This window comes from Papaver somniferum, chromosome 10 (assembly GCF_003573695.1).
Source record: "Papaver somniferum cultivar HN1 chromosome 10, ASM357369v1, whole genome shotgun sequence".
Classification (NCBI taxonomy): Eukaryota; Viridiplantae; Streptophyta; class Magnoliopsida; order Ranunculales; family Papaveraceae; genus Papaver; species Papaver somniferum.
Genome location: NC_039367.1, coordinates 31,364,683 through 31,436,771, shown reverse-complemented (window position 1 = coordinate 31,436,771; position 72,089 = coordinate 31,364,683). Strand labels below are relative to the sequence as shown.

Below are 72,089 nucleotides of genomic sequence, written 5' to 3'. Positions count from 1 at the left end.
CTCAAAAAGTATTGGCGCTACATTTGGTTCTTAAACGATCTCAGCGTTGTGCGATTAATTTTGTGCACTTTTTGCTTCTATCTTATAAATCTACACATTTATTATTGATTCTTTGTTGAGTTGAAATAATCTCAATAACTTGATTATAATCTAAATATTATAAATCTACTAATGAAATAAAGGCATACGATGACTTGATGGATCAAAAGAGATAAGAATATACAGTGGAAAAAACACGAGCTCTGAAAATTTAAGGTGTAACAAATTTGGAGGAAGACTGAGGCCAGAACAAATATGGCTTCGAAGAAAACAAAGTGCAATGCAAGCCTATGACTTAAATAAAATTTTTATTTGCGTTGGATTTTTATGAGTTTATAAATGTCCTATTAGTTTTAACGGTTTTGTGCTTATTAAATTTTTAATAATGTAATTTATTTTTAATGAAATTAATTTTAAAACATAGATCCACAAATTCATAGGTGTAAAATAAACCCGTACGTAACACGGGTGATAAACTAGTTCTTTTAAAAACCTAAATCATATAAATTCCCACGTCGCACGGTGATCCTCACCCTCCCCTCTCCAAATTACAGAGAAATTCTCAGTAATTCTATTAAGCTCAACAGTAATCCCACCGGTCAATCCCACTAATGATGTGGCTTCACTATTTTAGTTTTTGGTTGTTCTGACGTGGATTTTTTCTTTTCATTTTCCTCGACACAAAACAAAAAGGCATTCTTCGTTCATCCAGTTTCAATCGAGAAAGCCTGCCATTTTTTCCCCGTTTCTTTTCTCTTGCTTGGTCGTAGTTCGTCCTCATAATCGGGGGAGAAACAGAAACTCTCAGAAGTCGATGCATAACGTGTCATCTCAGTACACTTTCAAATTAAATTAATGAATTTTTAGTCTTTGCGTCAATCTAACGTGTCCACTGTTTAATACAAAAAAATTAGTCCAGTTTATCTGATATTCAACATCACTTATTTATTTTTATTAACTTCTATTTCATTAAGCAGTAATGTTTTCTTATTTGTATCAGCGCCTTGATACTGAACAGGTCAAACGCAGCGTTTCGTGTTATTTGAAATAGCGTTTTGGAACTCTTAAAATTGGATTTGCACTTCCATGATGTATTCCAAGTGCTTGTGTATCATGGAATTCCGAAGATAAAATTCTTCCACTATAAGACTTGCCCTGATAAATCTACACCAAACTCCCCAACAATTTTTCTTCAAGGCTCAACTGCCACTACTACCATTAACGCTCAATTTTTCTCAAACTTCCGTATTAAATCAAGAATAAGCAGTTTTACTTGTGTCACCAAACTTTTGTAGACCATAGATTTACAAACAAGTTAGGAGGACACATCAAAAAAGGAAGTACAACAAAGAATATTTTTGATTTTTGGTCATTTCTAGTGTCTAAACTCTGATGAAGACTTAAAAATCACTTCGCAGCAGCACCACCAACCTAACTTATGAATGCTTTTATATCCTGTTTAAGTAAATTAATACTACTAGTGCGAGTGCGTGTGGTTGCACCGCCGTCACTGTGAATAGTTTCCATTACTCAAAACACACTTTGCCTCTGATCAAAAAAAGAAAAATGACTTCTTCTTTGAGGTGATGAGAGGTGATGAAAAAGATAGCAATAGTGCATACAGTGATCTTACGCAACATGTCATTCATAGTAAATCTAGTAATCTCCACATGGGTTCCCTTTTCCTCTCTAATTAGCTGACGCAACATGCCATTCATAGTAAAACTACACATGGGTTCCCTCCCTCGCTGAAAATACCAGCTGCCTTCCAAACCCTCGAGCATTTTTTCTTCAAGGCTCAACTGCCACCACTACCATTAAGAAGCACAACCAAGAAGCTTCCCTTAGTTCCAATTCAGATCCATTCTTTACATACTGATAAAAAATGTTGTCTTCTCTGTTGTTTTGTAACTTTCACCAGTGAAACTAAACAGCAATGGAGCTCTTTACTGCAGCAGAAAACCTCAAATTCTTGAATGCAATTCAAATCATCAAGGAAGCAGTGAAAATCCCAGCCAAATCATCATCTCCACTCTTTTTGATTAGTACCATAACCCTCATTCTCCCACTTTCATTGATCCGGTCGTTATCTAAGGTTTCATTCACCCAATTTTTTATTACCCTTTACTTTTACTTTGCCGGTGATCCATCTCCTAATTACCCTATCCATCATAAGTTCGTCTACGTCCTTTCCCTTTCCCTTCTCCTCTTGCCTCTTCTCTCTACATCCGCTATTGTCTTGACAGTGGCTTCTATTTATGCATCCAAATCCATCTCCTTTATCTCCATTCTCTTTGCAATTCCTCGCATACGTAAACATCTTATAATCACCTTCTTTTATGCCTTACTTCTCATGATCGTGAACTTCTTGGCCTTTGCGACCTTCACATATGTCTTAGTTTGGTTCAGTATTACTGAAGGAGCTATGTTTTGGCGTTTTATGAACACATTTTATATCATATACTTTCTTGTATCTTTGTGTGTTAGAGCGTTATGGCATTTAGCGAATGCAATATCTGTTGTTGAACCAAATGTTTATGGCTTGGCAGCCATGAAGAAGAGTAAGCAACTATTAGGAGGGAGAACTAAAATTGCGTTGGAACTTGTAAGTTTATACGTGGCGGCTACATGGATTGTAGAAAAGGTGTTTGGGCATGCGATGCAGTTTCCTGTACATTTCATGGTTAAGCTTCTGTTGGGATTGCTGTGTTTGTTCTTGTTGGGGGCGGTTAATCTCACGGGGCTATTAGTTCAGAGTGTCTTCTAATTTGCCTGTAAAAGTCACCACAATGAAATGGTTAATAAGAAGGTTTTTTATGATCATCTTTGTGGGTATGGTTTCGGTGATAATTCTGTAGCATTGAATCCTCCTAGTACTGGCAGTATGGATATGCAGAGCTTGGTCAAAGATCACGACGGAGTAGATTATCAGCCTGTTGCACTGGATGCTACTACTGAGTGCGTCTGACGGTACTATCAAGATGCAGAGAATTCGGGCAAAGATCATGACACAGTAGGAGATCAGAATGTTGAAAATGAAGGACCTTAACCTCTTATCTTAATTAACTTAATGTAATTTCTAATTTCCAAAAATGTATTAGTATCTTGCGGACCTTAGATATCTGCTAATAATGCATATTATTGAAGTTGTCAGTCCCGTTCGATTGATACTAAATTTGAATGCCTTTTACCTTAATCTACTTGCCAAATGTTTATGTTAGATATCTAAGTTCTGTCATTTGCACCATCTCAGCTGGAACCCTTGGGTTCACCCTTAAGCCTGATTTAGAATGAGATCGCAGCAGTTTCTAAGTTAGTAAAATCCTTACGCCACCTGGTTGAATGCTGTCTTTCATACTATTCAAATGTGTTATTTCGTTAAAGGTTGGTTTGTAACCGGCATATCTCATATTGCAGGATTGATGTCTTTCACTTTGAGGATCCATGTCGAGATCTATGCAACATACTGTTTTTTAAAAGCAAAATGACAGATGTAGACAGCAAAATGCTATATGGTCTTTAAATAACGTTTAGGTGAATCAAGTTTGTTTAGTTATGAGGATACAAAATAATTCTTGATATCTTTTCAACCAAAGGAAATTTCATTTGGAGCATTCTCCTTTTCGCGATTTGCTAGGAAATATGGAATGAGAGAGACCAAAGGATGTTCCAAGAAAATGCGAAGGAGATGAATACTCAACAGATTATAAATGAAGTAAAGGCTATACTGGTCTCACCCTTCTCGCACATTGTAAGGCATCAGAATCCCAAGCAAGCTCACCAACTTCTCAGAATCTGGAAAACATACAATTACCAACTTGGGAACTGCCTCATACGCCAAACTTATTAGCTTGGATGCTGCATTTTCAAAGAATCCGGTAAAACTGGGCTAGGACTGATCATACGTAATAGTGCAGGTACATGCGATGGAGTTAGATGCAGAACAAGCAGAGGCATTAACTTTGTACGAGGCTGTGAAGTGGGCTATGGGAAAAGGAATTCGCAATGTACATCTGGTGAGAATATAGTGTCTACAATGGATAAATAATAGCTTCGAATCTTGGCTATGTACATATTATACTCCCAGAGATGCATACAGCTGATTTATTTTATCTGGAAATTTGGAATGATTCTCCGCCGCAATGGTTGAGACTTGAGAGATTGTATCAAATGTGACATTTTGTAATCAAACAGGAGGTGCGTAGCAATGCCCTTTGTCTAGTTTCCATAAACTGGGCTTGGGTTCAATAGAGATGTTCAAAACAAACTAAATCAAATATTTAAGGCCCATTCATTTATCTTTGCCTTTTATTTTGATCTTTATTTTCAGATGGTGGGAAATAGGGGGAAAACAAAACTCAACTGACCTTCAATTGTAGAAAAGAAAATCTGAATAAATTTCTCTAGTTCGCTGAGATCCTGAAGTAATACTGTCTTTTCCTTTCTGCTGTGGAAGAAGAAGAAGCTTTGGATTCTATAAGCTATAGTCTATACCGCTATGGCTAACTCAGATAAATTCCCTTTAAAGTTTCAGATGCTGTGTCAAGTCGAGTGACCCATAAAAAAATGGCCTTTTAAACTTTTTTCATCTATGTGGATAAACAAGGCAGGGCACTGTGTTTCTGGCCAGTTTTGAATTGCTTTATCCTTTTTTATGATGATTCGGTAACTTTCAAGTTGCTTTTCATTGGAAAGACTGCTTACCTACAAGTCTATTGTAGACTATATAGATTTCCAGTTTGTAGCTAGCTACTTGACAATCCCAACAAGTTTGACGCGTGGAAGTTCCTTGGGGTACAAAGTACCTTTTGCTTGTGCTTAATTATAAGCAAATTACTGAGGGTGATGCATGGGAAGAAGTGGACCTCTCTAGCTCAAGTCTCTACGTTGATATATGGTAGTAGTAGTAGGTTAGCTTATTGACAAACCTGCCAAACAAAAGTGAGGACTTGATGTAGCACCTGATAATGCAAGTTTTGAATGACCGATGATAACCCATAGATGTACGTCTTGTACCTTGATACTTTAATGCTTCCTTATTTCTGTTTTTTTCAAAACTAAATGTTCGAAACCGCGTGATCCTGATAGAGTTTCCAATTATTGAAGTCTATTTCGAGAACAGGATTGTACAAAACTTATTAAGCGCATGATCATAAATTTTGCAAGAAAAATCTTGCTTTCTGGAAGTATAATGGAACTTAGTTCAAATCATACTCTATTTGTAACTTCCTTGGCTGTATGAATATAAGTCTCTATCAGATAGTTCGCTTGTCTACTTCGGATATCTAAAGGGCAGACCCTACCGATGATTTGGTTTTTATAGCGACTTATAGAGAAATTTTTACTAATGTCGATTAGACTGTGAGCATGACCATCAGACGGGCTGAAAAATGAATGATTAATAATACCTGAAATGCAATACAACTATACAAGAAACAAAATGGCGATCGTAGACGTCATTGCGAGTGATATCTAAGGTCAATTAGGAACACTTTTTAGTTGCAACTAACATGTCAAAAGATTCATTAGCAGGTGAGCATGCTTAATTAGCTTACTTGCTGGTTGACCTACTTTCTTTAGAAAAATAGAAGCAGTTAAGTGAGTGATGTCTTAAACTCTCCTGCAATCTCTCTGTCTTGATGTCTCACTCTAATTTTATAAATACTGTTTAGAGCTTTCTTATAATCTAAGATTACCTCAACTCTGATCCAAAAAAGAAAAAAATCTAACTGGAAATTGAAATGTTTATCTTAAATAAAATGATTAAAGTAGGTAAGCATGCACAAGCCCGACTTCAAAAAAAGAAGAAGATAAACAACAACAAAATTTCTGTGTATGATTGATTTAGTTATACAGTAGTATTGCATGTGGAGACTTCAATGGTAGTCACCTAATAACAACATGATACTCCTATATGGTTGTGATGCATGAGGAGGTATTCATGAATCATGACAAACAAAATGGGTCACCACTCGCCCCTTTTAAAACTCTACTGAACCACCACATGGTCACCACCACCAATGATCAAATTAGACTACAAGATGCTTTCTTTCCTCCATTTTACTTAGATCCCCATATCATAGTTGCTTTAACAACAACTCTATTGGGTTAAAATTCATAGCCCACCATGCACCTTTTTACCTTTGTTCTTTCACTCTTGAGCTCGTATAATGGGAGCAAAACCTATATCTATATGAACAAAACCTTACTCAAAACAAGCACCATGAGATTTCTTATCTTGTTGATATATATATGTTCTTTGAGATAGTTAGTTATTGACTCAGTTCAACTTATTTTGTATCAAATTGTTGTTGGTGGTGTAGCTGGATGATGCATGATTCAGATTTACAGCACACTCAGTCCACTTACTGACAAATATAAACAAATAGACTTTGTGGGAATGTTTGTCGGTTGGAACCAAATTTATGTAGTCTTACTTACAGATCTTGAGGAGTTCATAAAGGTTCATCACTATATACATACATTTGGATCAACAACTAAATAAAAAAGTGTCAACTAAATAAAAAAGTGTCCCAAATGTGACTTAGCTAGTGTTAAGGGTCACTCATGCGTTTATCAACAAAATCCCCTCCTAGAAACTTAAACACCTTTTGAGGGGTTGGAAATTTGATAAGCAAGAGCTAGTAGTATAGATCTATAGTCATATTCATGTTCACGTTCATGAAAATGATGCTCAATTCGTTATCTTCCTTGTAAATATATATCCCTGATAATGAGATCTAAGTCGGGTCTTAGAAGTACCATCTGGGATTGATCATAGTTTAATTATGGCTTCCATTGTTGTGTAAAACATATAGGGGTTTCTGATAATTGCATGTGCAATCTTGATAACAACATCCGCGCATGACCAGTTTGTTCAAAGGTTGTCCATTTTAAAAGTTGAGCTAATTAACTTTTTCTCTAATCATCTCTCTAGATTCCCTAACTACCGTTGAGATTATTAGCCCCACATTGTTGGGTTATCTAAAATCCTGCGGTTTATAGTTTCTTGGGACGTCTCCACTCATCACCAATTGGTTTTGAGTTGGATGCTCGTATTCGAACAGCTAGTTCGATATGGATTTTGCTGACAGATTGTCACTACACTGATTGAAACAGTGTTTCAGTCTTTCTCATATCAACTTTGTTGGTTGTTTAGGAGTAATTTATTATGAACAACATTGGATTAGACTGCGTACATCTTTAATACGATGTATAATTTTATAACAGTGTTTGCAGTAAACTTTGTACATCATTAATACAACCTTAACCACCATGTGACAATGCCGAATGACTACCTTGAAATAGGAGGAGTCTTGAGTCAATAATGAATGGTTGTTAAGGGAAAGAGAAAAGAGAGGTTGTTCGCATTTATTTCCTCAACGGATATGTGCTCTTTTCAAGTTTTGCTTTCAGATTGTCTTTCAATTTAAAGCGTAACTGAATTATACAGCCAAATATGAAATATCCGGTTCGGAGAAGAAGAAAAAACTAGCAGTAAAATAATTATACAACTTACCATTGTAAAATACGCAACACGCTTGATCAATCTTGTGAAATTGGTTGAGGTTGAGCATTTGTAGGACACTTCATATGCTGTTTTCATTTTAGTTAAATGCTTAAACTGTAAAATTTCGAAGACTGTCAAAAAGTCGGCGAGCATATTAACAGACACGTCCCAAATGTCGAATGACTCGAGCATATTACAGTGCAGGTGCCAACAATCCTGATACGAGGCCAATACCTCTCGCACACTGCCAATGTTGGTTAAAATTCATGCAATGTATCTAAAATTGGTTTCTCAATGATCTCATTCTTTCTTCGCTTTCATACTGCTTTTCTGTAGAATTAAATCTGTTATCGGATCATCTCTGCCAATAGCCACATGGCCCATACCTGTTTGCCATCATCCTCACGTCACGTGCTTATCATTATCTATTCAAAAAAAATTTACAGACTGAGCTGCAAAAACCAGCTCAAAACCCGCCAGACACAAAACCCATCCCCTGCATGTCTCCTGAGGATGCCGGTCCATTGTATCCGACGGTTCTTACATGATTTGGCTTTCTCGGTTTGTTAAGAATGATTGTTATCTATTTTCCCTTCCATCAAGCACCTCACCGCATGTTACTTTCTTGTTCCCGAACACTTTGTTTTTAGACTTACTACGGCCATACATTGTCTTTCTGAACAAGTTGCAGCTAGGGTTGATTCGCCAAGTCAAAGGCGACTTCCAATTAATATTTTGTTTTGAAAAATGGCGCAAACCATGCAAGTGCACGGTCATAAATTGCATATAGCTAGAGGTGTTTGAGTAGTTTTTCTTCCATTTAACTAAGTCGAACCATTAAGAATTAGTTTGGAAATTTTAGAATGATTTCTAGAAGCAAAAGAAAAAAATATCGTAGTTATGAAACGAAAACTTTATTTTTGATTTCTGAAAACTATTTTTATTTTTGGTTATCTAACATGTTAGTAAAAGAAAAATTGTGAACATCAACAAGGTAATAAATAAGCAGAAAGAAACCAAACACACAAAGCACAGAGAGAAATACAGTCCTGTGCCTAACCTTATGTCCTCATAAACTGACCTCATTATCAACAAAGGTATATGTAAACTTAACAACATTGTTAATAGGGATATCAATTTAACAAAATCTATAATAAAGACAAGATATTTTACAATTTTTTGTATGAATTTTGATACCCTGCCTAATAAATTGGGATGACAATGGCGATTATGAAAATGTTTTCAAAAATTGTAATTGTAGATGGTTGTTTCTTTTTTTTTCCTTTTTCATTGTATCCATCAAGTGGACTAGATCTGTATTTTTTCGCTGAAGTAAATCTTTTGTATCTCTTTTTCATTATTTTTTTTTTAATCAATCAATAAACACAAAGACATGCGTGGAGGGCATAATGTAATTTCATTGTTGCTTGAAAATATTTTGGCAATTGGCCGACAGCGCAACAACCAAAAAAAAATGTAGCACAAATATCAACCACGCCTCCTATCCTACCCCACCTCATGCGCTGCATCAATTACGCGCTTCTTCCTAAGTACAAGTTAGACACCCTTTCACAAGACTTACGAAGCAAGACGATGGTTTCAAGTTGTCCATGAGATATGAATGATTATATGTCCAAGTTTGGTCCCATATACGGGTATGCTTATCATTTTGTCCAAGAGTTAGGAAAATCTTCATTTTGTCCCAGAGTTATGTCTATGGCAGGAGAGAGACCTACCGTATTTACTTACTCTCATGAAATATTCCGAGAACCAACGACTCTAACACTAGGGTTAGGAACGGTCAAAGTGGTCATGTTTTGTATCTTGTGTTGGATTTATTTTGAGATCTCTTTCGGTCAACCTATCATTTTTGTATGGCAGTTCTTGGCAGCAGTGTGACCCTAAAGCCGTATTTTGGTCAAAGTCTTTTACTCATTCCTCAAAAATTTAATCTTTGAAGATCGAGGTGTTAGAGTAGTTCATATGGTAATGTTCAAACTCAAAATTTTGTTGAGCCATGTGGATGGTTAAACGGGTTTCTCCACTGTAGTAAAGCATAGCAAAACGAACACATTTGGTTTTCTAGGGCTCCACTAGTATTTCTTTTTAATGTAAAATGTTTTGTAGGATAAAGATGAAAAATAAAATATAATATATAGGTGAGATAAAGTAGGATGAAGTGAGATAAAATAAGATAAAATAAGATTAAAAAATAGTAAAATAATCAGGGATTGTACTTGGCGTCAATCAAATAGTTGCGGGCGTTCATGAGAAAGTCGCGGGCGTTAATGGCATGGCCACGCATTGGTGCTTCCAACGCCGGCGTTTTTGGCAAGAACGCGCGTCCTTCTCTCACGCGCGCTGGTTGTTCGGACTCGATGTACAAACCATCAGACTTGTTGGTTTGAACATCCATTTTTCATGTTTGTTCATTCCATAATGGGAGCAAAATGAACAAATTCCAAGTTTGTTCACTTCATAGAAATTGCCCTTAAGGGTGTCACTGGGCGCTGCCGTTGGTGTGTCTGTGTTGTGTAAAAACAATTTGGACATAGTACAACACGTGGCATGCATAAGTACACCACAATAATCATGCTTAGAGAAAATGGTGGTGATATATGCAAAAACATGATACGAAATTTGATAATTAAGTGGGAAAACAAAATTAAATAATAGTGTACTTGTTATCATATAAAATGAATCATAGTTTTTATATTATCATGCAACAAATGTATTATACGTTGAATTCTAATTGAAGATTACCTAAATCAAATAACCATCCAGTCCTTTAAAGAAAAAAATGAACTATATACAAAGTTGGTTCACAAACAGTTAATGCTTTAAAATGAAAAGATCAAAAGCTAAAAGAACACTGTTTAAGGTGGTTTCCAAACAAAACTCGAATCCCATTTGAAAATCTAAGATCAAAAGAGATTTTCACATTTAACAAATAAATTTTGTAAATATATAAAGAAAAAAAAAACAATATTTCAATTAATTCTCATAACTATAGTTGTTTCCGAAGTAGTTTTGTTGTTGAAAACTCTGTTATTTATCGCATTCCAGATAATCATAAATCGAGGGGTGATTTTCGGGCGGACAAAATTCAGGGGCAAAAAAGTCATTTAGGTTCTTAGTCTGAGTTTCTTGAGCGCAGCTGGAATCCGAGCCTCATGGGCACGACTCAAGCATGATCCGCATGAGCGCGACTCACCCCCTGTTATATAGAGTAAAACTAGAATTCGAGCACAACCATGAAAAACTAGGGCATGGGACCTCGCGAGTCTTACTTGCATGAGCCTCACGACTGATTCTTAGTAATGTCCCCACGAGACTTACTGGACAAGTTAACGTGCTTATCATTCTCGTACAAACACGAGATACTCTCATCAGCAACGAGACCCATCCTTATGAACAAGCCCCATCCTTGGTATGATAAGCATGTTTACGACTAGCATCATGAATACGAGCCATCTAAACTAGCAACAAAATTGTACACAAGATCTTTAGAGCTATGTGTTGATACAAGAAAAATAGTAGCTCTTAACAGATTTGGGGTGTCCCGGAAGAGATGGCTATGCCAAGCAGGAAACATGGGGACTAAGTCCAAATCCAACAAGAAAGTGCCCATCAGAAGGAAGGACAAGGAAGGGATTAGTGAATAAGAAAGAGGTTATATTAAGGAAAGAGTGGCACTAGAAGTAATTAAAGAGGTTTAGGACACATGGCATGATGTCATAAAAGGAAGGGCCTTTTGGAAAGTCTATATAAAGGAGGACAAGGTACAATGGAAAGACAACTCTCTCTCTTACTATTCTTGGTAAAGTGAGGTCACTTGATGTAGTTAGGACGGGTAGAACCCTAAACCAAAATCACCCCACAACATTTGGCGACCACAACCGGAGGCTCGTGCCTAGCTCACCATGACACACTTAGGAGGCGCTAGTTCGAGCGCAAACGAGAACCTACCTAATGTCCCGCCAGTTAACCCAGACGGCGAAAGGGTAGGAATAGTATCAGACCCAATCACACAAGCGAGGAAACCAGATGCCTCGCGTGAGAAAGATAAGTAGCATGAAGTCGAGGACACGCCACCCGTACAGCCTTCTCTAAAAGAGATGCGGAAGGATCTAGAAGACCATGTCCGTAGAGAGCAAGAACTGAGGAAACTATTGAAAACGTCCAGCGCCGAGCAGAACGCAAGAGGATCAACATAGGACATGAGAGAAAAGGAGGAAGAACCCGTAGCTATGACGCAAGAAGAGACGTCCAAGTACTTAGTGATGATCTATAGAGTCGTGAAGCAAGATAACTACGATTTTTTGGCTAGCCCGTACTCCTCCGAAATATCAAACAACTTAATTTTTTGATTTTTTTTTCGTAAACAGTACCCATAATCATAACCTGGAACTAACCAAATTCAAAGCACAATGAAATCTATCATACATATCGACAACTTTTGTTTAGAACACAAATCATTCTAACATCATTAAGGTTACCAAAATCAACCAAAAACATGTTAAAACGAAACTGTCCAGAAAATTCAAAAATATCACCCAAACTAAAACAAACATTCAACAGTGAATTTACGGTGGATTGTCTTAAAATTTTAACTATGGGTTCCTAAACATGTTATCTATCTATATGAATTGGCTGAGCATCAATCGGATACATATAATTACATGGATAAATTTCAGAAACCTAATTATATAAAATTAAAGAAATCAAAATCAAGTATAACAAAAGCGTAAAGAGAAAGGGGATCTAGCATTCTACCTTTTGTTGTTTATAAACTCTTCTTGCTTCTATTTATCCCTTTTCTCTAAGAACTCTAACTCCATCTCCTTCTTCTTCTCATTTCTCTCTAGCTTAAGTTTATGTTTATAACTCCTCTTTTTCTTTATCTCTCTAATTCCTTTTATAAATTATACACACTAATGTAATATTAATATCACTCCCATTTATAAAGATTAATTTAATACTAATATAACTTCTATTAATAAATGTTACTTCATTATTTTTATTTTCCTTAATTGTTTTAATTGTCTCTTCAATTTCTTTTAATAAAAATATTTATTTATTATCAAAATTGTAATTAGGTAACTATTTCCACCCTAACATTTTACTAGGTTGTAAGAGAAGAATTTCTAAATATCTAATTAAATGTTACAACTTAGGCTAAGGTAAAACAATTGACTCAACATCAACCAAAGTAACATGGTAATTATCTAACTCGGGTAAAACCCGACCCAAAACACTAAATAAAAATACCGGGTATTACAACTTCCATAATCGGTTGACTTTGCCATATGTATAATCCGATTGTCAGAATCGGATTTTTATGTGACATGTATAAACCGATTAATATCTTTCATAAGAAATTCTTTTTCATTCATGCATTATCGTATGATGCATTTAGCACATCCATCAAGCCTTTAAACCCCTAGGCGACCGTACTAGACGAGTTATAGTCTTGTGAGGGTTTACATAGAGGTATACCCACAAAACCTAAACAAAAACTTCTAAATCCATCAATATTCGTCCGAGGAATCCGACTACAATACACCCTCCATGAAATCCGTGGCATACTCCGGGATTTTGGATACCATGAAGTGATAGCTTGCACCGAATGCGAATGCTTCCCCCTTTTCCTCCAAGTAGCGTGCTTTCACGACTTAATGCTACAAAACCAAAACAAAAATATACTTTGTTAGTGGTGTTTGTTAGAGCATTGCTCGGTCGAACTCGTATACGTTGCTATCTCAAGCATGTTTTTCAATGTTAGTGAACAAAACTATAAGTCTTGATTTCTAGTCTATTATAGCTAAGTCTCGGACTAGGATATAAAGTGTAGTTGAGCTCAAGGATTTCATGGCGATTCATCATACAAGAAGAATAACTACTCAAGGAACCGGTGGAACTTCTCGACAAAAAGGTATGTGAAGACTTGAACTTATCTGTCACTCAAAATTCTATCTACTATATCTCTTACTTCTTGAGACAAAAAGTCGTATGCTATATATAGACTTAGATTATACACATTTGGTATTTCGATCTGAGTATACTCGCCTATTTATATCTCGAAATCTGTGTTGGTAAGCGTTTCGCTTCGACCATGTTTATTGATAATAAGATTTTTTGGGGTTGTAGTAAAAAGGTTCGAACTCTAAGACTTGTGAAAGTAGATTTTTTTTAGATTTAATAAAAATATACAAATAATATTAACAATCGGTGAGAGTACTGGGACTTAGGATTTAGCCAATCTTCATAACATAAGGTTCACTTATTTATTCTCAACAATTTTAGCTCAAGAAATATAAACATGGACTCTATTTTTACCAAGGTAGATTCTCAAAACATCGATTGTAAATGTTAAGCATGGGACATCAAATCACCTAAGCTAAGCATAACTCATCTAATCAAATGACAATCAATTTAATCAAATCATATTTCAATTAATTTTTAATGCAAAAGTCTTAAAAAGAATTAATAAAATTATCCATGTATGAAGCTCGGCCTCCTCCATCGTCCCAGTGTTGGGTTCTAGCTCCGCATGTTGGAAAACCTCTCAAAATATTTCATTGATGCTCAAAAGTGTTTTACAATGAAGAGAAAGACAAGAAAATGGTATAAAACAGGATTCTGCGACCCACAAAAGGCGTCTAAAAATAACGACAGAGCTGAAGTGTTGTTGTCGTTGTACAACTGCGACCTACACCTACGACCCACGTCTGTGAGTCTTTTTCACTGTTGAAGAACGACTGTCCCTGCAAATATGTTCTTCATGTTCTTGGTGTTCTTCATCAGCAGCAGAAACAGAGTTTCATCAACTCTTGATTTCTGCTTCTCTGGACCTCCTCTCGACCCCAAACTCTCAACACCCCTTCTACTCGACACCAGGAACCTATTTATACACAATAGGTCTAAAAATCTTTGTAATAACTCCAAGAAAATCCGGCAGTGAAGAGAATATTTCCGATATCTTTTTTTTTTATTTCTCTGACTTGTTATGGGACTTATTTCCTGGTTTAACTCTTTCACGCATCATCTCTGAGTTGTGGAAGTTGTTTCCAACCAATAGGGTCGACTCATGCACGTATCTTCCAGCCAAAAATTCCTAGAATAGAATATCTTCCCTGTTTTGAGAATATCTTCCCTGTTTTGCATCCCACGATTATCCAGCACAAATAACTCGATTCGAACACCCATACCATCCCTGTTAGGCTATACAGGTCCAACCTAATGATAACTAGCCCTTGAATCTCCTTATATCACGTCCAAAATTTGCTTCAAAAATTATGCAGGTGAAAAACCATTTTTCCCGCCAAAACTCGATTCAAATGGGGAAGAAAATGGTAGCCCCCTATCCAGAGTAGGGGTGCGAATAACAGCTGCCTTGGGGGTGACCTTGGGTCCCCCTTAATAATTAGGTTACCCCTTATCCAAAAGCAAGAGTTCGAATAACACTTGTCCTCCGGGGTGCCAAAATCAACTTTTCGAGCCGAATTTTCCAAAAATGTTTATTTCCTAAAAATACATAAAAACACAATATTAGTACAAAAATAGAGTTCCAACAATACAGACATTGAGGACAAATTAGACAAAAAAATGTGTCTATCATTTATCTTTACCTAGTGACGAAAGTCATGATATGTTTCAATCACTTTGAAAATTGCTTTGACAAGAAATGGTGTAGCAACTATATAACATTCTCTAAGAATGTTTCAATGATTGGAACGAGAGTTTATATTACATAACCAATGATGGACATAAGTATTTGCATAAGTCCTATCCCTTGAACCAAAGTTTGCGAACATTGTTGATCAAGAAAAACTGGAAGAATGGCTTGTCGCCAAGTCCGCGAACTCAGTCCGTGAACTGCCGACCTTCTCATCCCGAGAAATTCTGCTGGAGTTGACAAACTTGTTGTGTAAGAACCAGTCCGCGAACCGGTCGAAAGTATTTGAGAGATTTTCTGCTGGAGTTTGTAAACTCTGCCTGGTTGCTTAAGTCCGCGAACTTAGTGTGCGAACTTAAGAAGGTTATATATCTGAAGATGATTTCTGAACTTAAACTTATAAACTAAGGAATGCAATTTTCAAACCGTGTCTATAAATTTCATGAACCGATTCGAGTGAATCAAATCATCTTTGCTTCAATTGTGTCTTGTATAGTACATAAGATTTCCTTGCAATTGAAAAGCTCTCTAACTAGTTCATTTGAGTCATTTGAACTAGTTATGGTGAAGAAGAATATGGTTGGTATGAAATGCTCATATGGCTAACGTTTTGGTTAACTATTGTTGAACCAACAAATGTACACGTTTGGGTACAGTTAACAAACCTAGAAGCGTTCATTTCATTTGTGTATAACATGCAAATTTTTCGATCTAACGGTTGAGAAATATTATCTTGAATCTAAATCAGGTTTTCATCTAACGGTGGATATTGTTTGCTTTGTGAACAAGGCAAAACCTTGATTTGAAAGACTATATAAAGAAGACATCTAGTATTGTACAAAACTAATCCCAACACTTCATGTGTGATACTAGTTCGCGTGCTAGAGTCGTTTCTCCTTTAACCTTTAGTTTTCTTCTTCTAAAACCAGGTTAACAACTTAAAGACTTTATTGGGATTGTGAAACCCGACCGATACTACTTTTATCGTAGTTGCGTGATCTGATCTTGCATCTTCTATCGTACGAGTACAATCAGATTGATTGGCTTGAGATTAATATCTCCGATAGGCAAGATATAAAAAGTAGGCACAAACATCTTCGTCTCATTGTTTGTGATTCTACAACATCTTGTTTCGCTACCATACGATTAAGATTGTTGTGAGGTGATTGATTTATCTAGGCTATTCTTCGGGAACATAAGACCGGATTATCAATTGGTTCATGTTCACCTTGATTATTATCAAATGACGGAACAAAAACCTTAGGGTTTTTCTGTGGGAGACAGATTTATCCTTTGATAGACTTGTCTGTGTGAGACATATTTGTTTATTGTCAAAGCCTACTATTTTGGGTCGTAGCAACTCTTAGTTGTGGGTGAGATCATCTAAGGGAATCAAGTGCGCAATATCCTGCTGGGATCAGAGGCGTAGGGGGTACAACTGTACCTTATATCAGTGGGAGACTGATTGGGGTTCAACTACAGTCCAGTCCGAAGTTAGATTGGAGTAGGCTAGTGTACGTAGCGGCTTAATACAGTGTGTGTTCAATCTGGACTAGGTCCCGGGGTTTTTCTGCATTTGCGGTTTCTTCGTTAACAAAATTTCATGTGTCTGTGTTATTCAGTTTCCGCATTATACTGTTTTATCTTTATAATTGAAATAATACATGTTGTGCGTTAGATCATCAATTAGAGTATTCCAACCTTTGGTTGTTGATTGTCATTGATTGATCCTTGGATATTAGTCTTTGGTACCATCTAAGTTATTCCTTGTATTTGATTAGTACTCACAGTTTCTGTTTGAGAAAATCAAATCAAGAGAGAGAGAGATAAACTTGTTGATGTACTTTTAATTGATTGAGTCTTGTTGATTCTCTTAAAAGTATATTCGAGTTTGTCCATACAGATTGCTAAGCGAAATATTGGGTGGTGTTGTTAGACCCCCGCTTTTTCAATTGGTATCAGAGCAGGAAAACACGTTCAAGACCTCAAAAGTCTGTGTTTGTAGTGATCTGACTCTATGGACAAGAGTACTATCTCTGATAAACGCTTTACCAGAAATAAAAGTTTTATTTCGTCTAACTCTACTAAAGAGAAGGGTTCTACAATCTCGAATATAGATGAACCTTCTGTACTGACGAGACAGACTAACACTTACATGTGTACTTCCGATTACCCTTCAAATGTGAGCCTCTCCATTAATGAACGGGATTCGGCTGAAGAGAGTGAATTGATTATAAATCTTGTTAGAATCCAAGCTGATAGATTCAATCGGTTGAAGCACCATATCAATGTTCTACTTGGTGTAATAAGAGATTGCAAATCCAAAGGTAATACTGAAGTCCATTCTTCTTGTACGTCTCTTGAAGCTAGCCTTAGAAGAGATTCCTTGGAAATAGAACATCGCCTGAGTAAGCTCTCTATTCAAGGATGCTCAAAGCAATCTAATATGCCAAGTAGTTCTGACACAACTAAAGATGTTTCATGCTCAGAAGTAAAAACGAAAGTCCCTTATAGTAAAACGGATGTGCCTGAAGTCACCATCACTCAAGGATGTTGCACATCAAGTGGAGGGAAGAAATCTTCTAACGATGATATTAAGACTGTACTATCTAATCATTCTGATGATCAGAAAGTATGTCTTGTATGTGAGACAAAGAGTTCTGTTAAACTAAAGGGAACCTCTAGGTTGAATAAAAACTTCTTGGTTCAACTTCAACACACCTTATACTTAATTCTTAAAGGTGTAACTGACATTCGTATGACTAAACCATTCGGTTTTCGTACCTACCCTGTGTATGTTACCATAAAAGTCAGTTCAATGAGTTCCTCGAACACTCAAGAACAAAACTGACGTCTTAATAAACATCTTCTAAAAGAAGATCGTGTCGTGGTCTCTGGAAACAACGCTGCTCCTGCTGAGAAAGGAAGTCCAGAAGAAAGAAGAAAAATTGATTAAATGAGAGATAATCTGAAAAAGATAATTGAAGGGTAAAAAAAATTTGTCAACAGGTTGTCTTCCTCCTCAAATTAAAAATCTTCTGGTAAGAACTCAAACTATGTCTCATATTTTGATGATAGTAAGTTTTATGATAATTTCTCACATAAAAAGGAGTCCCTCTCTAGATTCAGGAGGAAAAAGAGACTTGACCATAAACACAAATCTCTTGATGATCTTGTGGGTCATACTTAACTAATCACGGGGGTTGAAGAGCTTACTCATAAAAACCTTGTTAAGTAAGATGTGTTAATTTTCAGGTATACTTTTGGCATTTGCATCTATTCAGTTGAACTATGTCCTTATCGTCCATATCTAAGCTTTTTAATTGCAAACTTACTATGCTTAAAGTATTGTTTGTGTCTAAAGTGTCTTCTCATTTCGTTAGGAAGTCGTCTTTTGATTCGATTTTATTTTTGCTACAACTTTGCTAAAAATTGCTTTCCTGAGTTATGTAATTTTTCGAGGCATTTGTTGCAAAAATCCCTGTTGGGATTTATTTTTGGGGTTCAGGTTGTACTCGAACGGATATCCGTGTTCTGAGACGAGTCAACTGTTTAAGAAAACCCTAGAACCCCTTCCCTAAGAGACTCTTAAATATCAACCTATTGAGTTGCAAAAGTCACGTACACATACTCTAGGTTGGTTTCTGGGTTGTCAAGAATGTCTTCTTCATCATCTTGATACAGTGGTTTTGCAAGAGGATTCCTTGATAAAGGTGTTGTTGAGTTCAATAAGAAAAGAACCCTTGTAGATGAAGATCATCCTAATGCTTCATGTTATTTTGCCTATGTTCATGAGGATGCTGAAAAGGATGATATGATTTCTGCTGAAGTTGTTCATGACTTTCTTAAGTACTTTGGGGAAGCAAAACAATAGCTCATTTCTACTCTGAAAAGTGTTAATGCGCTGAAAACTGAGTTGGAAAAGGTTACCCTTGACCTTGGTCTCATAAAATCTCACATCAATGATTTTCATAAAGAGAATCACCTCTCCGATGATGCAATGGATGTTGTCAATCACAAGCTCAAAGACCAGTTGTCTCATGAGGATTCTGAACCGTCCATATGATCTTAGTTCGTATTCTGGAGTCTGTTTTCCTTTAGCTTGTTTTATTTGTTGCCTAATATGTCTTCTTTTTGGTTTAGTTGGAAGAATAACTAGTGCTTGAATAGCAATGATTGTGACTACACATAGCTATTATTTTTCATCTTCTTGTTCTTTTTTAGGTTTATTAGTTTAAATTCTAAAAATATTTGGAGGATGATAAATTGCAGTATTTAATCTTTATGATTTGTTATATTGCAATTTTTTATGGGATATTGGTGTTTACGTCCGTGAACTATGTTGTCCCATATTTTTTCAAAAGTAAATCCGTTCATGATCGGTATTCATGTATTGATTTAAGGATGAATCGACTTCTGACATATACAAAAGTTAAGCCTATATTGTTAATTCTTTGATGGAAGATAGGTTAAAATCTTTTGCGTTCAAGGATTATGTCTATTAAATATCGTTATGCAAATAGTGATGGAAGATAGAATGAATCCTTGTGTATTCCACAATATTGATCTTCACTGATCCATATTTTATGTAATACTGTGAGGATCCGTAATATGTCATATGTTGAGAAAGATACAACCAAGTTGATTAAATTTTGATTAGCTTTGTTGGTTTTTCCGTAAGGTACTTTATGTTGAGCATTCTTGAACTAAATTAATCATCTTGTTTGGTTATTTAGTTAATGCTCCATAAGTCTTTTTATGTCGAGCAAAACAAATGAAAATTAAATTGATTACTTTTGTAATTAGTTTGGTTGTGTATTCCAATTAGATTAATTATGGGTTCTCTTGTAATTAATCTAGTTGAGTATTTTCATACTCTGTAAGATTCCTCTTATGTTGAGTATATGAACTGTAACACCCCGTGTTTTTAGCATGGCGCATGAAAAAGATGCGCCATGACCCGAAATTGAAGCTTCATTAGTGTATCCTTTGCATAGTAAGATGCGTTTGTCTTCCTGTGTTGCATCATTTATGATGCATTAGGCCATTTGGGTCGGTGGCTTTGAGCGTTGCAGCGCAATAATTGCGCACAATCATTGTGCATCAGGACATAGAGGGTTGGCAGAACGAGTAGTGCACAATCATTGTGCATCAGGCTAGAGAGGACTGGCCAAAGGAGTGTTGCACAATCATTGCGATGAATAGTGAAGCAGACATGTCAATATGGTCCCCTTTCCATAATTTTAGAAATGTCAATAAGACATATATAGGGAGGGGTGGTGAGTTGCGAAGTAAAGCAATCATTGCGAGGTAAAGCAATCATTGCGATGAATAGTGAAGCAAGCATGTCAATCTCCTCCTCTTTTATAAGTTGTATAAATGTCAATAAGACATATATAGGGAGGGATGTTGAGTTGAAGATGCATATGCGGACTATGTACCAATTAAGCTTCATAGCTTAGCCGAAAGTGTATAAATGATGCCTAAGGCTCATTTATAGTTTCCTAGATTTGCGAAGAGGTCATTTGATTCTTAGGAATCACTATGCCATGTCACAGACCCGATGATGCATAATCATTGTGCATCATGACGGAACGGCCTATGTGGACTAGGTCATTAACATTTTTTCTAGGCCACGGCCTTGCAAACGAGTTGGTTTGAGTTGATGTCCCTTCGTGGATGAACTACGGTCTGTTCTTGATCCTTTTAGAGTAAGGAAGGGTACGTAGGCATCTGCAATGAGTTGCAGCATTGTCGGTCCAGCACGTTGTCGCTCATATCATCTAATTGCGAGATGATTGCGATAGATTGGCCCCTCATATCATCTAAGCTCGGTATCTCGATACAAGAGATGATTGTGGTCAAGATTGATGAGGCTTAGTTGCATTCCAGCAAGTGGATGCTCATACTTCCTATCAATCTACAAAGAGCAATCTAGAGCCTATCTAGAGGCTAAAAATCCGAGTGTCGAAATTTAGCTCAAGAGGTGTCCATTTCGATTGGAAACAACCCAAAGATGAAGACATGTTGATCTATAGATCCACATGGTCACCAGAATATAGCCAAATTACATCATTGAGGGCCTCAAAATGCCGTTTTTTCCGTTTTAGGAAAGCCTTTGTTTTCTTAATATCCCTTTTGCGGATCAAGGGTGAGTTTGGAACGGTGTGGAAGCTAAGTTAGATGCATCATGCTCCACTAGCATGCCTGTGAGGGAAAATGAACGTGCATTTTCCTCGCTTTGAAGCCCGGACCGTAGCTTCATCACGACGCACCGGGGGAGTTACGGCCTGCGGGGCAACGCGCCAAAGGCGTAATTTTCCGGTCCGTCACATGAACGACTATCCTATTCATTTTCTAATGGTTATGTTAGTCGTATGCTGCATAAGTTCTCCTATGTCGAGCATAATCAATTAAGTTGATCACTTTTGTGTTTAATTTGATTGTGTATTCCGATTAAATTATTCATGGGTTTACTTGTGATTAATTTGATTGATTTTTTGGATATAGAAAATCATTCTCATGGTTTTTGGTGTCCAATCAAAATCCTTCTTTTCTTTTGAAATTAAGGTCGCTCTTGTTGTTCCCTTGGGAATGACATTAAATGGGGGAGAGTTATTTTGAACTTGTGCTTAATGGTCATATCTTGAGGGGTGTGCGGCTATGGAATTTTAAAGGGGTTATCTTGTATCTTTAAACTCCTTGATGATTGCTATTAGCTTCGGCTATATGATTGCATCTAAATTAGATGGTATGTATTTTCTTTTAGTCATGAAATGTCTCTTACGGAAATTTCATTATGATCCCATTCTTGTACCTTTGCCAATTTTATTGACAAAAAGGGGGAGAATTAATATGTAGTTCACACTGCAAATACATATGGTTTTCGGATCATTTTGTAAGGGAGAGAGGTTTCCATGTGAGATGGAGTATTGACTAAGGGGGAGTGATACATATCACCATAGTATTATTGTTGAAGTTGTGACACAATTGGACTTTGACACTGTATAACAATGATCGAGACCGGCGATTTCTCATTGTTATAGCTACAGATCTTCAAATTGGTGATGCTAAACTTACAACCTTTGAGATCATTGGATTACTTGGAAGTGACGAAGATTTCGAGGAATGTTGAAGATTAGACATGTGGAATAAGAGCTATTAAAGTTTCTTTATCTTTTTTTGTATTCCATATGTATTGATAGTTTTGTCACCAAAATTGACAAAGGGGGAGATTGTTAGAGCATTTATCGGTCGAACTCGCATGCGTTGCTATCTCAAGCATGTTTGTCAATGTTAGTGATCAAAACTATAAGTTTTGATTTCTAGTCTACTATAGATAAGTCTCGGACTAGGATAGAAAGTGTAGTTGAGCTCAAGGACTTCATGGCGATACATCATACAAGAAGAATAACTACTCAAGGAACCGGTGGAACTTCTCGACAAAAAGGTATGTGAAGACTTGAACTTATCTGTCACTCAAAAGTCTATCTACTCTATCTCCTACTTCTTGAGACAAAAAGTCGTATGCTATATATAGACTTAGATTATACACATTTGATATTTTGAGCAGAGTATACCTCGCCTATTTATATCTCGAAATATGTGTTGGTAAGCGTTTCGCTTCGACCATGCTTATCTTTACCTAGTGACGAAAGTCATGATATGTTTCAATCACTTTGAAAATTGCTTTGACGAGAAATGGTGTAACAACTATATAACATCCTCTAAGAATGTTTCAATGATTGGAATGAGAGTTTAGATTACATAACCAATGATGGGCATAAGTATTTGCATAAGTCCTATCCCTTGAACCAAAGTTTGCGAACATTGTTGATCAAGAAAAACTGGAAGAATGGCTTGTCGCCAAGTCCGCGAACTCAGTCCGTGAACTGCCGACCTTCTCATCCCGAGAAATTCTGCTAGAGTTGACAAACTTGTTGCATGAGTACCAGTCCGCGAACTGATGGAAAGTCTTTCCCGAGATTTTCTGCTGGAGTTATTAAACTCTGCCTGTTGCTTAAGTCCGCGAACCTAGTGTGCGAACTTAAGAAGGTTATATATCTGAAGATGATTTCTGAACTTAAACTTATAAAGACTAAGGAATGCAATTTTCAAACCGTGTCTATAAAGTTCATGAACCGATTCGAGTGAATCAAATCATCTTTGCTTCAATTGTGTCTTGTATAGTATATAAGATTTCCTTGCAATTGAAAAGCTCTCTAACTAGTTCATTTGAGTCATTTGAACTAGTTATGGTGAAGAAGAATATGGTTGGTATGAAATTCTCATATGGCTAACCTTTTGGTTAATTATTATTGAACCAACAAATGTACACGTTTGGGTACAGTTAACAAACCTAGAAGCGTGCATTTCATTTGTGTATAACATGCAAATTTTTCGATCTAACGGTTGAGAAATATTATCTTGAATCTAAATCAGGTTTTCATCTAACGGTGGATATTGTTTTCTTTGTGACCAAGGCGAAACCTTGATTTCAAAGACTATATAAAGGAGACATCTAGTATTGTGCAAAACTAATCCCCACACTTCACGTGTGATACTAGTTCGCGTGATAGAGTCGTTTATCCTTTAACCTTTAGTTTTCTTCTTCTAAAACCAGGTTAACGACTTAAAAACTTCATTGGGATTGTGAAACCAGACCGATACTACTTTTATCGTAGTTGTGTGATCTGATCTTGCATCTTCTATCGTACAAGTACAATCAGATTGATTGGCTTGAGATTAATATCTCTGATAGGCAAGATATAGAAAGTAGTCACAAATATCTTCGTCTCATTGTTTGTGATTCTGCAACATCTTTTTTCGCTACCATACGATTAAGATTGTTGTGAGGTGATTGATTTATATAGGCTGTTCTTCGGGAACATAAGACCGAATTATCAATTGGTTCATGTTCACCTTGATTATTATCAAAAGACGAAACAAAAACTTTAGGGTTTTTCTGTGGGAGACAGATTGATCCTTTGATAGACTTGTCTGTGTGAGACAGATTTGTTTATTGTCAAAGCCTGTTATTTTGGGCCGTAGAAACTCTTAGTTTTGGATGAGATCAGCTAAGGGAATCAAGTGCGCAGTATCCTGTTGGGATCAGAGGCGTAGGGAGTACAAATATACATTATATCAGTGGGAGACTGATTGGGGTTCAACTACAGTCCAGTCCGAAGTTAGCTTGGAGTAGGCTAGTGTATGTAGCGGCTTAATACAGTGTGTGTTCAATCTGGACTAGGTCCCGGGGTTTTTCTGCATTTGCGCTTTCTTCGTTAACAAAATTTCCTGTGTCTGTGTTATTCAGTTTCCGCATTATATTGTTTTATCTTTATAATTGAAATAATACATGTTGTGCGTTAGATCATCAATTATAGTATTCCAACCTTTGGTTGTTGATCGTCATTAATCGATCCTTGGATATTGGTCTTTGGTACCATCCAAGTTATTCCTTGTATTTGATTAGTACTCATAGTTTCTGTTTGAGGAAATCAAATCAAGAGAGAAAGAGATATAAACTTGTTGATGTACTTTTAATTGATTGAGTCTTGTTGATTCTCTTAAAAGTATATTCGAGTTTGTCCATACAGATTGTTAAGCGAAATATTGGGTGGTGTTGTTAGACCCCCGCTTTTTCAGTGTTTAATAGGAAGATCAAACAACATGGATTACGTAAAATAAATCACAAAAATACTTACAAATTGTTCAATGGAGTAGATAAAGTGGTTAGCGTTCAAGATCCGTTTTTGGATAGCTAGAAAAGAAAGTATCGTATTTTCGATGACTAGGTGCCTATCATGCACTTGTTGAACACTTCTTCCATTAGGATTTCCGAACTCTTTCCTATATTTGTTATGTACCTTTGTCTAAAAGGTTTCGGCATCTACCCTTACGGAGGACTGATGTTTAATTCGAGTCTCGGCATACCATGCTTTGGTGATGGAAAGATCTTCATTTGAATCAAATGATGCCATTTATGATATATGGAGTTATGAAATGAGTAGTTGTGGAGTATATGTAGTGAGAGGGAATAGAATGAGCAATTTTGGGCCAAATGAGGTCAAAGGATGAGGTCTCGATATATAGATAAAGTCCCTAAAGACTTTTTTTTTTTGAAAAAAGTGAAATAATTTGGCATAATCGGTCTTCTCGAAGGTCTGTAAAATCCGATTATGTTTTTATGCCACAAGGAATCGGTCTTTCTTATGACCAACATCAACCGATTAAAGACATGTAAACAATTTGAATTTTCACCGATACTAATCGGTTTATATATATGCGTATGTGACCCGATTGTAACTTGAAAAACATACAGGAAAAATAGCATTTCTAAGGCATGAAGAATCGGATTATACTTAACCCACACATAAACTGATTCCTTTATGGAATACAGATAATCGGTTTATGTTGACATATCGAGTAGCCCGATTGTTGGCATGCCAGGCTAGAATTATTGAGCAACACATAATTATAATTAAAACTTTAAATGCATTAAGTTCAACACCATAATCATCCAAAATACACAACTTAACCATCCCAAAAGAGTGTTAAAAACTTAAAACAACCACAAGTCTCATAAACTTAAAGTTTTAATATCTAAAACTTAAAGAGCAGGAGCACCAGCATCAGCAACACCACCACCATCGGGAGCATTTGCAGCAGAAGCAGCACCACCACCATCAGCAGGAGCACCAACACTAGCAGCAGTACCACCATCAAGAGCAACAGCTTCTGCTTCAGCCATTTATTCCCACATACCTTCCAAAAATCCATGGCGATGCCTCTCAGATGAAATCATGTTTCTCCTTGTCCTAGCGAACCTCATGACCTCATAAACCTCCTCTAATGCAAGCTTGTCTATTATTGCGAGGGCTTGTTCAAGACGGGTCTCACGCACAAAAGCAAACTTATAAAGGCTTCTTTATGGAACTGGTTCTGGTTCCCTAAGAATATCCTCCAAGGTGAGCTCTCGAGTGTAAAACGTTATGTTTCCAAAGTCCATATCTACATAAAAATAAAAAAAAATAAAATCAAGTTAACAATCGGTATATAACTAAACATATGTAATCTGATTCTCAAAAACAAAATACACAAGAATGTCAAACATTAACAATCGGTTTATGTGATACATATATAAAAACCGATTATGGAAAGGAATATGAAGAGACTATCTTAAAAGGTAAATTAACAAGCACAAAAACCCGATTATGGGATCGCATAGTTAAAAAAAAAAATTGTACCCAGAATCGGATTATTCTAAAGCACTTATAAACCGATTCTGGTAATGTATTTTCATATTTCATTTCTAAACCTAGAATCGGTTGATGTTAATCATCATATAAACCGATTACTCTGCATGCTCTTCATCGCCGAAGAACAAAACCCAAAATCGGTTTATTCGATATGTGAACATAAACCGATTTTGGATGTAATTAGAGTTTTTGAGGGACAAAAATTGAAGATTTAAACATGTAAATCAAAGAAGAATGCGAATCATAGAATGGGTTGATGGATATTTACCTTTTTCTTGGTTGGATCGACGATCGTTGGAGAAGATGAAGATTTTTTTTTTATTAGGGTTTCGAGAATTTGGAAAGATTAGGATGAAACTAGAAAGTTTTTTAGGTTTAGGTTTTTTATGTTTTTGGATTTTCTGAAAATGGAAATATTAGTATTTATATGTGATTGTTTTAGGAATTAATGTAGGGATAAATTAGTATTTTTGAAGTTTGGTAGCCCATAGTAATTTGGTGGAGTGGGAAGAGAAATTTGATAGGCCCTAATTTAGCCAGGTTTTTTTTTATTGGATAGAAAAAGAAAGCTAATGATTTAATACAAAATTTTTTTTTTTTTGAAGGAAACAGATTCTTAACTATATTAATCCTCAAAAAAGTTGAGGTGTTGCATAATACAATCAAGTGGTTCATCATGATACCACCATCTGTTTAATAAGTTTGAATTTGCGTATTGAACTAAGTCATGCGCAATTGAGTTTGCGTCTCTAGGAACAGATGCAAAACTAATATCACTAAATTCCTTGACGCGGTCACGAATAGATAAAACCGTAGAACGAATGCTCCATGGAATTGTATTCGTATTCCCTGTTATATCTTTTGGAATTTTGATGTAATTTTGCAGTGGTAAGTAAAGTGTTCATTTCTCGGACTTGTAAAGATATGATTTCAGACTTAATTTTGGTTTCACTTAATGTTACAAGAGACTGGGACTCAGGATTCCACAAATAAATCCATTCATGCGATTCATATAGTTATTCTAGACAATTATAGCTCAAATAGAATATTGACTCTGTTTCTTTGCCAAGGTAGATTTTTGAAAAGCAACGACTGTAAACCTAAAGCATGGGATATCAAAAGACCTAACCTAAGTATAACCCATCAATTCAAATCACAACCGTTCAATAAAAACCATAAAACAATTAATAATCCTTGCAAAAAGTCATGAAAGAATTACATATAATTATCACATGCATGAAATATGGCTTCCTCTGTCATCCCAATGTTGGGGTTTAGCTCCTCATATTAATCATGATCTCAAAATATGTGTTTGTTGCTTAAAAGATGATTAAAAGAGTGAAAAGTAATAACACATACTTTTCGCAACAGTGTATTGGTGTTGCAAAACAGCTGTTACAATGGAACTGTTACAGAAAAACTGTTGCTTTGTCGCTGATTTTAAGACCCTAGAATACGACTGCCGTGCACAGCTTAATATTCTTCAGCTGTTAAAAAACGACACTGTTCTGCGACTGTTTCCCGCGCGTCAATGTTCTTCGCATTCTTCCTCTTCAGCAGCAGCAGAAACAGAGTTTAGTAAAGCTCTGATTTCTTCTTCTCTGGCTCTCCTTAGGTTCCCAAACTCTCGACACCTCTTCTATATGACCCAAGACATCTATTTATATCAAAAATACCGATTAAATCTCTCCCAAATATTCCAAAATATCTTTCCTTCTCTTCATGGCCAAGTTGCGGCAATTTCTTGATTTCTACGCGTTTCTGAGCTTTCCTTTTTATTGTAAACTCTTCCTTAGATAGATACAAATCTTTGGGAAGGTTTACAGCACTTTAATCTCTCTAAAATTCCCTAAAACAGGTCACACACGTGACTTTCCATATTTTCTGTTGTGAGAAAAATCCGTCGTTTGAGCCCAGTCTAATCGATTTAAACACCCATATCAGATTCCTAGACCCATAAGGAGTCTATCCTATGAAAATCAGAGGTTTAATCGACCTCAAACTCCTCCAAATCACGATTGCCAAAACTGTTCTTCACTGCACCTATTTTCCCGCCAAAACCTGGTTTTTGAAATGTTGAAGATGGTTGCCCCTTATCCAGAGTAGGGGTGCGATTAGCAACTGCATGGAAATGGGATGCCCCTTAGTAATTAGGTTACCCCTTATCCAAAGTGAGAGTCCGAATAGCAAATGTCCTCCCATGAACGTAAAAAACACTTTTCGAGCCAATTTCGCCGCAAAATCTTATTTTTCCAAAAACACCTACAAAGACATAAAAAGACAAAATAAATACAAAATCGAGCACTAACAATATATACAATTGAGATTATATCAGACACAAAAATGTGTCTATCAAATACCCCCAAACCTATTATTTGCTAGTCCTTGAGCAAAAATAAAATAGAAATAAAATCCTAACTTACTGTCGCAGGCATCGTCTATTGCATTTAGCGTATGCAATAAGCCTTTAAATCCCTAGGTGTCCCTAGTGGCGGAGCGTTGTCTCCGGACGGCTTACCAGAGGTATACCCACAAAACCTTTATACTCCAGACCCTAGCTATCTACACAGAACCTTGGAAGGCACTAAAGAATCTCCTATGTTGGCATACTTATTGACTACAGGAGGAAGTACCCTGATGCGAAATTCCAATTGATGTACACGAGTTCGCACTCAAGCATACTAAAATTCATATATAAGTGACAGAGCTCTACTCAGATAGTCGCACTATGGACATCAATATCCGGAGTCAAAACTAATCACATGGATAGATCAAGAAGATGGATATAGAGAAAAACATAGATATTTTTGATGTTTACTAGGTGAACGGTGTTTCTCATATCTGTCTGAAGGCCTCCGCCAAAATGAACCTATCCTAATGGACTGAGATACTAGTCTGACTAATATCAACACACTGGCATATACAAGGGAATCAGTGATTGATAATCCTAACTCTAGGTCAACACAACTGGCATATACAAGGGTTTCAGTGGTTGACTTTATTGAATTTATTCCAGTTGGTCTGATGGTCTGGTCTCAATTTCTCTTTTTTTTTTCTTTCTTTTTCTTTTCAATTTTTTTTTCAATTTTTTTTTTGTATCTCAATCACTCTAATTCACCCTAGCATTGGTAACAACTTGAATCGTGAGCCCCACCTAATCACTTAGAGAAACATAGTTTAAAAACAAAACAAAATAAAAACAAAAGTGAAAAGGACTCAACGAGATATGGTGAAACTATCATGTTATTTCTAACACCTGAGCTCTGTGCTTTTGTGAATAGACTCTTTAGATGTTGCCATCTAGTCAGAATGGTTCCTCAACTCCTACAACCAAAATGCTTCCATCCACTTAGATTGGTTAGTGCCATCCTTAATAGGCATAAATTATTAGGCTCTGGAGTTTAATTATGCAACTAAAAAGTTTCTCCTATACCCCCAAACTTAAATCTAACATTTTCTTCAATGTTCTAAAGATCAAATTAAAAGCATGAACAAGGAGAAACTGTTACCATTTGAAGCAAAAGAGATAAGGAAAGATATTACCGTGTTGCATGAGAATGGGTTACCTCCCAAGAAGTGCTAAGTTTAATGTCTTCAGCCAGACATTACGTACCTATAAAATGGCTAATTACCCTTTCAAATCGTATATCAATAGTCGAAACAACTGTGGATCATCAAAACCAAATAATACTGCCACTAAAATGAGACAACTGCAGAGGATCAGAAAAAAGAACAAACAGAGCACAACCTTATCGAAAGTTTCTTGCAAGACAACTGTATCTATCTGGAACGACCAATGGGGCTTCATATGAGTGTCTTGACAAACATATTCATCCGAATAACGGGTTTCTAATAGCTTAGTTTCTTCCTGGACAGTATCAGGGGGATCGGGTTGTGGAGTCTGAAAAGACTCAAGTAATACCTCAGATGTGTTAGGCTCAAATCCCAAGTTAGGAACTTCTAATAGGGATACTTGACAATCATTACCCCCAAACTTATTATAACCACTACTCTCCGTAAACCCTAGCACTATTTCTTGAATTTCCGGATCTTCAGAGTCTTTAAAATACTCAAGAGCGTCTTCTAGATCACTACCCCCAAACTTAGGGTAATAACTACTCTCAGAAAGACCTAACATTATTTCCTGAATTTCTAGGTCTGTAGAGTCCTTAAAATATTCGAGAGATTCTTCTAGTTCTAAAGTCTGGTCATCTAACTGACCTAAGAGAATTGTCTCATCAAATTCATCTAGAGAATCACAAAATAAAGTGTTATCCCAATTATCCTAAACTAGATCCTGAACCAAAGTGCTAATCATATTCACTTCCTCTAAATCATCAGAAGGTTGTCTAGTAACATTAAAGACATTTAGTTCAGTGGTCATATTACCAAAGGATATGTTCATAAGTCCGGTTCTACAGTTGATGACAGCGTTAGCTGTGGCTAAGAATGGGCGACCTAAAATCACCGGTATTTGAGCACTAAGATCCTGAACAGGCTGAGTATCTAGAACAACAAAATCCACTGGATAAATAAATTTATCAACCTAAATCAGAACATCCTGTATGACACCACGAGGTACTTTGACAGACCTATCAGCTAATTGTAATGTCATTTTAGTCGGTTTCAACTTACCAAGACCTAGATGGTTGTATACATGATATGTGAGTAAGTTCACACTAACTCCTAAGTCAAGCAATGCCTTATCCACTAAATAATTACCGATCACACAAGATATAGTAGCGCATCCAGGGTCTTTATACTTAGGGTATGTTTGATTCAGAATGATCGAACTTACCTGACCATCTAAAAAGGTTTTCTTATGGACATTAAGCTTACGCTTTCGTGTACAAAGATCTTTAAGGAACTTGGCATAAGCAGGCATTTGCCTAATTTCTTCTAAAAAAGGTATATTAATGTTTACCTGCTTAAATATCTCCATTATTTCGTTCAAAGTCGTCTCTCTCTTTGTTGGAGCTAACAACTGTGGGAATGGGGCTCTAGGCATAAAATGAGCCCTATCAGGAACCGAATTGGCATCACTAGAAATTTTGTCAGTCTCTTCAGCTAGTGGCTCCTGCTGGTCCTCTTGGGGACTAGAATGGGAATTAAGAGGGGGGTCTACAGTATGTCCACTATTAGGCATGGCTACCTTATTGTCTACCGTTTTACCATTTCTAAGGGTTGTGACAGAGTTCACTTGATTAAATGTTTTCTCTCCTCTAGGATTGGGTATTGGTTGACTAGGGAACTTATCTTTTTCTCTTAGAGAATCATGGATCAAACTAACCTGGTCTTTCAGTTCGGAAATAGCCTGACTGTTTTCTTGTCTTATCCTATTACTAGCTTGTAGACTATGTTCTACTGATAACTGAAACTTTGCAGTCTGCTGAGTTAACAAGGCGAGAGAGTCCTCTAAACTGATGATCTTCTTATCCGAAGGGTTTTGAAACTGTATTTGACCTGAAGGATTCTTAGTATAGCCAAAACCTGGGGAGCATTAGAATTACTAAACTGACCTTGACTCCGGCCCTTAGACCATGAAAGGTTTGGATGGTTTCTCCAACCAGGGTTATAGGTTTTCGAATATGGGTCAATCTTCTGAGAGTTATCAAATATAGTGTTATTGTAAAGAGCATTGGCTTTCTCTTCCATAGCTCGTCCTTCCCAAAAAGGCTCTATTCTACTAATAGTATGACCCAATTCTAAGGCTTCTAACCTTTTTGCTATCGCTGCAATTTTGGAATCTGATTCATATCCTTCTACCTTATTAACGTTTCCTCTACCTAGAAGAATTTTTTTCTGAGGTGCCCTACTATTTTCCCATTGCTGGGTTTTTTCGGTGATTTCATTAAAAAATTCCATCGCCGCATCAACAGTTTTGTTTTCAAATCCACCAGTGCATAGAGACTCCACCATGGTCGTTGTGGAATAATCTAAACCCTCATAAAGGATCTGAACTAGCCTAACCTTTTCTAAACCATGATGAGGACACTGGGATAATAAATCATTGAACCTTTCCAAATACCTATATAAAGATTCTCCCTCTTGTTGTGAAAATGTGCATATTTGCGTCCTAATAGACGATGTTTTGTGCCTAGGGAAAAACTTATTGAAAAAGGAAGATGTAAGTTGTTCATATATCTCAAATGAGTCGGAGTCCAAACTATATAGCCACGACTTGGCCTTATCTTTCAGGGAAAATGGGAATAACCTAAGTTTCAAAGCATCATCATCTAAGCCTCTAATTCTTAGAGTACCACAAATTTCCTCAAAATCCCTAACATGGAAATAAGGGTTTTCATTTTCTTTTCCTAAAAAGATTGGGAGCATCTGTAAGGTCCCAGGTTTCAGTTTATAGGTTTCCTCCGTTTCAGCTAACTTAATACACGAAGGACGAGTAGTCCTAGTCGGATTAAACAAAGCTTTTAAAGTTGCCATTTCTGGCACTATTGGAATATTAGGGATTGTCTCCTCAAGCGGACGTTCAAAAACGGACTCTTCAAAAATCGTACTTTCTAAATTGAGGTAATCGAGACGTTTAGAAATACTAGGTTTATCTACCTAGGGTGTCTCTTTTACGTTCAGGCATGCAAAAGAATAAGGAAGGGGATTATATTCAATCACAAAACAAGGCTGACTCAACCAAATCAAACCTATTGATTTCTAGCAAACAAAAAGCATGATGGCTCCACTTAGATTGTTTTATAGATTAGCTTCTAATCCTTCGAAAGGGAATTCGTTACAATTTAAGCAAACCCCTCTGGAATCAATCCGAGTTAAAGTAAGTTGAATAGAGGCGAGGGAATCTCGGTGGAGCTTTGATACCCAAGGCCTCACCGGTATTACAAGGCGGCGCAGTCACGCATTCAACTTACAGAAACCGTCAAGAACTTCGAAGTATGCTTAAAAGAGTAACCAATATTTTTCGAATGACTTTTCTGTTAAGCTCGTTACCCTATCGGTATCGTTCTAGTCAAAATTTTAGGCTTAGGTTCGCGTAGGTTACGTGTTCCTAAAGCGGGCAAGAAGAGAACAGTGATGAAAGACGAACCCTTATCTTGTATGGCCAGGCCTTGACTTTTACTAGAGAAATAAATGTCCGTATCCAGTCCTCAACATATATGCATACGAAGGAGTCCAGTAACTCGCTGACAGGAGATTCGCGAGTGTTTAGAATCTTACCTCCCGTTCCAGACGGGGGATGAATCGGTTGTAGTCGACTCGGGCCACTGACTCCTATGTCAGTGTACGAACCCAAGGTGCAGAGACAATATCGTAATTGTCCTCATTCTCTGCAAACAGTTGATATTTAATACTACCCTTCTGTAGGGTTTAAAAATAATGTCCAAGTTGTCCAAAAAGAAAAGAAAATTACAAAAATAATAAATAAACCCTAATACAGTTTCTAAAAATAAAACAAAATAACTATGTACAAAATTTTCTTCTTCACTCCTTTGGATTCCTCTTTTCTTTCCTTCTTTTGCGATGCTTTCCTTTTATAGCAATTTTTCTTTCCTTGTAGCTTCTCTCCAAATCTGAAAAGAATAGAAAATACCAAAACGCGTAAAAAAAGAACAAAAAATAATAAAAATAAACCTAAAACAAATCTAAATACGAATCCCCGGCAGTGGCGCCAAAAATTGATGTAATTTTGCAGTGGTAAGTAAAGTGTTCGTTTCTCGGACTTGTAAAGATATGATTTCAGACTTAATTTTGGTTTCACTTAATGTTACAAGAGACTGGGATTCAGGATTCCACCAATAAATCCATTCATGCGATTCATATAGTTATTCTAGACAATTATAGCTCAAATAGAATATTGACTCTGTTTCTTTGCCAAGGTAGATTTTTGAAAAGCAACGACTGTAAACCTAAAGCATGGGATATCAAAAGACTTAACCTAAGTATAACCCATCAATTGAAATCACAACCGTTCAATAAAAACCATAAAACAATTAATAATCCTTGCAAAAAGTCATGAAAGAATTAAATATAATTACCACATGCAAGAAATATGGATTCCTCTGTCACCCAGTGTTGGGGTTTAGCTCCTCATATTAATCATGATCTCAAAATATGTGTTTGCTGCTCAAAAGATGATTAAAAGAGTGAAAAGTAATAACACAGACTGTTCGCAACAGTGTATTGGTGTTGCAAAACAGCTGTTACAATGGAACTGTTACAGAAAAATTGTTGCTTTGTCACTGATTTTAAGACCCTAGAATACGACTGCCCTGCACAACTTAATATTCTTTAGATGTTAAACAACGACACTGTTCTGCGACTGTTTCCCGCGCGTCAATGTTCTTCGCATTCTTCCTCTTCAGCAGCAGCAGAAACAGAGTTTAGTAAAGCTCTGATTTCTTCTTCTCTGGCTCTCCTTAGGTTCCCAAACTCTCGACACCTCTTCTATATGACCCAAGACATCTATTTATATCAAAAATACCGATTAAATCTCTCCCAAATATTCCAAAATATCTTTCCTTCTCTTCATGGCCAAGTTGCGGCAATTTCTTGTTTTAGAATTTCTACGCGTTTCTGAGCTTTCCTTTTTATTCTAAACTCTTCCATAGATAGATGCAAATCTTTGGGAAGGTTTACAACACTTTAATCTCTCTAAAATTTCCTAAAACAGGTCACACACGTGACTTTCCATATTTTCTGTTTTGAGAAAAATCCGTCGATTGAGCCCAGTCTAATCGATTTAAACACCCATATCAGATTCCTAGACCCATAAGGAGTCTATCCTATGAAAATCAGAGGTTTAATCGACCTCAAACTCCTCCAAATCACGATTGCCAAAACTGTTCTTCACTGCACCTATTTTCCCGCCAAAACCTGGTTTTTGAAATGTTGAAGATGGTTGCCCCTTATCCAGAATAGGGGTGCCATTAGCAACTGCATGGAAATGGGATGCCCCTTAGTAATTAGGTTACCCCTTATCCAAAGTGAGAGTCCGAATAGCAAATGTCCTCCCATGAATGCAAAAAACACTTTTCGAGCCAATTTCGCCGCAAAATCTTATTTTTCCAAAAATACCTACAAAGACATAAAAAGCCAAAATAAATACAAAATCGAGCACTAACAATATATACAATCGAGATTATATCAGACACAAAAATGTTTCTATCAAATTTCATCTGCATCACCTTCCACAATTACTCTAGAAAGTTGCAACCTTTTCGCCAGCTGAATTCCAAACCCATAAGCTTTTGCTTCCGCTACTGCAGCTGAGTAAGTATCGAAACATAAAGCACCACTTCCCATATGACATCCATCAGAATCTACTGCCACCGCTGCCACGTCAACCTTTCCATTATTAAAAGCAGCATCAATATTTATCTTCACAAAAGAGGTCAGAGGAGGTTCCCAAACTTCCGTTGTACTATTATTTACTTCCATGCCTGAGCAGAAATTCAGCGCGCGATGTAAATCAAAACTCTTGAAGTCTTCCAGAGATTTGTGAATGTAGATATTAACTAAAGCCTGAATGTTGTTGAATATCAAATCGTTTCTTGTCTTCCAAATATTCCACAGTATACAGGCTCCCAAGTTTAGTATAATTCCTTGGTCTTGATAAGAAACCCAATACTCAATGGTTTGCAGAATATTTTCACCCTGAATCTCTATAAGAATTGGACTTTCCTGAAAAACTGCTAATGCAAGCTGATAGTTAAATAGAAGATGGAATCCAGTTTCTTCCACCATACTACAGAGAGGGCATATATTCTGAACCTGATGATTTGAGTTCTTAAGATTTGTGTACACAAAAAGACCTTCATGAAGATCATTCCATAAAAAATCCTGAATTTTGGGTTGTATTTTTATTTTCTTCCAAAAACTTTTCCATGGAAATTTTGCCATGCACACAAGAATTCATAGGAATATTGTCAGACAATAACTTGTAACTTGACTTGGCACTAAATTTTCCTGAAGGAGCTTTTAACCAAATTAAATTATCTTGGACTTCCTCATCTTGGGGTATGTAAATACTTGAAATAATATCCACCTGATCTTGTGGAAAAAGTTCCGTTAGTAAATCAATATCCCAAGGTTTTTCACCTTGTAAAAAGAGATCTGATACCCAAGTAACCTGAATATTTGAAATTTGAATCCTTGTTGGTCTAAATCCAGGAAAATTAAGAATCCGCGGATCTTTCCAAATATTAATCGAATCTCCAGAACCTATAAACCAACAACAATTGTTTCGGAGAGTATCTCTGACATCTAACATGTCTTTCCAAGTATTTGAGTCTCCCGGCATTGACTGGTAATCCCAGAAAGAAGTATGTTGTAGATACTTTGAGTGAAAAAGTTGCACCCAAGTTGTATCTTGACCAGTTAGGAATCTCCAGAAAAGTTTTATAACAAGTGATTGATTCACCAGTTCCATATTCCGAATGCCTAAACCTCCATCCTCTTTAGACTTCATTGCTTTCTCCCATTTAAAGAAATACTGTTTTCTTGTGTGTATATCATGACCCCAATAAAAAGATCTATGAGTTTGTGTTAACTTTTTTGTAGCTCCTTTAGAGAGAATATAGGTTCCCATTAAGAAATTTGGAATAGTTGGTAAAACACTTTTGCGTAATACCGTTCTCACCACCTGATTGACGAAGTATGATCTCCATTATGATAACTTAGCATCATACTATGAATTTAGAGGTTCAAAAGTATCAATACTACGATCAGGCTTTAACATATGTATTCCCAAATATTTTTCTTTTATCTGCATCTCATTGACACCCAGTTTCTGAATAGTCATATATTTGTCAGGCACCGTGCAACCTTTACTGAAATGGACTGAAGACTTTGAGGAATTGATAAATTGTCCAGAAAAGGATGAGTATGTATCAATGATGAGTTTTAATTGATCTATATTCTCCTCTGAGTTTTTCCCAAAAAAGAATAAATCATCAGCGAACATTAGATGACTTATAACTGGATATTGAGGATTAATCCTGTAACCATTGTAAAGACTTGTGCTTTCAAATTTTTCCATAACAAGTGATAACCCCTGAGAGCAGACGATAAACAAAGAGGGTGACAAAGGACATTCCTGACGTAATCCTATGCCACTCACAAAGTTTCTATAAGGAGCACCATGTAACATGAATAGAAAAAGATGATGTAGTTACACAATTCATTATGAGATTATGAGCGTGATCATGAATAACCATCTGATGCAGCATATAATCCAGAAAAGACCATGAAACTCTATCATACGCCTTCGACATATCCACTTTTAAAGCAAAGAAGCCTTGTTTAGGTTTTGACTTATTCGTGGAATGAAAAATCTCTTTTGCTATTACAATATTGTTTGTAATTTGTCTATTTTACACAAAAGCATTCTGTGATCAAGATATAAATAAACCTAGATATGTACTAACCCTAATAGCAAGGATTTTAGCCATAATCTTATATAGCATGTTACATAATGCTATTAGTCTATATTCTATAGAAGAAATTGGATTTTTGACTTTTGGAGTAAGACATAAATGGGTGTGGTTTATCTTACTTGGTATGATTCTGGAGATGAATGTTTGTTGTATATATTTTATAATATCTTCTCCAATGATAGTCCAACACTTCTTATAAAACACCACTGGATAGCCATTCGGTCCTGGAGAGCCATGAGAATTCATCTTCCGCACCACCTTCCATATTTCAGCACTTGATGGAGTAGCAGAGATAGAAGTGTTTGATTCTGATTCCATAAAGTATTGAGAGTGTTGCATATTTGAAGGTAAATTGGTGTTAGTATCTTCTTGAAACAGGGTTTTGAAGAAAGAATCAGTTCCTCTGCTATATCTGTTGGAGTTGTAAGCCATTGCTGAGAATTTTGAATACAAGAAATGTTATTATTTTTTCTTATTTGTTGAACAGACAAATGGACTTGTTTTGTGTTACGATTACCATTCTTCCACCACACCTGCTTCATTCTTTGCTCCCAATATGTTGCTTCCATTAGAATATATTCATTTAGATATTTAGAAATTCTCTTTTCTTTTTGGAGAGAAGATGGAGAAGGAGGCAAACTCTGTTGTTGTAGCAATGTTTTCTTCAATCTTCTTATTTTGTTCTTGATACAACCAATTTTCTCTTTACTCCAATTTTTAAGAAATCTACCTAAGGATCCCAGTTTTGAAACCAAATCATCCGATAGATTTATTTTCCAGTTATCCAAAACCAATTTGACAAAATCAGGATGAGCACACCAATAAGCTTCAAATTTGTATGAAGGAGGATTTCTTTGAATATTTCTCTTTGTATTTAAGATTATCGGAGAGTGCTCACTTGAGAGTCTTGGTAAATGCTGAATACCAGCATTCTCAAATAAGAGACACCAATCCGGAGAAGCAATTACTCTATCAAGTCTTTTTCTTATGAGACTTTGATATTGTCTCCCACTACTCCATGTATAAGCCGGACCAGAGTAACCCAAATCTAATAAATGGCTTGCATGAATAAAACCATTAAAATTAGAGATAGTACTATTTAGAGATTGATCACCTCCATGTTTTTTTGTTAACGAAGAAACAGTATTAAAATATCTTATCTAGAATTTTGGGCCAGCTACATGTTGAGAATAGATGGATAAACTCTGCCAGAATTGAGCTATATCTAATCTATTTAGAGGACCATGCAGAAAACAAGTTCCATGAAGGATAAGGGACGGATTGTTTAACTTGTAGATGAATAAGATTTTTTGAGAAGGATATAACCTCTGCATTAATGTCATCTTTCCATAGCAACCATAAACCACCACTACGAACAACCACAGGCACTATACAATGATTATTGTAACCCAAACGACGAATGAGAGGAAGAGAATCCGTTTCAGAAAGTTTTGTTTCTGATAAAAATACTATATCTGGATTTGAACTTCTCAGGAAAGATTTTAATGTTTGAACTGTTGGGTCATTTCCTAACCCCCCAACAATTCCAGGCAAAGACTAACATGGACCGTGCGGCCTATTAGGGCTAGCCTCCACCTCCCATGGATCATCTGAATCCTCCTCGATTCTTATAGCCATCTTTGATTGTAGATCTCCAAAATTGATGCATGATCCATCATGCATTCGTTTAGCGCCTCTTGTATCTCTAATGGAAGTTGATTTCGAAACAGAGGCATTGCAAAATTCTCTATCCATCTATTTCCGTTCACTCCCCCTGGCAGTCTTGGTTGATAGTCGGGTACTCCATAAAATCCGTCCACTGTTACTATCCTGTGGTTTGTGGTTTGCCCTGGATAGAAGTTGATGAAGATTCTCATTGACTGACTTGTTGGATGCTTCTGTTGTAGATGATTTAAACTTCTTGGTAATAAATTGAAAAGAATCCGATACTTGAATAGCCTGAGATCTATTAAAGTTATAATGAGTAGATGACAGTTGTTGTTCGTAAATAATAGATTTTCCGCTAGCGAATTCTGAATTCAGTTGATGTAGAGAAGGTGTTGAAGCAGTTACTGTAGAAGACTTCCATGAGACATTGGCATTAGGATAATTATTCTGAACAGTTGTGTTGATAACTTCCTTCATCTTATTTTCCAAACAAGCATTAACTGATGATAACTGCACTTGCAAGTTAACTGATTTTCTTTACATAATCCTGAAGATTATGTGGATGCATTGTTGTCATAGGCAAATGACATGGCATGTTGATTCATTATCCCTGAAATTTGTGTTGAACTTGTTCTTCTAGTATTTTGAATATCATCAGCATTTTCTTTCTGATAATTTGATACTTGAAATTCCTTCATGGTATTAGTATTGCTTTTCATGTTAGCATCTAATGACCGTTGGTATTTTGGAATAATCAGTTCATAGGCTTTTTCATGAAGTTCTGGTGGGAATTTTTTGTGAACCTTGTCCTTGAATTGATGAACTTTAGGAAACATCTTCATTAAATGACCAATGATTCCACAAAAACACAAAATCTTGGTAATCTTTCATATCTTATTTCAGCCTTTATTTCCTGTGTTGAAGAAATAGGAAAAGAGATTGAATCTCTTAAAGGCTGTTTAATATCTATAGGAAGACGTACTCTAGCAAATTTTCCCCAATTCCTCGATTTCTTGGATGTAATAATTCTATGACTGCCTGCGAAACAAATTAATTGTTGAATGAACTTTTTGTCGAAATAGTTAACAGGTAACCCATGAAGTTGTGCCCAGAATTCCACTTTATCAAATAGATATTGGTGCGGAATTTTATTTGGTTCCAACCTTTACAGCGCTAGTAAATTATCACGAACAACCCATGGAGAACATTCCATAATAAATTCCAAGTCAGAATGTGATTCAAACTTGATAAGATATGTTTTTGTTGTGAATTCAGAGACAAAGAATTTTTGGCTGCAGCATTTCCATGTTTTGTGAAGTAATTCTCTGACATTGGAAATTAAAAAAGTTCTGGGGGAAACTATAAGTAACACTAGACAGTTTTGATATTCATTGGACAGATTTGGAAGAGTAGTTTCAATACGAATAGTTTTTGAATGATTTTCATTATTAAGTAGATCTGCAAACTGGCTGATCATATCCATCTCTGAACAAGGTTGAAACTGGTTGTTAAGATTTGGAAGTGCCATTTATGAAAAAAACTGGTTGTAGAAAAGAAAACTGCCAAAGGCTTAGAAAGATGAAAGTCTGAAAACTCCGTTTATTTACGAAGAAATCCAAAAATTTCTTTGTTAAACAGAAAGAATTTTATATAAATGGAGACAGACAATTAGGTAATGAATGGGTTGATGTATTCTATGAATGAATTTTCAAGTTCTTTGGAAAAAAATTGCAGAGAGGAGAGAGAAACCAATCAAAAAAATACAAAAATATTAATGACATAGATTTGGATGTTAGTGGTTAAGAATAAAGATTTTCAATTTCAGTTAGAAACAAATTTGCCATCTCATCAAAGTTTTTCATCTTACTAATATAAAAAAGAAGGTTTTTTCAACCGTGTCCACCCTCTTTTACTAAAATACCCTCGCTGATTTCTACCATCAAAATTATGCAACCAAGGGTACAGTCTCAACTTGACGTAACAATAGAAAACCAGTTTCGTTTCTCTTCATCTCTGTCTCGAACTTCTCTTTCGTCTGAAACACCTCCACCATGAAAGAGATTTCTGAAACACCTCCTCCAGGAAAGAAGAACAAAGGCTATGGAAATCTGAGGCTTAACGTAAGATTTGAATCCATGTAAATCTTTTTTGTTCTCTAATTTTGACAATATATCAATCGTCGATTTCCAACCTATGATTTTGACCTAAATTTTGAATTTTGCTTTCCCAATTTCAGAAACCATCGGAATTGCTATTCATTTCTCATTCTACGGAAAGGTTAGTCAAGTTCCTAACTATAATCTAATTCTTTTAAATTTGGGAATTCTAGTCACCGATTTTCAAATCATATAAATTGGGTACCAAAATTGAATTAGTGATTCTGTATTTGTGAATTTTACTTCTAAAATTTTGGGTTTTATTTAGGTAGATTTATCTTTAGGAATGCGTAATGAATTAATGGGTTTGTTGTAATTGTGAATATCTTTGATTGAAATTGGTAGAAACTCAAGTTGAATGAGTTGTATATATTGAACTCAAATTTAAATGAATGTTCACTGAAGTTGAGAATGAGACTTCGAGGTGAAAGTTTGTTATACATGAGATGAGAATGCTGGACTGAAGTGGAGATGGTCTGAAGGGGAGAAATGCTTCTCTCTGCTTTCGAGCAGCTCAAAGCGTCTGTTGCAGCATGTATAAAAGAAAAAAGCTTAGTTCTGCTCGGAAGAGTTGGGAATTGAATGCGCTATTGGTAATAACATTCTTGGAAGGAAGGAATTTGCTGCAAGGCCTGTGCCCTTGGTGTCACAACTGTACGCGCCCAAAATGAAGACAACTATGTTGGATGATGGTCAAATTGTTAATGTCATTGGCAGACCAGGTATACATTGCATTTACATTTTTTTTTCTTTTTTTCTTTATACGCTAAAGCCGGACCTAGGCCTCTACCCAAATCCAGCCAGCTGGACTAGCCACATTATTAGACCCAACTCCACTGCACTTACATAATTTTGTATTTAAATTATTTGTTCTTTTTCACTTGCATAATTTTGCATTTAAATTATCTGTTCTTTTTCTATGTTTTCACATCAAAGATAAAATCTTAAGTGAGGTACTTAGCCAAATTCCTGAGGTGATAAATCATTTTTTCAAGTTTATTAAGGGAATTGTAAATTTTGCACATGAGATGGTCAAATGTATTAATCTTGCGAGGAAGGGATTAATGGATTAATTTTGGTTTATTCTTTAGAACTACGTATACGAAGGTAGAATAACGATCCCATCTCTCAAATATCAGGTGTACCAGCTCCCTTTAGGATATGTTAGAATTTTACTCGCCTCAATCATGTATGTAATTCAGAAGTGCATTTACACATCGTTACGTGCACTATATGACAAACTCAGATGGAGTATCATGTATGTTTATACTGTGTAAGCATTTTTGTTTGTTTGTTATGATGTAGTAACATTCTTGGTTTACTGGCATGGTAAGTAAGAATGTAGTAAATATCTAATCTTAATGTCAAATTCTCACATCACTTGGTATAATACTGGGCTTCCCATGCTTCTGCTATAAATTGGAAAACTGCACACACTCCATTTTTGTATATTAGACCTTCATTTGCTGTAGTGTAAAGGGAGTAACTTGATGTCTTGAAACTGATATTAGTCACATTCTACTGCTACACATTGTTTTAAATGGAATTATGGATTTAAATCATACAGTACTAGGCTACTTGATAAATTACCAACGGTTGGCGGCATTGATCTAGGCTTATCCATGGTGTCAGAAAAACTCGAAAGTGTAAAAAAAAATTGATTTTATTTAGAACAAATGGCAGGCATATCGCGCATGCGTGTTATACTAGTTTCAACCAAATGCCTGGATAGAATCAAGATATGTAATTATGAAATTTCAACCAGATGCCTCTTAGTGTCTTGTAATTTTCAGATGATCGAATAGAAATCAAATTTCTAAAGGAAAATCTCCTCCTTCGGATTCTTCCCTTAACACAAAGAAAAGAAGAAAGAAAAGCCTACCTAAATTTGGATAAGTATTAAACAAACACGGAAAAAAAACTGACACTGACAAGAACCGGCAAATGTTCACCTAGACATCGACAGGAACCGGCCAAGACACGACTCATTCAAACCACCTATTTTGCCTGAAATCGACTATACGAGATACCCCTCCATTAGAAATGATAAGTGTCTCTTTCACGATCACGTGATTCAAGACTCAAGAGTAGTGGCCCATGCATCTCTGAAAAAAAAACCGTTTTACCAGCCATAAGTAAAATTTATTCTTTTAATTAATTACTCCAGCTAACCATTTCTTAATTAATTATCCCATTAAACTTCATTAATTAGTACTCCATCTGTAATTTTGTTACAGTAACAAAATTATCGGAAAATGGGTCATTTGTCCAAATATATTTAAAACATGGTTCAAATGGACGAGTAAAAATTAGTATGGGTGAAATGGACACCAGAAAAATGTCAAGGATGAAACTGGATTCATCCTGACTTAAACTTAAATAATAGCAAGGATGAAACTGGATGCATCCTGATGTAAATTAAAAATAAGAAAAAACATTTGAAAATGGGTATGATGAAACTGTTTATATCATGGCTATTTTTACATTTTTGTCCATTTAAACAGTAGTAATTTCTAAATGTCCTTTTCACCCAGGAATTGTTGATTTTGGTCTTTTTAACCAATCTTTTTGCAAAATTATTCTCTTATTTTGAAACTCTTCTATGTAGAGTTACGATTTACCCTTACCCCTCTTTTCTCTTTCCCCAGCAGTCTTTAACACAACGGAGAACCGACAAAAAAAACTCCCACTAGCAAAACCTCACCGGAATCAACGGTGTAAGTACCTGAATCTAAATGCAGTATCAAGTGACCAGCCTTTAACTTTTTTCATCCAAAATGGCTGAACAAGACAGGGCACTGTGTTTCTGGACAGTTTTGAATTGCTTTCTCTTTTTTATGATGATCGGTAACTTTCAAGTTGCTTTTCACTGGAAAGACTGCTAGTATTAATTTCCATAGTTTGTAGCTACTTGACAATCTCAACAAGTTTAACGCGTGGAAGTTCCTTGGGTTACAAAGTACCTTTTGCTTGTGCTTATAACTTACAAGAAAAGGACCTCTCTAGCTCATGTCTGGCAACCTTGATATATGGTATGGTAGTAGGTTCAACCACAGCTTATTGACAAACCTACCAAACAAAAAAGAGGACTTAATGCAGCACCTCATAATGGAAGTGACCGATGATAAATGATAGATGTACGTCTTGTACCATGATACTTTTGATGCTTCGTTATTTGGATTTGATATCTGTTTTTTTTAAAATTAAATGTTCGAAACCGCGTGATCCATCTTTCATGCACAACCACAATGATAAAGATCCCGTTATTGAAGTCTATAGTCTAAAAATATGTAAAATTGAAAAAGTAAAAATATTTATTTTTCAGAAACGAAGGGAGGGAGTAGTATGATTGTTTAATAATACCAGAAATGTGATCGAAGAAACTAGACGAGATGACAATCGTAGACGTCCAACTGAAAGCAATGTCTAAGTAAAGGTCAATTAGTAACACTTTGTGTTAATATGATTACTACTTTCCCTAATCTTAGTTGCAACTAACATGTCAAAAGATGCATTAGTGGCAGGTGAGCATGCTTAATTAGCTTACTAGTTGACCTACTTTGTTTAGAAAAATGAAAGTGAGTGATAATGAAAACGACTAGTCGACGACAACTGATGATGACCGGTCCCATCGAACAGTCGCCTGTTGGCCATGCCCGGGCCCGCTATTCTGGACTGGACATCGTCGGTTAGGCGGGATGTATTTGGTAGGGGCGTCATCGGGAAAGTGGAATAGACCTAACAATTGCAATCGGTCTAAAAACGAGACGGATTGTTGCTGATAACAGACGGACCTCACGAAAAGCGGAGTAAGGAGACGGGAAAGCCGAACTAATTAATCGGCATCGAGACAGGTTGAGCCGAAGAGTGTTCTCCTTGGTCCCACCAAGAACGCTGAGACGGTCAGGCCACGCCGACGGGTTATGATGGCCGCAGCACTCATGGTCGTTTCAGGTGGCATGCTCACCACCAGGGCGGATTAAAACCCCGCCCGAACATACCTAAACCCAATGGAAATACGGGATCAAAAAGGTTTTATTACTTACTGATCCCATCTCTTAAACTCTCCTCCTGCAATCTCTCTTCTTAATGTCTCACTCTAATTTTATGATTACTGTTTAGAGCTTTTCTTATAATCTAAGATTACACACACACAACAGCAATTCTGACCCCCCAAAAAAAATTATAATTGGAAATTTAAATGTTTATCTTAATAAATTAAATGATTAAAGTGAGTAAGCATGCAACAAAAAAAAGTCACTGTATAAAATCGTAAGAGTTTGAATGATTGATTTGGTTGTACGGTGTATTGCATGGGGAGACTTCAATGGTAGTCACCTAATAACAACATGATATAGAATAATTTTGACACATGAGGTATTCATGTGTCATGACAAAGAAAACGGGTCCAGCCTACAATGATCACCATCCCTTTTAAAGTTCTACTGAACCACCACATGGTCACCACCAATGATCGAACTAGAAGATGCTTTCCTCCCCTTGCTTAATTAGATCCCTAATCCCTATTATACATAGTTACTTAAGAAGTAACTTTGCTGGATCAATTAATTTCATAGCCCATCATCGTACACCTTTTTAATCTTTTGCTTTTGCACTTTTTGTGCTCGTATAAAAGAACAAGGCAAATCCTAACCACTCCAATCACTAGATTAGTTAATTGGTAACTCTCCTTGGATTTGGTTTTCATGTGATGTGTTTTCCTAGGTAGTAATCTTGTAATAGGGAAGCCACGCACATTGTACGTGCAATTCGACATCCAAAATAATTTTTGATTTTTCGATTTCTAGATAATAAGAAGTCCGATTTTTAGAAATCGAAAAGCTATTTCTGGTATAACGTCCAAACATGTTATATTTATATGTTGTAGTTATATGCCTGGTTTATATTTACAGCACACTGGAACACTTACAGACAGATATAAACAAATAAAATTTCTGGGAATGTATGTTGGTTGGACCCAAATTTATGTACTCTTACTTACAGATCTAGCGACTTGCATAAAGTTTCATAACTTTATACATCTGGATCAACAACAAAATAAAAAATGTACCTTTTTTTTGAAGCATGTTATTTATATTAAATTACTAAAGGACTATAATACGAAGGGATTCATCGGTTACAGTAAGACTGGTAAGTCAAGAATCCACATCAACATGATTTTGGGGCAGAAAAACAGTCTTCTGATCTGAGTTGCATCGGCGGGGGATATCAGAGTCGAAGGTCAGAAGGCCTTCGGTCAATGCTTTCCACAAGAAAAGCTGTATTTTTAATGGACACGTCAGTGTCCAGAGTAACTTAGATGATGGTTGAAGTGTCCGATGCAATTGATTGAAATTGCTAGTCATGCCTTTGTATCTTGTTGTTGTCGTGAATTGTCCGAATGATATATGTCTGCTCCTTCGATTTTCAGCTTGATCCTCCACTTCAAATCGAGTTTAAAAAATGTACCTAGTAACTTGGCTAGTGTTTAAAAGGGTCATCGCATGTAGGATAATCTTGTTTGTTTCCAACATGGGAGGACCACTGTCACCTTTTTTTTAACTGTATCTTGAGTCAAGACACAATGCCTTCAAACATAAACAAAGTAAACCAAATCCCCTCCCAGGAACCTAAACACCTTTTGAGGGGTTGGAGATTTGTTAAGCAAGAGCTAAATACTAGGCCTTTTGTTCAAAGGTTGTCCCGTCCATTCAAAAGTTGAGCTAATTAACTTTTTTCTAATCACCTTTCTAGGCTCCCTATATGGATTGCCATAGATTGTTACTGCACTGTTTGGAACAGTTTCGGTCTTTCATATAAACTATGTGAGTTGTTCGAAGGCGTTTTTCCTCTGGAAAGGGATTCTATCACCGATAATGAAAAAGATAGGCTTGTTTTGCCGTAGGCATGAAGCCAGAGGCACACCATTGACTTGTGTAATTGATGATTAGTACCTCAAATAATGCTGCGTCCATCTCTAATACAGCTTGAACTAGCTGCTAAACCATGTATTTTGTTATGAGCAGTGCTGCATAAGACTGTGACACTGTCTACATATTAAATACGACGTATGATTTTGTAACAGTATTTACATTAAATTGTGTACATCATCAATGCAACCTTAACCACCATGTGACGATGCCGAATGGGATGGCTAGGAAGAAACAGTGAATGGTTGTGAAAGGACCTTGTCACTTAGGGAAAGAGAAAGGGAGGCTGTTCGAATTTATTTTCCCAACGGATATGTGCCCTTTTCGAGTTTTCCTTCCGATGCACAATACTACATGGTAAATTAAAAAAAGGAAAATGGGAACAGCACTGCATGATTACCAAATTATCTTCCAATTTAAAGCATAACTAAGTTCACTGAATTATACTGCCCATGTGGCCATGTTCGTTCGGATTATTTTTTTCACAAGCTCGAGTATTTTTTACGCAGCAGTGTCACAACCTACCAATAAATACAAATACACTTAAATCATTGAAATGAGTTTGAGATTTTTGTTTTCACAAAATTGGTCAATTAACCCAATAACGACAATTCCTGGATAAAAAAGACATGTAAAATTTGATACTGTTCAAATGGATGAGAATGTAAAAATAGCCAGGATGTAAACAATTTCATCATACCCATTTTCAAATACTTTTTCTATTTTTTAATTTACATCAAGATGCATCCAGTTTCATCCTCACTCTTTTTTAAGTTTTAGACAAGGTGAATCCAATTTCATTCTTACTTTTTTTTTTTGTATTTATTTCACCCATACTAATTTTTACTCGTCCATTAAAATCATGTTTTAAAAATATTTGGATAAATGACTCATTTTTCCTTTGTTTTTACTTTTTGTTTTCACTGTTTTATCAAGTAGAAGATTGTTAGAAAGTCGGCAAGCATATTAAAATGGAACATTCCAAATGTCCAGTGATCCCAAGTCACCCAAACCCAACCATAAAAACAAAATCCTTCCTTTTATCCGTCTCTTTCAGTTTCTATCTCGAATACCGCCAGTCCGGCAGCAATCCTGATATGAGAAAAACTCTCGCACACTAAAATTGGTTTTCTATTCTTTCTGTAGAAATTTCTCGTATGCTCTCTGTCAATAACCGCATGCCCCATACCTGTTTGTCATCATCCTCACGTGCTTGTCATCTTCTGGTTTCCCTTCAATCAAGACCTCACCACATGTTACTTTCTTTTTCCCAAAGATTTTGTTCCTAGGCACACTATGCTCATGTATTATTGTCTTTGTTACAAGGCAGCAGCTAGGCTAATCCTGATTCCCAAGTCTAAGTTGGCTTCAAATTACTCCCTCCGTTTCTTAAAAATAGATTTGTTTGGTTTTCACAAAAATTAAAAACTAGTCATTGGAGCCACTTTTCCATTTTTTTCCTAATCTATTTTTTGGTCCCACTTATTTGTTATTAGAGAAAGAGGAAAGAGAAATGTTCCCCTTTTTATAGGAGAGAAAATGAGAAATGGTCCCTCTATGGGTATAGTAGTAAAATCATAACATTTGACTTTCCATATATGGAAACAAGCCTATTTTTTTGACATACCCAAAAAAGTGAACCTGCCTATTTTTTAGAAACGGAGGGAGTAGTATTTTGTAGGGGTGTAAATTCGGGCAGGCCGGGCCGTCCGACCCAAAAACTAAGACAGGCCGGGCAGGCCAGGCTTAATATTTGTGAGCCCGTAAACAAATTCAGGCCGGACAGGCCGGGTACAAGTAGATAATTTGCTACCCAAAGACCGCCCAAAGCCCGCTTTTTATACGGGCAGGCCGGATCGGGCCGGACAGGCCACTATTTTGAATTTTTTTTTTAAGTTTAAATTTTCAAATGAACGGTATTAAATACAATATCCTTTCCTTTCCAACATCACATATCGTAAGTGATAGTATTATTTTATATTTAAATTACACTGACAAATTTTTAATTTTAGCCTATAATAAATAATTAATTAGAGTACAATAAACTTTCTAATAAGAAAGTATATTACCATTAATGTTTTGAAAAGGTTAATTATAAGTAAAAACAATTATATATTTTATTTTTCTTGACACAAAATTGACAATTATAAAACTGTAACTTTTAAGTATTTTTAAGAGGATATTAAATGATTAATGGCACATAGAAGGCTTTCAGGCCGGGTATCAGGCCGGGCATCATAATTAATCGCAAAGCCCGAGACCGCCCAATAAATTAATCCAGGCCAGGCCGGGTAGCCCGCAACGGGCCATAACAGGCTTTGGGAAATTTCAGGTACAGGCGGGCTTGGGCGGGTACGGGCAGGCTGAGTTTTTCGGGTAATATTTACACCCCTAGTATTTTGTTCTCAAAAGATACAAGTGCATGGTTATAAACCAATTTAGAATGCGCATAAGAAATAGCATCTTCCATTCTCTATATAATAACAGAGTTTTTTGGAGCGTTCTCATTTACCGGAGCTCCACGTTAATTCTGAATTCTCGCTTCTGGTTGATTCTAACTTCTGATTCATTCTGACCCTACCATTTACTTTTTTCTTAGTAATAGAATATTGAATTTTAACTAATAGAATAATGTTTTTTCTAAAAATAAAATACTTAAATCTTGAAAAATCTTTTTCTTTCCTCGCATAACAAAATCTTGAAAATCTCTTAACATGCCAATAATATATCATATCACGATTCCATCATGATAATCAAAAAAATAAATCGAATGATCATCACGTGATGAGAAAATAAATTGAATGATCATCACGTGATGAAAAAATGGATCAAATGATCATCAAGTGTCCAGTGTCCATTTACATACACAAAAAATGTTATTTTCCTAATTACATCCCCAAACTATCAATTAAATCGAGAAAAAATAAAATTTCAAAAAGAACCCTGATTAGCCCGGTCATAAATCTCTATTCTGCAAAACTTGATTGGCCCGGTCATGAATCTCTTTTCCGCAATCTTTATTGGTGGTCCAGCACATCAGTTAGATTTTTTTAGTAATCTGTATGAATGATTTGGCACAAAAATTATGATTTGAATAAAGCTAAAACAAAACAAAAAATTGCGCTAATACAAAACAAACAAGCACTCAAGAAACTATGATTTTCAAAAATTATTTTTCTTAATTTGTTTTTTTCTATAATTAAAAAAACATAAAAAAATGTAAACAAAATCCTTACAGATTATTTTTCTTATTAAAAAAATATTATTTCATGGTTAGTAATTGATCATTAATTAAAAAAACAAAGAAAATGTAAATAAAATCTTGAAAATATTATTTTCCTTATTTAAAAAATCTTATTTAATAAATAATACTCCCTCTGTCCTAAATTTTTTTTCCTCTATTCTATTTTCGTCTGTCCTAAAATACTGGACAGCTTCTGTTGATAGTCATATTTTTTAGTCAAATTCTCAAATATATCCTTCAATTTTTATAATTATAAGATTATTTTTAAATATAACCAATCAAAAATCATAAATGGTATCTTCCTCAATAAGAAACAAATCTACTGAATCAATCCACAATCTCTATTTAAACGTCTTAAATGATATCTTCCTCAATAGAAAATAAAATTATTAAATCAATCCATAAGTATTTTTATTTTTATCTTCTATTTAGACATTTTATAAATAATAAAATTACCAATTATGTATTTTTTTACATGTTACATATACTTCTTTTAATTTTAGTAGTAACATAACATTAGTAGGGATAGTTTGGTATATTTTTCCGGTCTCCTTAATATCTTGACTTAGTCAAAGAGGACTAATAATTTAGGACGGAAGGAGTACATGATTTCTATAATCTTTGTTTCATGGTTACTAATTAATAGCGCCTATTTTGTATGAGATTTTGTTAACTTAACCAGTTTATTGAGAGTAATAGCTATCAAATGTATTTTGAGATATATATTAATTAATCTTATTTCCAAAATTAAATTGAAATTAATAAAAATATTTTATTTTATGGGATTGTGAAAGATATGCAAGATTTTTTGGACACAAATATTTTTGAGAGTTATGACTATCAAAAATATTTTCAGATATCAATTAATTTTATTTCCAAAATTTGGTTTTTGTTTTTTCTGAATTGCTAAGCTTAGTCTTCTCTATATAAATCACTCGATCCTACACCAGATCCCGTCGTTTATATGCTGATTTTTTCTTTTGCTAGGGTTTGGTTGATTTTATTTTTTTTATCCGATTCAGGGTTTTGTTATCGTCTAATATATTCTATTGTTTTGCATGAATCTTGACAGTGTGATTAATGGCTGCGGCAGTGGGAGCTCATGAGTATTGATATTGGTTATTTTAGAGCTTTGTGGCAAAAATAATAAACTCGTGTAAGGTATAAGATCGTGAAATCCTTTTTTCTTTTTTTTTTTCTTTTTTTTAATGTTTTTGGGAAAAAAAGTTTTGATTTTTTTATTGAAGATGTTGGTGATTATACTTCCCTTTGAAAAGTCGGGGTAAAAGATTTTTGTGAAACTCTAATTTTTTATTGAGATTAGCGATTATATATTTCGTAAGTTTTTTGTGGTATTCTAATTTTTTTTTGGTTTTGTTTTGAGTTGATTTTTGTTTTGTGATGATTCTGTTTTGTAGATGTTGTTGATACCTCCCCGCAGTGAAGAGGTAGCGAGAATATATTGTGTAAGTTTTTTATGGTATTCTTAGTATTTTTTTTCTTTTTTTGTTGATTATGTTCTGTAGATATTGCTGATACCTCCTCGCAGTGAAGATGAGAAGTAGTTGATTTTATGGGATTGCAAGGTTCTTCATAATCAACTCTAGGTTCTTGATTTTCATCACCATAGTTATGAAAATATCGGGTATAACTTAACTACTTACTGGTTTAAAAACCATTTGTAAACTAGCATGTTTTGCACCATTAGATTGAGTTATTTTCCTCGAGATTGAGTTTTAACGTAAAAGTAAGAACTATTATATAAATATCAAATAAATTCCTTATTTCATTTTAAATTGCAGGTTCTTGTACATAGGCAACATAAATATTTTCGTCTTCTTTGATCTTCAATCTCACTTTTGATTACCAACAACACCAACAATAAAAAAGACAGTAATTATCTAATCAAATATGTCAATTGAAGTTGTTCTACTGCTCAAGCCACCAACCGCAAGATAAATTTGGAATCATTTTTATTTCTATGGTTTTTTGTTTCTGTCACATTGGTGTTACTTCTGTTTATTCAATTAGGTTTTGCACCTCATATGTCTTGGTTCTAATACACGGGGTACCATTTGCATGGTGATGCTCATTGCTCTTGATTTCACTATTTCAGGTTTTTACTATTAATTTGTATATTTAACTGCATAAACATGAGAAAAATCATACAACCAATATTGTTCATATGAAATTCTGAACTCTTGTGGAAGTCTCCATTTCGATGAAAGTCGACATATTTTTAAATCGGGTTAGTTGACTGGCTAGATACTAATGAAAATTTTATTTCGTGTTTTTTGTAGGGCAAGTGATGCAGTTGGTTTCTACTCAGAGATCCATACTGCTAGGGCAAGTCAATCTAGTAGGCATTGCCTGTCCAGGACCAGAAAGTGGTGGCGAAGAGTATATTACCTCTGTTTTTTAGGATTTCATGTTTTTTGCTCAGTTTTGGGGTAAATTTATTGGATAAATCTGGATGTTTATGGTAAATCTTGATGTTTAAGGTAATCTTTTTGGAAATGTGTTTTGTCTTTCTTCTTTTTTACACTTTTGCATAGGCAAAACAACTAAAAAAAAGAGGATATGAGAGTGAACTCTCACAGATACTCGAGTAAGGATCTAAGGACACCCTGTATCTTATTCCCATTCAACTATTTTAGTGATCCTCCAAGGAGGTTGGAGGCAGACCTGAGAATAAAAAAAAGAAAAAAAAGACCTAAGAATAACATTATGTAACTGCTTGGATCATCTTCAGTAAAAAAAATCAGGCTTCAAAAGATTTTCTGAGAGATCTCGAATCCGAAAAACCTTGGCATTAGCTGTAGCTTGCATTAAAAAGGTTACTGTCACCAGTAACACAATCCAAGATACACCATTATTTGTCTCTAGAAACTATGGAAAATCAAGATCAATGTAAACCGGTAGCTCCATCAACTTTAGTTTTAAATACTTGAGCAAGAGCTATCTCCATCATTTGATGATCTAGATTGATTGTATACTTTTCCGTTTGTTTTCTGTTGATATTCTTCTTTACTTGCAAGTCAGAGGATAGATCATATGATTATAAGTACATGTGCATTTCGAAAACCTTTCACACCATCGAGAGCCTGTGAAGCCTAATGAGTTGAGAAGATAACGAAAACGAGATATTGTAATACATACTTAAGATTTTGTCGGATTTAACTAAGCTTTTTGATAAATCATATTGTACATGGCAAAATATTGATTACGATGCCAACTTGACAAAATATTCACTTTTCAGGCAACAATAAAGGAATACATTACATAAACACCACATTAGGAATACATCCTCCCTTCGTTTGCACCATCGTCATCAACTACACCTTCAATCGAAAAATAGAGTAATCAAGAAGAAAAAAAAACATAACAAAGTCTTAAAGGAAAATCAAACCAAATCAAGATTCACCTTCAAAGTTAAACTTTTCTATATTTAATTCAAGTCGTTTCCAAGAAAAATATGGGAACGATTTCTCTTTCTTTTTGTCAGAAGGAAAATGGGAAAAGTAGTCCACGAGAACAGAGATCCAGAGAAAAGATTTCTTTTTCTTCTAAAATGATAAGTATTTTAGGAAATTAATTTGGTATTTACAGCTGTATGTGAGAGATTATATAAGCTAATAATGTAACGGGTAAGAGTTCGCTAGCTTATAAACCCGTCCTGCAGTGTCGCGGGGGATAGAACTGCGCTTTATAAAATGCATATTTATACTTTTTTATTCTCTACGTAAACAACGAAAATAGTTGTAAACTTGGACGTATCAGAAATTGAGGCCATGCAAAAAAAGGTAATTATGTTATGTATACATGCCAGAAGTTTTGTTGTACGGTCTTTTTAGGTATCGTGTTTAGATGAGAAGTTAATAATATTGTTTAATTAGTAGACGCGGATACTGCTTGCCAATATTTCTATCAATATTGAACGAAGACAACAAAAACCAATAAAAGAGGTACTAGATTAAGTTTGCGGGGAGGTCTGATGTCGCTTAATATACAATGATTATTTTTTCTGTCACAATTAAATTTTATTTACGACAAATTACTTACAATGATTAAGAAAAATAAATTCGAGTTGATTGTGCCAAATCTTTGGTCACGCTCTTTTCTTGATAACATTTGTTGTCTGCGTTATGCTTTGAGGATGTGGGTTAAATTTTACTTACGGTACGTGCATGCTTAAATGTGTATGAAATGAAACTCCCATCATCGGGATGCAACTAATTTTTCTGTTTATTCCTATTGAAAGAAAAACAAATTTTTATGTTTATTTCTATTTTGGAACACCACTCCGCATGCTCTTTGTTAGTCTTTAGTCAGGTATTCTGATTAAGGACATCACTATATATGATATCAACCGTGATTTATGGCACCCATATTTCGTGCATCCAGTGCACCCAACATTAGGTGTCATCCACGTTTGCATCCAACCATCACCCCTACCCTTTGTTTTTTTCTTATTATCAAAAACCTAAAACGAAAATCAAATAAATTTTAGGTATCTTTTCATTATGACATGAAAACCAAAGCATGAAGACATCAGCATATGATCAGATTTGATTTTTAATAATAGATCAAACCCTTTAAAAGTTGTTCTTTCAAATCCAATGGAAGACTCCTTATTGATTGGAGTATTGTAAAGAAAAGTGAATACAGTTTTTTTTTTTTTTTTTTTGGGCTCGATCATACATAATCATATGAAGAATCAACACCATGATGAAGAATCAACACTTTGCAGTTTCTTTTCGGATGTAAGAGATGGATTTATTTTAGGTTTAATTTATTTTTTATTTTTTCTTTGAGTTTGAACGGTTAAAAACGAGAACTAAATTTAAGAAAAAGGAGATAAGTGATTAAGTTTTTCTTGATTAATAATTATTAGTTTACCTCATAGTGATCGGATTAATCATTTTAAAAATGAAAAACGACGAGATAGATTCGTTGTTGATCTATATATCTGTATGAAATCAATAATAATAAAACGGAAGAACAATAACAGAATAGCAGAAGAAAAATAACTTAATAGGGAAGATTTAGTTAGTTTGTATTTGGGTTTCTGTCAATGTCACCTAATGTTGGTTGGGCGCCATATATCTTTTTCGATATGATATATTTGGTCTGATGTATATTGGCATTTCAAATATATCGCATAGACCATCAAAACTAAATTACTATCATCGAGAATAAAAACTGACCTACCAGATGGGTATACCAAAACCATTGTGCGTTTTCGCATTTCTAAGGATTCCATGTTTATAGACCGTATTATTCGGCGGCCCATTGATGCCTTTGGGGTACATATTTAGCGGTTTTCTTTTATTCTTTGGTCGTGCATAGGTTGTTTCTTCTTATGAGTAAATTTGTTTGGTTTTTCAGGAATTACAATTATTTGGTGAAGGGTACCTTAATAAAGACCTAAGTAATTGATCTAAATGTTCGCATTTCTTCGTTTAGTTAATAATAGTAAAAATAGTGGAAGAAGTTTAAATGAAAATGAAAAAAAAAAAACGCTTCAAACTAAATCATCAGTGCGTCCAAACCGGATGCGCACATTGGTGCGTCCGACACGGCTCAAAAAATACAGCGTCCATGCAACCCAGATCCAGATCTTTGATCATTCTCATCTTCACCCCGCTACCAATTCCAATGCTAGAGTCATTTCCCTCTTCATCTTTCAAATTGTGCCACGTCGTGTCCCAAATCTGGATTCGCCACTGCTATCTCGATTCCCTGCTGTAGCAAGGTTCATTTATTTTTCTTCCCTGATAAACAAGTAGTTGAGATCCAAGTACAGTGAAAGGACTTTGCATCTCTTGGTGGTACGGATCTTTTGTACCTCTTCTTTGTTAATCTTATTATTTTGGTGATTACAAATATTTTGCCAGTGTGAATTTTATGGTTGCTTGATATTGGCCGACAATACAACAACCAAAAAAAGTAAACAAACATTCCCCACCCCGATACTTACTTTTCTTTTCCTTGGTTTGAGGTGGAGCCAAAAGTGAGAAATGATGCGGGTGGTGTGACTGTGATGCTGGGGGTGAGCATGAGGTTTAAGTAATTGAGTAGTAACCATCTCCTTAACCTTAAAATTCAGGGGTAAGTGTCATGATGGATACCAATTAAGAAATGTCACTGGAACCGGAATTAATGGTGTAGGTACCTGAATCAGTAATACTGAATCTCTCTGCACGTTCAGGTGAGCATCACTTAGTAAGTTAGAAGATTCTACCATTAACGGCCACGATGTCGATACCAAAGAAGATCTTCAGTAGTTTCATACATGTCTAAACAAATTGTCATAGAGAGATACACATGCAATAGCATCTAAATGCAGAACCAAGTGACCCATATATAAATGGCTTTTAACTTTTGATTCATCATCTATGTGGCTTTTAACAAGGCAGGGCACTGTGTTTTTGGCCAGTTTTGAGTTGCTTTCTCTTTTTTTTTTATGATTCGGTAACTTTCAAGTTGCTTTCCATTGGAACGACTGCTTACCTACAAGTCTATTACACTATTTCGATAGTTTCTGCTTCACAATCTCAACAAGTTTAACGCGTGGAAGATCCTTGGGGTACAAAGTACCTTTTGCTTGTGCTTTTATAAGCAAATTACACTACTGAGGCTGATGCACGGAAAGAAGTGGACCTCTAGCTGCTCAAGTCTCGTAGTAGGTTCAACAGCTTATTTATATATACCTAACTATTAGTACCTGACAATAGAAGTTTTAAATGATCGATGATGACTGATGTGCGTATTGTGTACCTTTAATACTTAAATGCTTCCTTATTTGGATTTCCGATCTGTTTTTTCACCGAAAATATTTGATTTTCCTATTACCGCAGTCCAGGAGCCTAACTAATATCCAAAACTAGCTTATAAGATTAGGATTATCCAAAATTTATCAAGTATAGGATCATAAGCCGCCGATACAAGTAGGAAGCCAAGCATGGGTCTAATGTGTCATAAGTCTAATGCAGATTACAAGTTTTCTTTAATTTCTAAAAATCGTTACAAATTTGATGAAGCATAAAAAAAAATAGTAGAGTAAAATGACCTCTAGGGAACTTTTCACGCATCAATAATTTAAATTTATCATGAGTTTGATTGTGGTTTGACCGTGGACTGAGCTAAATAATATGATTGACCAGTAAATGGGATTGACGAAACTAGATCACAATTAATTGTAGACGTCAAACTGATACCTAAGGTCAATTAATTAGGAACACTTTTTCATAATACTAATCTTAGTTGCGACTAACATGTCAAAAGATTCATTAGTGGCAGGTGAGCATGCTTAATTAGCTTACTAGTTGACCTACTTTGTTTAGAAAAATTAAAGCAGTTAAAGTGAGTGATCTCTTAAACTCTCCTCCTGCAATCTCTCTGTCTCGATGTCTCACTCTAATTTTATGATCACTGTTTAGAGCTTTCTTATAATCTAAGATTACACACACACAACAGCAACTCTGACCCCAAAAAATTGAAATGCTTATCTTAAATAAAATGATTAGAGTAGGTAAGCATGCGCAAACAATATATACAGTATTGCATGTGGACACTTGAATGGTCACCCAATAATAACATGATATAGACTATAGTTCTGAATCTTCTAATACATAAGGAGGTATCCATGACTCATGACAAAGAAAAGGGTGATGATCACCACCCCTTTTTAAAATTTTACTGAACCACCACATGTTCATCAGACGCATCGCCAATGATCAAATTAGATCAGAAGAAAGATGTTTTCCACCCCTTTAGGCGTTTGGATACACATCCATAAATAATTTTTTGACTTCTAGAAATTAAAAAACAAGAAGTCAGTTTGGATGTAGAATTTCAGAATCATTTCTAGAAACAGAAAAATCGATTTTTTGACTTCTACTTCTGCATCTAAACAGGCTATTAAGATCTCTCTAGATCCTTGCATAATATAATTAGTTGCTTAAGAAACAACTCCTCCATTGGATCGAATTTCATAGCCCACCAATGACCCACCCCATACATACCTTTCTATCTTTTCCTTTTGCACTTTTGAGCTCGTAATAGAACAATGCAATCCTAACCACTGCATTTTAGAGGTATAAAATGCTAGATTTTTTTTTTTTTTTACTTGCCATTTGAATAGGAAATTCAACAGGCAACAGCAGTTTTCTTTGGGGAAACTAGCACTTGAACGAGATACATATGATCTCTTTCAATTAATTGATTGATTAACTTCTTTGAAGGGGTCACTACACTTCATTTTGTGTCTTATTGTCGTTGTAGTTACATGCATGGTTTAGACTTAAGTACAGTGAGCCACTTAGTGACAAACTATAAACAAATAGAATTCCTGGCCTAGGAATGTATGTCGGTTGGACCCAAATTCATATAGTCCTTACGGATCTAGCTGCTTAAAGTTTCATCACTATGTATAAAATACATCTAAAGTCAAAAAGAACCGGACAAATAAAACTTCCACGTTGAACGGTGAGGAAATCCTCGCTTTTTATTGATCGAAATAGGTATTTTTTGAGTTTCGTGAAACAATAGTTGTGGTGAGGACACTTAACAATGTATTATTGGCTAGAAAAAAGTAGGAAAAAGAAGATACAAAAGAAACCAAATTAAGTTTGAAATTAAAACCGTGGCAATTTGGAATTCAAGAACGGACTATGATAGGAAACTAAACCCGGCTGAAAAGAGAAACTTAATGTATATAAAGGCTCTAATACAATCCCATCAACAATCGTAAAGAACTCAAACATGACAACCAGTCAAAAATTACAAGTATTGCTCACCCTATCGGCCGTGGATTTGAGCTGATAATGGGCTACTTACACCGTTGTTGTATTTCTAAATATTAAAGGACGCACAACACCAAACTCTTGATTGGACAAAATCAAAAGCCATTTGCTCAAAAGTGTCTGATGCACTTTTTTCCTTCTTTTACGAATAAAGTAAATAAGAGCTTACGTTAAGGTTTTACTTTTTTAATGGAGAAAAAATCTTTATTAGCGAGCAATAGGGGGAAAAATACTGGTGATGGCCTAGCGATGGACAGATCCCATCTTACGATAGATGCAAACCATGTGGTTTAATGTCTCTCACCATGCCATTAACGGTAGGGCATGTGCAGTATTGAAACCACAAGAGCACAACTTCTTTTACGCAGTTCATGCAAATTGATCTGATTGGCAAGGAAATAAACCCATGTGATTAGATCCTCATGCTATAGAAACCCAAATTGGCCGCGATAAAATCCTCTGTAGGAGCAAGACAGTTGTGCCTTTCTTGAATGAGAGGGGTAATTAAGAAATATACGTTTCACATATTTTTGCATGCTGTACAATATCACAGTAAAACCGGATAAGATGGTACTTTCACAAGAGACCGATTTTTTACTTTTTTTTTTTGGGAATTTTATGGAAGTCCAAATTTAATTTGGAAGCCGGATACCTATTGTATTAGGATTATTTTTACCAAAAATTAATACAAAAAGGAAATAAAAACATACGTTTCACGCATATATTTTTTTCGAAAATAAAAAGAATAAATAAATAAAATATGCACATATATTTCGTATCTTTTCTCTACCTATTTAGTGAATTTGCACGGGACGGGCGCAGCACATCATACATCAAATTAAAAATACATCGCCGCGGGACGGGCAAAAGTCTGTGCACGCCAAATCTAAAATCCATCGTAACGGGATTGGGCGATCCGTACACACCAAGTTAAAAGATAAAAATGTCTGGTGCGTAGCACAGGCACAAATCTAGGAAAACCAAGTTCAATTTAGAGTTCATGAAGTGACAATATTTAGGTGAAGACACTTGGCAGCGTATGTTTGGTTTAAAAATTACGAACTCAAAAAGAAAACCTAACTTACCGTGTTTGGAATTTTATTGAGGTCCAAATTCAATTTAGAAATTGAGTACCTACCATATTATGATTCTTTTTTTTAATTAATATTTAAATACGAAAAAAAATCCATATATTTCACACATATTTTTTGCGAAAATAATAGGAAAAAATAAATATAATCTGCACATATTCTCCATCTATTTAATATATTTATCCGGCCACATCAAATCAAAATTTCTTCGCCACGGGGCAGGTTAAAACTTAGCGCTCACCAAATCAAAAATGCATCGCTAAGGGACAGGGCGAAGCCCCGCACACACCAAATCGGGAAAAAAATGTTCGGTGCGTAGCACGGGCACAAATCTAGTCTAGATCAACAATCAAAAAAAAAGTGTCCCAAACGTGACTTAGCTAGTGTTTTAGGTCCTGTTTGGTATAGTTTTCAAAAACAGTTTTCTGTTTTTAAAAACAGTGAAAACAGAAAACAGAAGAAAACGCGTTTGGTAAGGACATTTTCAGAAAATGTTTTCTATCTGTTCTCTGTTTTTAAAAACAAAAAAATGAAAACAACAAATTATTGTTTTCTGTGTTTTCTCTTCTTTTTTTCTTTTCTTTATTCTTTTCTTCTTTTCAGAACAAAGTAAGAGATGGGGAATGACTGCAAGTGAGTCATGGCTAATATCACTATCTTTTAGACGAATCTTTACATTTGATCCGATTTAGTTGGTTTTCCTTGTTTTCAAAAACAGTTTACCAAATAATTTTTAGAAAATGAAAACAAGGAAAAAAGGTATGTTTTTAAAACAGTGGAAAACTATTTTTGAAAACTGTTTTTCAAAACTGTACCAAACAGGCCCTTAAAGTTTTACCTTTTTAACTATTTTCCTTGACACAATGCCTTCAAACCTAAGCTTACTTGCTAGTAATTAACAAAGTTAATAAAATCCTCCCCGGAACCTAAACTCAAACTTTTTGAGGGGTTGGAAACTTGTTAAGCAAGAACTAGTCATATTCATATTCTCATTCATGAAAATGATGTTGAATTTGTTATCTTTCATGTAAATGTATCCCTGATAATAAGATCTGAGTCGGTCTAAGCAATTCGTACTGCTATATGGGAATTGGGATTTAGACTACCTGTACCATAATGTAGAATGGGAATTATGGGATTGATCATAGTTTATATACGCTTCGATTGTTGGGTAAAATATACAGGGTTCTGTGATTTGTACGATTACATGTGCAATCTTGATAAGAACATCCACACCACACGTGACCCTTTTGTTCAAAGGCCCATTCAAAAGTTGAGCTGATTAATTTTCAGTAGTTTTCCGTTTTAAACTATAGAAAAACCATGTAGAGAGAACAAATGTGTCGGCCCCACCACGGAAGCCCGCTTTTGTGTTGAACTCTGAGTATGTTGTTTTTGCATTGTCCAAATACACGGTCCGAATAGAATTTTTGATTAATTTTTTTCTAATCACCTTTCTTGGCTATTGCTGATTTGGTACTACATTGTTTCCAACAGTTTCAATCTTTCGTGCATACATATAAACTATGTTGGTTGTTTAAAGGATAATGATTCTATCACCAATAATGATTACCAATTATTATTGTTTTTTTTGGGTTTCAAAAAGATAGGCTTGATCTAGTGGAGTCACAACACTACCCTGTATAATTTACGAATAATACCTTTAGATCATGCTGTTAAACTATATTATTTATTAGGAACAGTGTTGCATACTTGCATCAGACTGTGTGTACATATTTAATATGATCTATGATTTTACGACGGTATTGACATTAAATTGTGCACATCATTAATATATGCGACCTTAACCACCATGTGACAATGCCGAACTAGGAGTCTTGAGGCAATGAATGGTTGTTAAAGGGAGGCTGGTCGCATTTATTTCCTTAACGGATATGTGCCCTTCTAAAACGTTTGCTTTCAAAACTGTCTTTCCAACTTCAAATTTTAAAGCATAACTGAATTAAAATGTCCAATTCTAGTTCGTAAAATTGTAGTTCAAATACTTTTTAATCTGGTAGCATTACAATCGACCATTATTGAATATGAACCGGACTTGATATCAATGTAAGCCAAGATGATTTGTAGAATGAGTCGAGCATTTGTACAACACGTCATATGCTGTTTTCGTTCTAGTTCTGTAAAACATCACCGAGTAGAAGACTGTCAGAAAGTCGGCAAGCATATTTTAAAGGAAAACGGACACATTCCAAATGTCCGATTGATCCAAACAAAACCCGTCTTTTTCATTTCTATGGCAAAACATACTGTCAGATGCCAATCTTGGTATGAGAAAACCTTTCGCACACTGCCAATCGGATCAAAACTCATGCAATGTATCCATCTACATTTGGTTTCCAATGATCTATTCTTTCTTAACTTTTATAGAAATTTGTTATTGCCAATAGCCCATCCCTGTTTGTCATCATCCTCACCTGCTTATCATTTTCTATTTCCCCTTCTATCGAAAACCTCACCACATGCTGCTTTCTTCTTTCCAAAGACTTGGTTTCATAGGCTTACTACGTCCATGTCTTTCGTAACAGGGGAGCAGCTAGTCACTGTTATTTTAGTACTATAATAAAGTTATTGGACGATGATACCAGTAATCTAAAATCAAAATTTACCAGTATCAAATTCTTTATTTAAAAAAATAAATGCAAGGGAGCCGCTAGGCTAAAGATACAAGTGCATGATTACAAAGTCATAAAATGCAAATTGCTAGAAGCTTAGTTCATAAATTAAATTTCAAAATGATTTTTAAAAGCGCAAAGAGAACTTTTTTACTATTCTGTTTAGTCTTATCCACTTGTAGCATATTTTGTCATTACAAATAATTCTCCGTCGGTTAATGTAATTTTCAATGATTCTTGATAATATTGGCAATTGGCCGACAATACAACAACCAAAAAAAGAAAAAAGTAGAACAAGTATCCCCCGACCCAGAGACTTTAACTTTATAAGCTTAGATATTACTCTCTTTTTCCTTGGTCTGAGGTGGAGCGAAAAGTGAGAAATGTTGCTGGGTCACGATGGTGGTAAGCATGAGGTAAAGTGATCGAGTAGTACCACCACGGCACCATCTTCTTAAACCTTAAATTCAGGGAGAAGTGTCATAATGGGTAGCATTTGCCATCATGCATACTCGCTTTCCCTTTTCTTCTCTTTTCTACTTATGTTGACCCCTTTGGTGGTTGCCAAATCAACCACGCCTTCTATCATGCCATAACTTAACTGCTGGAGCAATGACGCGCTTCTTCCAAGAGTACAAGCTAAACATCCTCTTTTCAAGCCTTGGAAAACAAGACGGCGATTTTGATTTTAAGTTGTCCGTAATATATGTCAGATTTTATGGTCAAGTTTGGTCCTATATACAAGTGAGAGTATCATTTTGTCCAACAGTCCGGAAAATCATAACAAATTTTAATACGGCAGTATCATAGGCACGGCACTAAGGGTATATTTTGGTCGAGGTGTTTTAACTTTTCTCTCAAAAGCAAGGGAAATTATCTCCATTCGTGGTAATTCACATTTATAGGCACCAAAATCAATCCCTATATTCTGATTTTCAAACAATCTTAGATCCTGGGCATTGAACTTTTCTTTTTCTTTTTTTTTTTTCTTTTTTTTTGTTTTTCTTTTGGAGAAAACCAAACTGGTGATATGTTCGTTTTACAAGGCTCTATGTATGCACAAAAAATGGGCACATTTCGAAAATTAACGAATTTTCAACCGTTAAAATTAAGATTGGTAAATAGTGAGGTTTGGTATTTCGGAATATGCTCATTTTTTTTGTACGTAGAGCTTTGTATCACGAGCATATCCTAAAGCTCCAAATATGCTACTTGTTTTGGGGTAAAAACTGATTCTGTTGAATATGGTAAATTTGGGTGTGCCACCGAGAAACGAATCTAAACCCTAAACAAATGTACTGCACATGAGTACCTTAGATTCGAGAGATTAATCTGTACAATCCTGGCGTAAACCAAGAAATGACCATTCCAATCTTGCTTCGGTCACAAAGGAGAAGGGTTGATCTTAGCGAGGGAAGCGAAGAAGGTGTTGAGATCAGAATGGTTAAATCTGGAGGTTTGGTTGTTTTATGACTTGTATCAGAATGTGGAACTTTCTTGCGGAATGTAAGCTATAAGTTCTTAGTGTTTTCTGGATACTTGTGTTGATAATCGTCGTTGGTTGAAATAGATTGAAAATCTATTTATACAAGTCATAGTTGAACGCACCCTGATCTCATAGGAAGTGGAAGTAGTTGAGTGATGGAGAAGTGAGGATCGTGTAAAATGTTTGAAAACCACGTCCCTACTATGAGGGGAAGACAGGTCGGTTTACACCCACTACTTCTTCGTTGCCACTAACTGTCCTCCTTTCCTGATATTTTCTTATAATGGATGTGTTGCACGCCGCACACTGTAAACCGCCAGACCAATACCCTGATGAACATATCCCAGTTTGTGACATGTTTGATGTCTCGAGTATTTTCGTGGAAAACATGAAGTGTGAAACAAAATCTTCATGGTAATTTTTGAATGGATCTTGCTTGCAAGACCTAGTAATTTCGACCAATCACGCGCAAGCTAGGAGGTAGATGGTCATATGTGATGAGTAAGGTTGTGTAGACGAAATTTGGTATGAGTTGACACTAAAAAATAGCACACGATGCTTTTTGGTTAAATAAATAATCAAATAATTAAATTATTTATTAAATCGATATTTATGAAATATCGTTTAAAATCAGCATATGTAAAGTATCGCTTTAAGCAAGCTGTTCCAAATTAATCGTTATAAGAGAAGTGTCGTTCTTAGGAGCGCAACCAGCCTTCTTTGGTCAATCGGTTGGCAGTCAAGTAAACTAACTGGAGGCAGCGTGACCGACTCATGAAGAAGGGGAGCAGCTGACAACAACCATGGTGTTCCATTCATCACCTAAAATTGGATCTAGGCCAGTCAATCTGGTTGACATAGTTGGACGGCCGAGATCGTTTTACTGCAATTATGTTCTACCGCTAATTTTGTTAAGACTTTTATGAGGAGCGTGGCCAACCAACTTTGGGTTTCCGCCATGGATCATATGGATAGGGTGCCGGTGATCATGACAGCGTCTCATCGGCTCCCTGAAAATAGATCTAGGCCAGTCGATTTGGCTGGCCGAGATCATTTTACGGCAGTTATATGCTGTCGTTGGTTGATTTCAAGGCTTTTAAAAGCCGCATGACCAGCCTACTTTTAGGCAATCGGTTTGAGGTATTGCTCACATGTTTGAAGCAATGCGATTGGCCGAAGCTAAAGTTGAGCTGCCGGTGAGCATGTCCGCGCCTTGCTGGTCGCATAAAATCAAATCTTGGCCGGTCGATTCGGCTAGCGAAGTTTTATGGCCACGATTGATTTGAGACTTCCAAATAGCATCCAAGGAGGATGTCGAACGGGCTTTCGAATTTCGAAGAGGAACTTCGCTATCTGAAAAGACGAGGGTTCCCAAATACACCACAATCTTTTTATTTCAACCTATAATTCTGATACCAAGTGTGATAGTCTATGGACAAAGTCGAGACAATACAAAAACTTGATATTCAGTTGATAATAGTTACGGCACAAGTCTGATTGACTATATGATCAAAGTTAAGTGATTAAGATTAACGTACAAATGTAATTTACTTTATCATAGTAAGATAATTATAATGCGGAAGTAAAGTAAATGACACAATAGATTTTGTTAACGAGGAAGCCGCAAATGCAAAAAAAAAACCTCGGGACCTAGTCCAGTTTTGGATACTCTCATAATTAAGCCGCTATACAAAGAACAAAATCCAACTTCGTATAGTTGAGACCAAGTAAATTACCCCTAGTTACTTAGTTTCCTCAGTATTCCTGAGTCTTCGACCTTTTGGTCACGCACGTGAATCTCAAGACAGAAATCACTATCTCAAGTTTCTTTACCAAGTAAAGTCTTTATGTACTCAACTCTTTTTGATCGTATTCCAAACAGTAAAGGAACAAATCTGTTTGGTAACCACTCTAATCAATCTTTAAGAAAAGATATGTTGAGTCATTGACAAAGGCTCTTATGTTTAATATAATAAACTTCATTGTCTGGTTAGATAATCTTAATTATCGAAATAATCAATCTCCAGATTTGCAATCAAACAATATAAAACTCAAAGAGAAACTATAACGTGATGCCGAACTTATCAGCTAGACAATCACAAGTCTATCAAAGATAAACAAGATCTAGTTGGATCGCAACCGATCAAGATTTTCGCACAATCACGAGATACAAAAATTAATAAGAAAAATCTTCTCATCTTCAAATATTCAATTGCCTTCTTAGATAACCTGCACAACATAAACTTGAATCTTCTTGTGATTAATCATGCGCATAACGGATTCTGTTAACAATGGATTATTATAAGATGTCTTTATATCTAAAAACAGTCCTAAAGATCCCGTCGATACTTTGATCTAGTTTGAGTGACCCTTATGTCAGAAGAGAAGGCTCCCAAGAATAATAAAACTAAGTGCAATCAAAGTTTCAACAACCGTTATCCAATCAAATCAATAATCGAAATAACAATGCAATTATCTAGTTTCCCACCGACGGTACTCTTAGAGCTTCTTAATCCCACAAAAGTCTTTAAACGAGCGGTCGTAAGAGATTTTACCTAATTAAGGTATTTTCCTCACCAGATAGACGACTCCACCGGAAAAAACACGAATGAAATTTGCATATCTCTTAGGATAGTTTGCAAGAAATGAAAAACTTAAGTACTTACAGACCAAGGTTATTTGAACAACAAGGAAATTCAAAAACCGGAAATATTCTCAAGATATCCAATAAAGTACCTAATTTCGGTTTTCCTATTTCCAATCAATGTCAAACAATATTTCCGAAATCTCTGTTAGAAAATTTCTGTTATTAGTTTAGCACATTAACTAATAATCCTTTTCTAGAGGATGTGCTTTAGTTACTGGTAATTAAAACATATAAAATCGAAAATCATAATTAGTATAACCGATCACCTTGAACATCAAGGAATATCTTTGAACAATTAATGATAAGAGTTATGCACATGTTCAAATAATGTCGACATCTAGAAGTTTCATATCTTACCAATCCCAAATTCCAAATTCACACACAACATAAAAAAAATATGTGAATATTGGAAAATCGGTTTTGCTGTTGGTACCGTTTCTACCATGACTCCCAAACTAAGTTAGGACCGTCTATACCATGAATCATAATATAGGTTATGACCGGTTATACCTTACATCCCAATACTAGTTAGGATCGTTTATACCATGTCACTAGATATAGATTATGACTGGTTCTACCTTGTCTCCCAATACTAGTTAAGATCGGTTATACCTTGTCACATAATATAAGCTATGACCGGTTCCACCTTTATTCTCACCATAAATTAATATTGGTTCTACCTTGTCATCTTGCATTGGTCATCCAAATAATATTCAATGAAAAACCGGACCAACACACTTATTGATTTCCTTTTCGATTGCGAAACAAGTTTTTACATTTACTTCCTTAAACCAATGTGATAATACATAGTTGAGGATGAAATCACACTATACCCCACACATTATCAAGTAACTAAATACATAAATTATGTTGATGTCGTATTTACGAAGTTCAAAAGATAAGCGTTATACTTCGTAATTCAATATAATTCCTTGACACTTTGATCATAATGTTATGACCAAGTCTAATCATAAGAGCGTTATAATATACTTTCACATGTTGTATTTTCTATATGAAGCGACTTGAAAGATATGTTAGGAATGGAAACAAGTCAAGTCATTATTACTGAACTCAAGTGGAAGGATGATGTCTTCGTTGCTTCTTCACATTCTTCAGGTCTTCGGAGTAATACTTGTAAGTCTCAACATTCCTAGACTTTATAGTGTAACCTAAACGAATTTGAATCTAGTAATTAATCAAGCGACTCTAGAAGAGTTTTGATACTAAAATATGACAACCAAACTTGACATACCAACGCTTGGTGGGTTCAACCGAGAAATGCTCTAACACTATCATTTGTGGGCCATATCGTGGTTTAAATCCTCATAAAATGCACAAAACTATGCTCACATGTATAATTTTACACAACATGGTAATTCAGGAAACCTGTCGTGATAAGGAGTGGACTAACTACGAAGATGAAGATTTAAGGCCCGAGATTCAACCATCAAGAGGCTTGCCCACAAGAAACTATGGGAAAATGACTAATTATATTCAGAACGTGAATATGTATTAAAGGTTAAGAGCAGATCTGAGAGTGAATCTTTGGGAAGAGTATGGAGGAGCTAGTGGGCATAATTATTAAGTCTTATTTTATGTTTTCAGTTTAAATATTTATTAGTTTGTTTGTTATATTAATTAAGTGAACTTATTACGTAGAATGTCACAATAGTTTAAATTAAACAAGGATTCATTTAAAATTAAAAATATGTATAATCCAGCAACATTTCAATTAAAAAAATAAAAATAATACATCAAGTATTTAGAGATATTACTTCATCGAACTCATCATCCTCATCATCATCACCAGCTGGGTTGTTATTAAATCCAACTTGTTGTTCAACATATGCTTGTAGCTCGTCAAATTCGAGTTTCCACGTATGTTTTTGTTGGGATTTCATAATTGAAGAGTCCGTACCAAGAATCTTATGCTTGTCATAGTCATTGAAAAAATTTTCTTGAGAAAGACGATTTTTTTTCGTCTCCCTGTTTTGAAATTTCTGATCAACTGCTCTTTGCTTCTCGACGGTCTTCTGATGTTCCATAAACTTCGCCATGCTAAAACCATCCAAGCTCCCCTCCCCCCTGATAGACACATTTTTGTGTCTGAATTGTCCTTAGTGTCTCTATTGCTAGTGCTTGATTTTGTACTTATTATGGTTTTTTTATATTTGTGTAGGTGTTTTTGGAGAAATACACTTGTGCGGAAAAAGTTGCTCAAAATGTGCTATTTGGACCCCTGGAGGACATTTGCTATACGGACCCCAGATTTGGCTAAGGGACACCCAAGGTTATGCGTATCCCAAATTCATCCTCAGCACCCAAATTTTTCCTCAGCACCCATCTGCTATTCGCACCCCATAAAAGGATAGGGGCACTTCATCTTCAACATTTCAAAAAAATATTTTGGCAGGAAAACATTTCCATTCACAGGCAGATTTTTCGATCGGATTTTGGAGGAGTTTTTGTGAGATTCAATCGCTGGAACTTCATGGGTAGTTGTGATATATCCTAACAGAGCTGGTATGGGTGTTTGTTTCGATCAAATTTGGATAGATAACCCAAGGTATGAAATCAGATCATCACGGGTTGGTTTTCCATTCCGAGTCCTGTTTGAGTGACCAAGATATTTTCGCGTGGCTGCTGCATGTTGGAACACTTCTGGACAATGACTGGATGCGTTGAGAGTAATTTGGCCTGGGGAAACAGCGTGAGAAGCTAAATCAGGGAAGAAAATATTCCCAGAATATTTTTCATCAAGGCCGAGTTAAGAGAGAATTATCTTGAGTTATAGCGAGATTTCTTGGTGCTAGTGGATATAGAAAGGGTTATGGTGTTGCAGAGAGGGGGGACGGAGAGTTTGGGGTCGAGAGGAGATCTCAGGAGGCGTGAATCAAGATTTTTCAGAAATCTGTTTCTGCTGCACCAAGAACACGAAGAACAAAAGACCACCAGAGGCAGTCTTTATCAACAGTGACAACGACAGCGACACGAGGGTCGCAGAGATACAACAACAGCAGTTCTCTTTTATCGTTCTTTGTAACAGTGTTTTGCAACAATTATAAACGTTGCAAACACCCGATTTTCATCATTTTCTCCATTTCATCATTTGTACACCTACTTTGAGCAATGAAATCAACTTTTGAGCGTGTTTCCAACATCATGATGAGCTAAACCCAATCCTTGGGGCTATGGAGGAAGCCGTTGTTTCGGTAAAAGTGATATATTTCTATTAATTAATTACAACAACTCTATTATGATTTTTTCATTGAACTAAAAATTGTTTATATGATTTTGATTAGTTAGGTGTATTTTCTCTTGATAGAATATGCTTGCTTTAGGGTTTTGATATACTATGCTTGGATTAACATCTATTCATTTGGAAATCTACATGTCTAGGCAATACTATTAGAATCAATTTGAATGTTGAGTTGCATAATTATTGTTTTATTAAATCACTAATATCAACCAATCGTGGAATCCTAGCCCCATTCTATCCATAACTTGCACAACATCTTTTTAATTTAGTTCGCTATTTTTATTTATTAAAAAAAATCTAAAAATCCGCTTTCACAAGTCTTGAACGAATCATATCACTACAACAACTTTGAAAACACATTAATTTTTGGCGCCGCCGACGCGGACTTGTCTTTAGGCTAGAGTTTTTAGATTTTTTTTTTTTTTTTTAGGTTTTTATTTTATATGTTCTTCTTTACGTTTTTGGATTTTTGTCTTTTTCTTACAGAATTCGTTATTTGGAGCGAAAGAAAATTTTGCCAAAGCTTTTGATGAATACTTAAAGACTTCGAGTGAAAGGAAAAGCGAAAGGAGCGAAAGAAGAAGATCTTTTTTTATTTTATAAAAAAAAAAGAGAGAGAAAAAAAAGAGAGACATTTTTATTTTTGTAGATTTTTATTTTTTTTAGACTTTATTTTTATTTTGCACTTTATATTTTTGGACTTTGGACTTTAAATTTTGGGACATTATTTTTAAACCCTACGGAAGGGTAGTTTAAATATAAACTGTTTGCAGAGAAGGACGGTGATTACGATATCACCTGGACCCTCGGGTTCGTACATGACATAGGATTCGTGGCCCGAGTCGATTACAAAGGTTGATTCCTCGTCAGCGAGTTACTGTCTTACTTCGTATGCATATATGTTGAGGACTTGAAAACGGCTGCTTTAATTTCCTAGTAAAGGGCAAGGAATGGCCATACGAGATAAGGGTTCGGATTTCATCACCGTTCTCTTCTTTCCCGCCTAAGGAAAACGACACCAAACGCGAACCTAAGCCTAAAATTTTGACTATAACGAGACCGACGAGCTTAACAGGAAAATCATTCGAAAAATATTGGTTACTCTTTTAAGCATACTTCGAAGCTCTTGACGGTTTCTGTAAGTTGAATGCATGACTGCGCCGCCTTGTAATACCGGTGAGGCCTTGGGTATCAAAGCTCCACCGAGCTTCCCTCGCCTCTATTCAACTTACTTTAACTCGGATTGATTCCAGAGGGGTTTGCTTAAATTGTAACGAA

At 35.6% G+C, this 72,089-nt stretch overlaps 1 protein-coding gene, 1 long non-coding RNA gene and 1 pseudogene across 2 annotated transcripts; all 3 read left to right on the top strand.

The window, feature by feature from the left end:
• Positions 1-1,975: 1,975 nt before the first annotated feature.
• On the top strand, positions 1,976-2,806 carry LOC113315481. Its single transcript, XM_026563755.1, has one exon. It carries the CDS (start codon positions 1,976-1,978, stop codon positions 2,804-2,806), a length of 831 nt encoding a protein of 276 aa, XP_026419540.1.
• Positions 2,807-32,465: 29,659 nt separating this feature from the next.
• On the top strand, positions 32,466-32,565 carry LOC113319771 (annotated as a pseudogene).
• Positions 32,566-41,535: 8,970 nt separating this feature from the next.
• LOC113319503 lies at positions 41,536-42,810 on the top strand. Its single transcript, XR_003345556.1, has 2 exons — positions 41,536-41,678; positions 41,795-42,810. It is a non-coding gene; the product is annotated as an uncharacterized LOC113319503 (long non-coding RNA).
• Positions 42,811-72,089: the final 29,279 nt, after the last annotated feature.

Bases quoted from the DNA above. Each gene is read 5' to 3' on its own strand.
- LOC113315481 (XM_026563755.1), top strand. From the start codon at position 1,976: ATGGAGCTCTTTACTGCAGCAGAAAACCTCAAATTCTTGAATGCAATT.